Source organism: Meles meles, chromosome 21 (genome assembly GCF_922984935.1).
Source record: "Meles meles chromosome 21, mMelMel3.1 paternal haplotype, whole genome shotgun sequence".
Lineage (NCBI taxonomy): Eukaryota > Metazoa > Chordata > Mammalia > Carnivora > Mustelidae > Meles > Meles meles.
The window spans coordinates 20703323-20769324 of record NC_060086.1 but is presented as its reverse complement, the minus strand read 5'-3'; the positions used below and the strand labels follow the sequence as shown (position 1 = coordinate 20769324).

Below are 66002 nucleotides of genomic sequence, written 5' to 3'. Positions count from 1 at the left end.
AGGATGTGATCAGTCAGTCCAGAGGCCTGAACCCAGAGGTAGGTGGTTATCTTCTGATTCCTCAGCATTAACTGCTTTTGCAACCAGAAAAGCAAAGAACACCTTTTTTTTACAGAGAAACGGAAGATTTCTAGTTAACAGAGACCTGCCATGCTCCGTCCAGCCCCAGGGGAGAGGTGTCCTCTGTCTGGGGCTGGCTGCTCACACAGGGACAATGCAAATGGGTTGTTCTCCCTTCTTTGCTTTCTCCCTGCCCCCCCCACCCCCACCCCTAGCTTCCTGAAGGCCACAGAGCTCTCTAGAACCTTACGAACAGACGTGGCTGTCTGCACAGCTGGTCCACTCCCAGCTCAGTCTATGACCTGCAGTGAACCCGTGGCCCAGCACTTTGCCCTCGCACAGGGAGCTCTGGCAAATATTCAGTGTGATAATCAGAATAATTGCTGAGGCTGAATAATATTTTCACACTTTGTTTTGTGTGAAGTCAGATTGTATATGCCATGTAAGTTTCGAGTGTCATGTTATCATTCGACACTGGTATGCCCTGCAAAGCCATCACCACAGGAAGCCTGGTTACCATCCATTCCCAGTTTTCATATTCAAACCTGGACGGAGTTTTCCCATATTCCCTTTCACGCTCATCCCATTCCTGCTAACTCAGCGAGAGCCTCGTGGCTGTCATTGCTACGGTGGAGGGATGTCGGTGCAGTTTCGTTTTTAGTTCGGCAGTAGTAGGAGACTGAAAGGCACAGGAGAATCATGGGGAGGATCGTGAGAACAGGGTGGGTGGCGTGGGGCAGACTTCAAAGCACTCCCCAAGTCAAGGAAGGAAGGGAGCGATTTGAAAAGGAAACAAGGCGAAGTTAGAACAGAGTCCAGGCCATGTTTGCTCTGAATAGTGTGGAGAGAGCGATCTGAGGAAGAGAGGGGAAGTGCCCCCTTTTCCAGCGGTGAACAGGCCCCAGACATAGCCCCGCAGCTGGCTGTGACCCAGGGGCTGTGGGAAGTGGCCCAGAACACAGCAAGAGCGTGGCTGTGTGGGTGGATGGTATAGAGCAGGGAGAAAGGACAGGACGGGCGGCAGAGGGGACAAGTTGGCCGATGCCGGTGTACCGAGGGGATGTTGAGGCCAGGAGCATTCTGAGTCCCTTCCCGGCTCTGCTCCTAAGCAACCCTGGAGAAAGCAAAGAAAACACTGTGAACCCACCCCATCAAACACCTGCTGTGGGCAGAAAAGGAGCAGGAAATATCGGCTTACACAATAGATCACGTTTCTGGCACGCCGGAGCCCCGGTCTGTGTCATTGCTTTAATCACGTACATGCTGCTTCCCATGCATTTTGCAATGCTCACTTAATCACAGCAACCCACCCTATGTTGAATGGTGCCGGCATTCCTACTTTGCATGTGGGGAAACTGAGGCTAGAAAGGTCAAGTAACTGTCTCAAGGTCAATGAGAAAATAAGAGGGCTGGGACTTGAACCCACAGAGTCTGGGTGCAGAGCCCATTCTGTCTGCTACCGTGCTGTTTCCTCAAGTTCTTTTTTTTTAAATTTTATTTATTTATTTATTTGACAGAGAGAGATCACAAGCAGGCAGAGAGGTATGCAGAAAGAGAAGGGGAAGCAGGCTCCCCGCTGAGCAGAGAGCCCGATGTGGGGCCCGATCCCAGGACTCTGGGATCATGACCTGAGCCGAAGGCAAAGGCTTTAACCCACTGAGCCACCCAGGCGCCCCTGTTTCCTCAAGTTCTTGTTCCGGGTCAGGTACCTTGCTAAATGCTTGAAAAAACTCCATATCCTTGAGTTCTCCAAACTATTGCAGGAGCTGGGTGTCCTCTTCATCTCCTGTTCCCAGGTGTGGATGTTAAGATACAGAGTCAATAATAACTTGTCTCAGGTCACAGCCAAGTTCGCACACAGGATCTGGACCTAGGTCTGGGGGACCATCAGGCCGTTCGGGTTGCTGTCACTGTTAACCAACCATCCCGGAGCGTGATGCTGTGAAATGACCGTTTTCTTAAGCTCTAAGTCTGTAGGTGGGCAATTGAAGGGGGCTTGTCTCTGGTCCCCAATATGTCAAGCCTCCTCTGGGAAGACGCAGTAGCTGGAGGTGACCCCACAGTGGGAGCTGGAACCATCTGCAGGTTCCCCTTTCGCACACTTGGCTTTCAGCTGGAGCTTCCGTGGGGTGGAAGACCAGCACGATGTTGACCTTGCCACGCCGTCTCTCCACGTGTGTTGTTTTGGACTTTCTCGCAGCGGAATGACTAGACTCCAGTAAAAGTGCGTGGCGTCATGGTGTGTTAGGATACCACAGCTTCGGGACACCTGGGTGGCTCAGTTGGTTAAGCATCTGCTTTCAGCTCAGGTCAGGATCCAAGGGTCCTGGGATGAGTCCCGCATCAGGCTCCTTGCTCAGCAGAGAGCCTGCTTCTCCCTCTGCCTCTTCCCCTGCTTGTGCTCTCTCTCTCTCTGACAAAAATAAATAAAATCTTTTAAAAAAGGGGGGGGATAGCACGACTTCTGCCTGCTTCGATCAGGCCAGGGGCTCCTGAAGGTCCTCCATGTTCCAAAGGAACATAGTCCATGTCCCCCATTTGATGGGAAGGTGGCAAAGCCACGTGGTAAGGAGAGCACAGGGGTTGGGAGCACTTACCGTACCCATGCTTGGTATACGCAACCGGAGACAAACGTCCCTGCTAATTAGAATCACTCTCCAGGGGCACCTGGGTGGCTCAGTGGATTAAGCCTCTGCCTTCGGCTCAGGTCATGGTCTCAGGGTTCTGGGATCGAGCCCCGCATCGGGCTCTCTGCTCCGCGGGGAGCCTGCTTCCTCCTCTCTCTCTACCTGCCTCTCTGCCTGCTTGTGATCTCTCTCTGTCAAATAAATAAATAAATTCTTAAAAAAAAAAAAAGAATCAGTCTCCAAACTCCCAATGTCCAGCCAATGCCCAGGCTCTATCTCAGACCTATGAAATCAGGATCTCTGGGAGGGGAAGCCAGGCATCCCTGTCTCCTTTAACTCATCTGTAACCAAGTGATGACCATGAGGCCTCCTCCCGTGTATGCAAAGCACCTGGCAGACTGGCTGGCTAGTAAACATCCATGTTTCTCCAAGCGTGACCACCCCCCTACCCCCCTCCTTGACTCAGCCCACAAGGTCATTGGCAGTGTGCACAGGTGGCCGGAGAAAAGTTACAGATAGGTGTTTCTTTTTATAATCTTCTAGTTATGACAAGTGATTATGGTTTTCCATTTTTGGTGGTTACGTAGTCTCTCTCTCTCTCTCTCTTTAAGTAGGCTTCCATGCCCAGCATGGAGCCCGATGCGGGGCTTGAACTCAGGATCCTGAGGTCGACCCCTGAGCTGAGATGAAGAGTCAGAACACTTAACCAACTGAGCCACCCACGTGCCCCTAGACTCTCTTTAAAATATATTTGAGTGAAAAAGGAAAGGAGGTCATTTGAAAGGTCCCAAGTAAACAATGGTATAGGCTAAAAGCACAGAAGGCAGCAACCACAAAGGTGCTGGGTGCGGTGAGGCCGGGAAAACCCTCCCGCAAAAGATCAATCATGGTAGCCGCACTGTTCCTATTATTAGCATTACCTTTAAGGAGTCCCGTTAAAGACCAACCATGGGGTGATTCTGAAATTTTAAAAAGTACACATCTGAGAGCCGAGTGGGCGGAAGTGGACTAGAGGTCTGGGAAGCCAATGAAGAGCCCCATGGTGAGTGTCCTGATTCTCCGCAAGGAGCTGGAATTCTCTGAACTGTGGGAACCCGATGGGGTAGCATCCATAAGCTCCTGAGGGGAAATAAAGATCAGTCGCCCTCCGTTCTCAGAAGGAACCCTAGACTCCAGGGAGATAGACATTACATGCAATGAGGGAATCAAAAGGGGGTAAAAGAGTGGGAGGAACAGAAGAGACCAGAGGGTTCTTGTCCTGCTTGGGTCCCCAGTCCTCCTGTGAATTTCAGCCACTCTATGCCACCCCCTGCCCCTGCAATTCCTGCCCCACCAGGCCCTTCTGCAAAGGATAGAGAATGGGGCTGTAACTCCCACGAGCCTTTCAGATCTGAACATTCGGTAATTCCAAGAATTGCCTGGTTTAGGGAACAGCCTCTTAAAGGCCTTGGAGGCAGAGACTGTGCCATGGAAGGGCTAGGCCAGGGAAGGCCAATCAGAGGCCAGGAGTGAGAGCAGCACGTGAGGCCTTCTGGCAAAGTGTGGAAGGACAGGGAGTGGCCAAGTTCGGCTAGAGACAAAGCCTTTGTTTTCTTTAAAGTATCTGTTGACAGGCCAGTTTCAGCTAGAGACACAGCCTTTGTTTTCTCCTTTAAAGTATCTTTTGACAGGCCTTTTGAGGCTCAGAAGGAGTAATTAACCAGAAATTAACATCTAGGATTCTACAACCATACATGGTTATTCTCAGGTATAAAGTAAAAAGGGAGAGACCCAGGCTTCAGGCTTCAAAAATTAGACAGACCTAAGTTCAAAATCCCATGGCAGGCTGTGGCTGTGTGACATTGGGCCGGTTACTTAACTTCTCTGAACCTCCGTTTTCTGATCTATAAAATAGGATCAGTAAGAGTCTGCCTGCGGGTTATTGGAAGGATTAAATGAGACAATGCCTATGAAGCACCAGTTACAGAGTAGTAGCCCAATACTTGGGAGCCGTGACCGTGATCTTCTGAAGCTGACACACGAGATCTGTGCTGGCCTGAGAGCCCACCGCCCAGAGCTGCTCCTCCCATCTGCCTGCTGAGTTCAAGAGCAGACACTGGACCTAAGGCCTGGTTCCAACCATACCAGGGTCCCATTTGTCCCTCTTTGCTGTCCATGCCTTCAACAAGGCCTTGGTAACATAACGGGCATCTGATAACCATTAACTAAATGAATAAATAATCTGCCGTGGAAAGAGGGGCTCAAGGGGATGTCTGAAGGAGCTTTAGGCCAAATGCTTATAAGAGCCTGGGCACGGGGGTCGCTGTGTGTGTGATTCCAGGGAAAGTGTCTGGCTGGGAGGAGGTGAGGGGACAGGTGGAGGCAGAGGCCTGGTGCTGGAAGACTTGGAAGAGCTGAGCCTTGCAGGGTGGGTGGGATGGAAGGCGTGTCAAACAAAAAGGTCCAGAAGAACAGAAGCTTGTTCAGGGTCAGGTGAGAGAGTCAGATTTCAGCCCTCATGTTTTTTTTTTTTTAATATTTTATTTATTTATTTGACAGAGAGAGAGAGGTCACAAGTAGGCAGAGAGGCAGGCAGAGAGAGAGGGAGAAACAGGTTTGAGCTGGTCTTGGCAGTCTGTGCACCTTCTCCCTCTCCAACAGCAGCCTCACTCCTTTGCTTGTATTCTTAGGTCCCTAAGAACAAGTGGCTCCAAGTTTTGCAGCCTGGGGCTTACATGGAAGGGCAGGAGAAGGAAAAATGCTTTGCCTGAGGCCTAGGGGTTTTCTCCCTCCTCCTGTTGAGTCTGCCTATGGAAAATGTTTCTTGCTAGTTTTTTCCAGTAGTCCCCAGTTTGGGCCAACATGTAACTAAGCACCTAAATACCATGTTTCCCAGCCTAGTTAGGTGTGGCCATGTAATTAAATTCTGACCGGATGTAATGGATTCTACTTTAGGTCATGGCCTTAACGATCAATCGGTGTGGCTTCCGCTAGTCCCTTCCCCACTCCCTTTCCACGGGTTGAGATACACATGGCAGGTACTGAAGCAGCTAGTTTGGACCCAAAAGTGGAAGCCACGTTGTTGTTGTTTTTTTAAAAGACATATTTATTTATTTGAGAGAGGCAGGGGGAGAGGGAGAAAGAATCTCGAGCAGACGCCTTGCTGAGCGAGAGCCTGATGCAGGACTCGATCTCACAACCCTGAGATCACAACCTGAGCTGAAACCGAGTCCGACTGAGCCACCCAAGTGCCCGGAGAGCCATGTTTTGGGGGTGGCAGAACGATGAGCTAAATGTAGCTGGAATACTGGACGGTGAAGTTGTTGTTTTAGCCCAAGAGTACTGACCCTTGGAGCTATTACACGACCAAGAGAGAACTTTCTGTCCCATTTTGAGTCTCCATTACTGCAGCCCAAACCTGAATCTCAGTCAATAGATTCTCTTACTTGCTCCATGTTCTTCTCAAACTGATTATGCCCAGGAGGTAAGGTTCTTCCTCCCCCAGCTGACCTCCCAGAGCCCTGTCCTGACAGCCCCCTTGGCAGAGGGACTTGCCCCATAGATGAGGACGGTGAGAATCCTTGAATTTGAGCCCTCAGTAATCTGGGGCAAATCCCATAATGTTTTAAATCTTAGTTTTCTCCATTTTTCAGGTGGCACCAATGGGTACCACTCATTTCAAAAGGTGGTTTCTCTATCATTTTAATTGTATTTTATTTGTACGTAGGCTCCACGCTGGGTGTGGCCCCAATGCGGGACTTGAACTCACCACCCTGAGATGGAGACCTGAGCTGAGATCAAGAGCTGGAAGCTTAACTGACTGAGCCACCCAGGCATGCCCCCTCCCCCGCAAAAGGTGATTTTTCATGAAAATGACACGTAGGATCAATAAGACTGCTTATTCTAGAGATGGAAAGGAGCTGGGGAGGAGGCTTGTTTCCCAGGCAGCATCACAAAGAAACAGGAATTTTTCTTGCATTTCGTAAGAAATCATGGAGACACATTGGCCAGAGCATTTGGCACCAAAATAAAACAAAAGGAAACACACTGGCCTCTACCCGTCCAGGCGAACCGAACCGGGACACACTCTCCCAGGCGCACGACCAAATATAGACACTGACAAATCCGGTTCTCATTGGTTCGTGCAAATGCAGCCCCACGCAGGCTGACGCACGATACTGGGCCGAGGGGGGACAGATGCCACACACAAGCTGCAGCTGTACTTCCTTTATTGTCCTTCCCACCCTTAGGGAGGTCCAGTTTCTTCACTGTCTTTCTTTTATAGGGGCTTTTTTTTTTTTTTTTTTTTTTTTTGGTGACTGCCCTTGCCTGCCTCTTGCTCCCTATCTTGTCCTTTTGCTGGGACTGGGGGCACTTCCTTGGTGGCCCCTCGGAGCCTCAGTCAGGTAGGGTAAGTCCGGGGGTGGAGTGGTGGGGGGACAAGCAGGCCTAGCCCCGCCCCAGATGCCGATTCTCCGATGCTCCGATTCTCCGTGGTCCTGTCTCCATCTCTGTGTGCTCCGGCCTCACCTAGGGCAAGGGAAGAGAGAGGAACCCTTCTAATCCTGCGTTCTCAGCCCGCCTCTCCTGGTCACTTGCTCTGTGTCTCCAGAGAAGGACCCTCCCCTCCCTGGGGCTCCGTTTCCCTCCCCGTTAGCCAAATTTCCCTCCAATTGGAAAGATTCTGCGTTTCCCCCTTTGCTCTGGTCCCTAGGACACTCGGAGTTGAATGTGTGTCTTGTTTTATTCTGACTTGAGACCAGAGTTCCCTGGATCCCTTCTTCCCACCCAACCACACATATTCAGACATGTCCTTCCCAGGCAGAGGGCCCTCTGGGTCCCCTGACTCCTTACTTCCAGCTCTGTCTCAGGACCGTGCCCCTCGTCTTTTCCTCTCCGTATTCTGGAGCTTGGTCACCAGCTTCCTCTCATGGCCTCCAGGGCTGGGGCGGTTGGTGTTGGCGGCAGCTTCTCTCTTGGTGCGACCTTTCCGGCCTCCTGCTCCTGGGAACCGGGCAAGAGGCTGGGGTGAAGTGGACGGAGGCCTGGTGCGTCCAAGGAGAGGTAAAGGGGTGTCGGGAGTGCAGGGGGGAAGGAGGGAGATGACTGGGGAACGGCGGCCACATAGCTTTGGGGCAGTCAGGATCCCCGTTGCTCCGGACGTGGAGTGAGGGGCCCCCGATGGTCTCTTGTTGCTCCCATATTCTAGGGGTGCGTGAGGTCCCAGGGCTGAACAGGACAGCCCTCAGTGGAAGAAGGGTTGGAAAGGGGTGACTTGAGGGGTCAAGGGAACAGGGTAGAGAATGGGTTGGAGGGTGGGGAGAAGGCCAAGGAGGAATCCTAGCTGGGGGTATGGAGGGAGCAGGAAGGTGATGGGGCCAGACCTTACCCAGGTAGGAATGAGCTAGGCCATAGAGCTCGTACTCATCCAGGCTGGGGTCTCCGGCCTCTGGGCCTCCGGGCTGCTGGGCCGGGCTGGCTGCTCTCGGGAAATTGGCCTTCATACCGGACTCTCTCTCGTTGTCTCTCTCTCTGTCGTCTTCGAAAGCTCTGTTTGTGTCTGGTTTCTCCACACCTCCCTTGTCACCAGCCCGACTTATAAGGCCACGTGTCCTCTTCAGGCTCTGTCTGATGCAATCTGGCCCTTTCCCAGAACCTGACCCAGTAAACAGCAATCACGAGGGGGAGAGAGTCGGTCGTGTGAGTTCCAGCCCCTTTCCCTCATCTCCTCCCTCTGACTGGGGCTCGCCCAGCTGGGTATTTTTCCACAGAGGAGATCCCCGCCCCTGAGGGAGGAGGAGGAAAGAGGCAGAGTGTGAGCATAAACAATCCTTGGGATCATGGCCAGTGGGGATCCGAGGGCCTCACCTGGCCGACCCCTTCTGGTCAGTCCCCTCCCCCTACCACACAGCTGACCCCCACCCAGTTCTGGCTCAGACACCCAGGTGGCAAATGGTGGAGAGAAGAACACACCCCAGACTAGGTCAGTGGTTCTCACCCCTAATGCACCCAACACCCCTTTTCGATAAGAAACTTCTGGAAAGCCCCCTTAATAGCCTGAACCGTCGTGGGGGTGGGGGGGAGCATGTCCCTAGGGAGTTTCCCTCACCTGAGAGGGAGCCTAGGAGAGTGGTTAAGAGTATGGATTCTGGAGCCGGCGGCCCTGGGCTCAGTCCTTTCATCTGCTACATCCTGGGTGACACCAGACAAGTCACCTTCCCTCTTTGTGCCCCGGTTTTCTCTACCGTAAAAACGAGGACTCTCAGAGTTGGTGAGAGAATCGAGTGAGAGTCCACAGGGAAGGGCCCTTGCCAAGGTGCCTGGTACCACGTACACTGCAATGCGGGAGTTATCCACAGAATTTCCAAACAGCTCAATCCTGCCGTCCCTAGAAGGTAAAGCAGACGTAAAAGGAAATCAATTTTTAAAAATTTTTCTTTTAAGATTTATTTATTCATTTGAGAGAGCATGAGCAAGGTTGGGGGGAGAAGCAGACTCCCCACTGAGCAGGGAGCCCGATGTGGTAGTGGTGGAGGGGACTCGATCCCAGGACCCCAAGATCATGAGCTGAGCCGAAGGCAGGCACATAACCAACCGAGCCACCCAGGCGCCCCCGGAAGTCGATTTCTAATGAAATAATGTCTTTCACAACGTGGATATACTGGGGTAGAAGACACTATGAAGTCCACAGGTGTTTGGACCTATTTCATATGAATTAAGGAAAGGGATTAGGAGAAGAAACGCATGAAACTGGTATTTTCTACCTTTGCCTGGAGGGATCTGCCAAGGTGACCCAGAGAGGCCACTCCCTGCCCACTCGTGTTTTCACTGAGGTATATGGGTCAGCTCCCATGGTCCCGGGCAGGAAAGGAGGCAGATACAACCTTCCACCTTTTTTTTTTTTTTAACCTCAATGGTCTCCAGTACACTAGGACAGGCTGGGGCAAGGCCAAGTGGGTGGTCATTCTCTGCTCCCGTTCCCACTTCGCTGTGAGTCCATTCGAACACTGTTTCCTCTCAGTGTTACCTAATTTCACCGCCCCCCCCCCCCCGCTAACCCTGTAATAACACAGTCCCGTCCTTTGCTTCACAAGAAGAGATACTTCTGCTTGCGTTTCTCCCTGACCTGAGCCAGAATTAAATTTAGTTTTTGTTTTTCAGGTTTGGTTGATTTGTGAATTCTTGAAATATCCAGGAAATGAAAGTGAGGTCACTCAAATAAAACACAGTTTGGGATAATTACGTAAGGGCCCTGGGGAAGGCCTCCCCCAAATGTGCTGCTTTTGCATGTTGGTTATTTTAAATAAAAGTTACCTAAGTGATAGCCGGTATGAGGAGGGTTCTCAGACCCTCCTCTGAACTCGGGAAAGCAGGACATAAATCTCCCAGGTAAAAGGTCCACTTCCTGGACCAGGAGGCAAAGAGACATCCTTATCACTAGAAATAAGACATTCAGAGCCGAAAAGTTCTTTTTTTTTTTAACTGATTTACAAAGTTTTCTATGTCCTTTCAATTCCTCCCAGTTTTATAGTCTCTTTGTCCTAAAAAGATAAAAACTACCTGCCTCAGTCATTTCCTGAGGTCTCAATTTCATGACACACATAATAAAACTTTGCTTTTCTCTGTTGTTAATCTGTCTCATGTCAATTTAATTTTTTTTTAAAGATTTCACCCATTTACCCGACAGACAGATCACAAGTAGGTGGCAGGGGTTGGGGGAGCAGGCTCCCCGAGGAGCAGAGAGCCCGATATGGGGCTCAATTCCGGGACCCTGGGATCATGACCTGAGCCGAAGGCAGAGGCTTTAACCCACTGAGCCATCCAGGTGCCCCTCAATTTAATTCTTAGTCCAGCTGGAAGATACTGAAGGCTAGGAGGAGAAGTTTTCCTCCCCACTAATAATAACACACTCCACAGTAAGAGAAAGAGCAAAGTAATCTTCTTTTTTTTAATATTTTTATTTATTTGACAGACAGAGGTTACAAGTAGGCAGAGAGGCAGGCAGAGAGAGAAGGAGGGGAAGCAGGCTCCCCACTGAGCAGAGAGCCCGATGCGGGGCTCGATTCCAGGACCCTGGGATCATGACCTGAGCTGAAGGCAGAGGCTTTAACCCACTGAGCCACCCAGGCACCCCAAGAGCAAAGTAATCTTAAGCAAAGATAACACACCTAGACAAATTAAGGTGGAAACCACAAGGAGATATGGGGTTCTTTTTTTTTTAAGATTTTATTTATTTATTTGAGAGAGAGAATGAGCACCAGGGAGGGGCAGAGGGAGAAGGAGAAGCAGGCTCCCCACTGAGCAGGGAGCCTAACACGGGACTTGATCCCAGGACCCCAGGATCATGACCTGAGCCAAAGGCAAACGCTTCACTGACTGAGCCCCCCAGGTGCCCAAGATATGGGGTTCTTACAAGGAGGTGGGCTGGGACGCCTGGGTGGCTCAGTGGGTCATGATCTCAGGGTCCTGGGATCGAGCCCCACATCGGGCTCTCTGCTCAGTGGGGAGCCTTCTTCCCCCTCTCTCTCTATGCCTGCCTCTCTGCCTACTTGTGATCTCTGTCTGTCAAATAAATAAATAAAATCTTAAAAAAAAAAAGGTGGTGGGCTTCACCACTACCTGGGATGGGGTAGGTTCTAGGCTCAGGTCATTGGAGATGAATGTTTTCGCTTCTTGACTATGTAGCCAGACACTCAATGCCTGCAGGATGTGGGACAATTCTGCATGTGACTGTCCTGCTCGGCCTGCCTGCCTGTCACTGTGACTACCAAGAACACCCCCACAAATTCCCCATTACTAGCCGCGAGATCTTGGGCTCACTTCTGACTTTCCATCTGCTCATCGGGAAAGGGGAGATGGAGAGAGCACCGCTCGGTGGGGGGAAGGGCTTGGTCCGGAGCCAGCATGGTGTGGACTGCTTTTTCCAGCGATCTTCAAAGAAGGGAAACTGAAGCTCAGAGAGACTTGCTCAAGGTCACAAGGCTGGTGAGTGGTGAAGGATTCTCCCCACCACTGAGGTCTACCTGACCCCAGTTCCAGCCTGATTCTAAGTCAGCACAGCCGGCCAAACAGTGGCAAAGGTTTGGCAACTGTGTGTATGTCCAGCGCTTGTCAGGGATTCCTTCTTCCTGCCCCTACTTTGGACCAGGCTGGGTGCTAAGAATGCCCCATTTTTACCCCATTACCCTAATTTTTTAAAAAAGATTTTATTTATCTATTTGACAGAGAGAGAGTAAGCACAAGCAGGGGGAACAGCAGAGTCAGGGGGAGAAGCAGACTCTCTGCTGAGCAAGGAGCCCGATGTGGGGCTTGATCCCAGGACCCCGAGATCATGAGCTGAGCCAAAGGCAGATGCCTAATGAGTGAGCCCCCATGCGCCCCCAAATTACCCTCATTTTATTACACTTTTTCCATATTGTACAGTCAGTCAGCACTAATTTTTTGTTTACTTCTCCATGAGTTGGCCCCCCAAGAAGGCAGTCCTGGGGGCACCTGGGTGGCTCAGTGGATTAAGCCTCTGCCTTCAGCTCAGGTCATGATCTCAGGACCTGCCCCACAGTCAGGGCTCAATAAATGATCAGTTGAATTCACAAAGCTATTTTAAGATCGGTGGGTTTTCTTTTTTTTAAGATTTTATTTATTCATTTGACAGACAGAGATCACAAGTAGGCAGAGAAGCAGGCAGAGAGAGAGAGAAAGGGAAGCAGGCTCCCTGCCAAGCAGAGAGTCCGATGCGGGGCTCGATCCCAGGACCCTGGGATCATGACCTGAGCCGAAGGCAGAGGCTTTAACCCACTGAGCCACCCAGGCGCCCCAACATCAGTGGGTTTTAAAGCTTCCAGGTCCTCTGCTCTGGGGGAACTGAGAGGCCCAACTCTAGTCCCACTGAAGACCGTGAAGACACTAGGACCATCCTTCACGGAGCCAGCAGAGAACATCTCCCTGTCCTTGATCTTGCACTTGATGGAAGAAGAAAGTCTCCATCCTGGGCGGGGCGGGGCAGGCAGAGGCAGGGTGGCCAAGAGAGAAGAGACTCATGGCATGGACCTTCAGGGCCCAGAAGGTGACTCAGTGGGAAAAGGTGTGTATGCGTAATCAGCCACAAGGAAGTTCGTTTTCTTTCTGCATATGATTGTACCTTCACAATGTTCCAAGAAATCTCTTGCCTAACGGGCATGCCTATTACAAGCCAGTGTGATCAGCCCAAACTAAACCCAGGGGGCTGGGGAGCTCTCAGAAGGGTACACAACCCAATTGGGGAGTGGGGAGGGTGGGGAAGTTGCAGGGGTGGGGAGAGAATCAAGGCAGGCTTCCTAGAGGCAGTGAAGCCTAAACAAGAGTGACTGGGAAAGACAGCAAGATATACCCAACTGCCCAGGTTAAACCACCCAAGTCAGGAAAGCCTGGACAGCCTGGTGGATGTGCAGAAATCTTTGGCTCAAAGGATCTGGAGATTCCCAGGTTCGAATGCAGAGTATGTCATCATGCTGGCTTGGGGGCATCACTGTGTACCAAGGAGACCCAAGGAGCCTAAATGCAGTGAAATAAGACGGGTCTGTATTGACTTTAGAGCGGCAGTCCAGAGAAGCCCCGAGCCCAGCAGCTGACGTGCAGTTATTCCTGGCTATGTGATAGACTCACCTTGAATATAAACGGACGCAATCTTTTTTTACAAGATTTTTATTTATTCATTGGAGAGAGAGCCCACGAGAGAGGAGAGAGAGAGCACACAAGCGAAGGGAGAGGCAGAGAAAGAGAGAGGAGCAGGCTCCCCGCTGAGCAGGGAGCCAGATGTGGGGCTCCATCCCAGGACCCTGAGATCAGGACCTGAACAGAGGGCAGATGCTTAATCAAGGAGCCCCCAGGAGACCCTGGATACAGCCTTTCGATGGGCAGTTTGGCGATAGTAATGTTTTTTTTTTTAAACGAAAGGCTTTTTAAAAAAAAATTTATTTATTTATTTGTCAGAGAAAGAGACAGCACAAGCAGGCAGAGAGGCAGGCAGAGAGAGAAGTGGACTCCCCGCTGAGCAAGGAGCCCAATGTGGGACTCGATCCCAGAACCCTGGGGTCATGACCTGAGCTGAAGGCAGTGGCTTAACCAACTGAACCACCCAGGCATCCCTACACTAGTAAGGTTAAACACTCATCCCCACCCCCCACACCACCCTGCTTGTAATAGTGAAAAACTGGAAACAACCTAAGCGTCCACCAAGAAGTAATCAGGTGATCAGGATCCTTCCGTGAAATACTCCGTAGCCATTAACCAGAATAAGCTGTGTCTCCAGCTGTGAGGAGAAAGTCATCCGTAATACATTGGTGAATGAAAAAATCACATTGTAAAGCATTATATACAATCCTAATTAGCCTTTCTCCTTTTACTTTTTTTAAAGATGTCACCTATTTATTTGTGAGAGATGGACAGAGATAGCGACAGAGAGCATGAACAGGGAGGACAGGGAGAAAGAGCCACCCAGGCATCCCAATTATTCTTTTTCAAAAAGTTTTATTGATTTAAGTAATCTCTACCCCCGATGGGGGCTCAAACTCACGACGCCAAGATCAAGACGCATGCTCTTCTGACTGAGCCAGCCAGACACCCCCAGTTTGGTGTTATTTTTAAAATACTATCTGTCTCTCTAGTTCTATTGCCAAGTACTTGATGTTTCAGCACACAGATCATCTGGCATAGAAAAAAGGAAGTATACGTGGCTCCCGCTTACCCAAGTGTAGACATTAAGATTTTTCCAAAACCTATAACTTACATTGTCTCTTTAGAGGCGTAGTATAGACTTCTTCTTCTTCTTCCTTTTTTTAAGATTTGAGAGACAGAGAGCATGAGCAGGATGGGGGTGGGCAGAAGGAGAGGGAGAGGCAGACTCCCTGCGGAGCCGGGAGCCCAATGCAGGACTCCATCCCAGGACCCTGAGATTGGGGCCTGAGCCGAAGGCAGACACTTAACCAACTGAGCCACCCAGTCACCCAGGCACAGTATAGACTTTGAGTTAAGCTAAAATTTTTATATCAACTGGGTCACGTCACAGAGCTCAGGAGGGGGGGGACATCAGGACACCGGGGCACTCAGCATACAGCCACACTCATGAAGAAGAGAACCAAATGGATTTCAGAAAAGCTCAAGCAGCCATATTAGCTGTCTGTTCAGCTCAGGTTACCATATATTCTCCAATCAATTTCACTTTGTAAAGATAGCTTGAGTCGTCAAAAATGCAGACATACAAAAAAAGGACATACATAACACCAATGTTCACTTTCATAAAATGATGATATTTGCCTCCAGTGAGGAGTCCTGTCTCTTCAAGTCCCAATTCCATTTCTCGCTGGGGTCATGGTGTCTGATGTCCGATGCCGTCACTTCTGTGTTCACAGGCTCACTTTCTCTGCTGGGCAGTTTGGCATGTTCCTGGTAGAATAAATACACAGAGGTCCTTAATGTCCGGCTGTCTGTTCAAATAACCAGGTGGATGGGGTGCCTTGGTGGCTCAGTGGGTGAAGTGTCTGCCTTAGGCTCAGGTCATTATCTCAGGGTCCTGGGATAGACCCCCAGGGAGAAGAAACCCACACTCATTGGGGAGTCTGCTCCTCCCTCTCCCTCTGCCCCTCCCCCTGCCTGTGTTATCTCTCTGTCACTCCAATAAATAAATAAAAATCTTAAAAAAAAAACCAAAGTGGACAATATCACTTTATAATTTCTGGTGAGGGCTTCTTGGGTAAGTTCAGAATCCTTGACTGTATAAATTCCAATCCAGGTTTTAGGCGATCTAGCTGACTTTCTATCCAACCACTCCTGGATGGTGAGGTGCATCTGGGACCCCTTACAGAAAAAGTACTGGTCTTCGAAGGGGGCATCCTACTTGAGGAATGTCCAGAGAATCCTGGGGAATCTCTCAAAGTGATCTCTGAGCCTGTTCCATCAGATACAACATTCCATACTAACAGAGGAAAGTCTATTCAAATAATATATTCAAATAATAAAGACCATCATCTTGGAGCTGCTGTCACCCACGGAGCCTCAGGCTAATCTGATTTTTGTAAGCAAAATTATTGTAGTTATTGTAAAACAAGCAAACACAAAAACGAGAGGAGGGGAGATCAGGGGATGGAACACGTACACAGTGGTCATACCCTAGACTAGGATTATGGAAAATTTATACTTTCTCCATTACAGATTCTAGATTGCTGCAATGTGTGGCTTCCTACAGTGTATACCTATTTTAGAAGTGATGAGGGATTAAGGCAATTTTTAAGAGCTGATGTATTGTAACCCCTTCCTCCCTCGGGTTCCATGCACACAACGCCACCTTGTGGTTGCGCTGTGCCTTCTTTTGTATGTGTTGGGGACAGGAAGCCATGTGAACAGCTTGCCCCACCTGCCTCCCGTGGGAGGTCAGATCCAACCGAACAGCCCGTAACCAAATCAAATGACAGTTCAGTCAGTCTATGCACTGCAAGCCAATGAACACTAACGCCAAGCTTTTGCCGTGAAGGAAGATAGGCTAGTTATTGGTGTGGTGTCACTGGGGGAGTTAATGCTCCAAAGTCCCAAACTCCCTGATGGCTTACAAGTGAGGGTTTTTAGGGGCAAAATTTGGGGCTAGGCTTGGGGGGGGGGGCTTCTGAGAAGGTGGATGCTTTTGATTGGAGACCCATGAAGTCGTGTTAACCGATGTGACTTAGCTTCTCATCTTGCTCTGTCTGGTCCCAGGAAGGTCTACACGTGGGTAAGTTCATTTGGTTGAATTCTTTCATGTTCCTTTGAATGGTAAGCAAGCATTCCTATCTCTTGGGCCTGGAGCTCTATGTTCCGTGGTGAGTCCAGCCGTCCCTGGAGGTGACATGACCTCTAGGTAGGTCTGTGATCAGAACTAACAAGATGGATGTGGGCTTCAAGCCTTTTTTTGTTTTGTTCAAGTGGGTGATGGGTAGGCATGAACAGGGACGAGGTGAGAGAGGGGCACCTGGCTTTCCACAGAAGGAGCCTGAAGCCCCTTGGCAAAAAGCCAGCTCTGAATGGGGAGAAAACAAAGAAAGGGGAGAGATTCAAGTATTGCCCTCAGCAGGGGAACTCCATGAAGGGAGGGATTTGTTAAGGGAGTGTTAGGAAGCCATGCTTTGTAACTCCCTCTGCAGGTCCTCAAGAGACCTTCAGTCAAGATCCCTGTGACTTCAAGGCTTTTTAGAAAGGATTTCAGGGTGCCTGGGTGGCTCAGTGGGTTAAGCCGCTGCCTTCGGCTCAGGTCATGATCTCAGGGTCCTGGGATCGAGTCCCACATCGTGTTCTCTGCTCAGCAGGGAGCCTGCTTCCCTCTCTCTCTCTCTCTGCCTGCCTCTCTGTCTACTTGTGATCTCTCTCTGTCAAATAAATAAAATAAAAAATCTTAAAAAAAAAAAAAAAGAAAGGATTTCAGATGTGATGCTCCAATCCAGTGAGACTAAAGGGAAGACCAGAAGGGCCCAGTCTTTTTTTGCCTTTGTGGCTTTCTTACAGAAAGGGACTCTGCTGTCCAAGCAAAGGGAGTGTTCTGGTCAGCACCACAGTTTTAAATCTCCCCATATAACTTAGTGGGTTCTGGTTTACACATCAGTCTCTTGTGAGTCACATCAGTGTGAATCTACCCTGAGAGGTTGCTAGCAAAATGGGATTCCTGGGGGAAAAAAGAAGAATGCTCTGGACAAATGGATGAGGGCAGACAATTTAAGGGGCTATTAGTCTCACCTGGTAGTTATACTGCCCAGAAAAATCCTCACATTGGCCACAAGAGGACAGGCTTGAGACTGTTCTCAGTGACGCTGTTTGTGGTAGCCAGTAGTTGGGAGGCAATTTAGACATCCATCACGCAATTTAGACACACATCACACGACAATGTGTGTCCATTATGAAATATTGCACAGTTATTCTAAGCAACAGGCACACACAGCACCAAGGACAAGTCTTAAAAGCATCGTGCTGAGTGGGAAAAATGAGAAACTCAATGAGGTTTCTAGCACAATACCATTTAGGTACATTAAACATCCATGCACACTAGACAATACGCGTGTTTGACAAAGACACTCTCACACACACTGGGGAAGGGAGGAGAAGTAAAGCAATAAGGGCCATAAATAGAATAAACAAGCGAGAGGGTATCCAGAGCCCAATGATTACAGTCTGTCAGGAAGCAAGCAAAGAGCAGCCCAACCTCTACATCTGGGAATAAACAATTAAAAGGTCTTACAGTTGTTTAGGCAAGTGTGGCTCAGACCAGGGCACACGTGGTGGAGATGAAAAGTGGATGGAGCGTGTGATACGAATAAAACACATAAACCGTATTTAACACATACAGTACATAGTAAGTGGCCAACAAATGAGAACTGTTCCTATTTATTAATGAACCAATCAACATGGAATTTCTTTTTTTTTTTTTAAAGATTTTATTTATTTGACACAGAGAGAGATTACAAGTAAGCAGAGAGGCAGGCAGAGAGTCGGGGGTGGGGTGGGAAGCAGGCTCCCTGCTAAGCAGAGAGCCGGATGCGCGGCTGCATCCCAGGACCCTGACCCTGAGATCATGACCTGAGCCGAAGGCAGAGGCTTTAACCCACTGAGCCACCCAGGCCTCCCCAACATGGAATTTCTTGGTGAGCACTAGGAGATTTAATGATCCATTCCCCTTAGGAGGGTGACCTTGCCTGAAACAATGTATTCTTGACTAATAATACGCCCCCCCCCCCCCCCCCCCCCCCCCCCCCCCGTCTTCAAAAACCTTTCCTTTTCTTCAGCTCCGTGGAACTCCTATTTGTCAGATGGGATGCTGCCTGATTCATGAATCATTCCACGAAACCAATTTCACCTCTTAAGTTACTCAGTTGAATTTTTGTTGTTTAACAGTAGAAACATCAGAGATTACAGATAAATTCAGGGACGAGGGGCAATAGTTGACATTCAGGAGATACAGCTTCTGAGACCTCTACAAACGCGAAATTTGTGAAATCCTCGCCAGCATAAGCTTCTTAAAAATTCAGGATATAGAGCTGAGACTGGATAGGTGGTCAGGCCATTCACTGAGATAGAGACTTCAAAAAGAAACAAGCTTGATGGCAAAAAATGTTGTTAATTTGGGGCTGAAATAGTTTGTGTTGAAGTCTGAGATTCTTCTAAGTGTGTAGACAAATATGGAGGGGCTGTGATGTGCCCTCATAGGTACTAGGAATGTACTAAGTACTAGGAATACAAAGGAGAACAAAACAGATGATTCTAATCTCATTGAGCCGGCGAGTGTAAAAATAAACGAAATAAATGTTAATTTCAAACTTTGGTAGGGGTTATGTAAGAAACCATAAGATACTAGGATGTAAAGTAATGTAGTTTAATATTTATTCATGTCCTTAACACGTTCCTGGGAAATCTCCCCTAAAAGTGCAATTTCTGAGTCTACGGATCTGCTTGTTTTGTTTAAAATTTTTTTCAAATAGACTTTATATTTTGGAGCAGTTTGAGATTTAAAAAAATTTGTTTTAAAAATTATCTTACTAAGGTTTGGGGGAGTGAGAGAGGATGCTGAAAACACGAGCGCCCTAGCGTGTTAAAATGTTCAGCGGGCCAGTCGGGCGTAGTGTGATACAAAGTAAAAACTACATATCCCAAGGAGCAGCGCGGCACGTCACAGAGAAAGTGCGGCGCGTGCGTGGAGGGGGTTCGCGCTGCTACTGGCTCATAAAAGGAAAAAAGCGTGTGCAGGTCTCGACGTGCCGCGAATCTTCGAACGCAAGCGCGTTATGATCTTCAGAATTTGAAAAAGGGTTCGAGGGGCGCGCCCGCGCCTGCCGTCGTAATTGCGAGCGCGACGTGCTTATTCCGCCAGTGGCTTGTCAGGTGGGGATGGGTCGCGGTCTGGGGCCCCCGGGGAATGGGTGGAGCGGAGGGCCGGGGGTCCCCGCCCCCTCCCCCCTCCCCCGCTCCCGGTAAGTTCTCCATTCCGGAGCCTCCCTGAGGCGGCTCTCGAGGGGCAGTGCGCACGCGCCCTGGGCGGGGAGAGGCGGGGCTGGGGAAGGGAGGGCCCCCGCCAGCGGTGTTTGGGATCTGCGCGTGCGCGGGTCGGCTCGGTAAGGAGGGGAAGCGGGCGTGCGCGGTGCGGGGCGCGCAGGCGGCGGAGGCGGGGTTCTGAGCCCAGGCGCGAGAAGAGGGTGGCTGAGGATGAGCTCCTGTTAATGAGATAACTGTATTCGCCCTCCAGAGACTTCCAGTGGCCTCCTCGTCTTTCTGCGCCCGTTTGCAGCGTGAGGTCCAGATCTCTGAACCCGCCCCAGTCTAGGCCCCCGCCACTCCACTTGAGATGGCACTTACGTTGCAACTACCAGTGGTCCCTCTGTCGCCAAATCCAGTGCTCTGTTCGTTCTCACTCCCGTGGCAATGGTTGGTGCGGGTCATCACTGCCTTTCTTGGGGCACGTTTTTCATTTGATTTGTGGAACATTTTGTTCTTTAGCCTCAGCTCTCTGGTTTCTCCTTTGCTCTCCGGAGCTATCCGTTTCAAGACCTTAAGTATAAATACCGTCTAGAGCGCTCTCAGATTTCCGTCTTCAACCCAGTGCTCTACCTTGAACCCCAGATTGACATCTCTTAAAATGTCAAATCGGTATCTCAAAGATGTCCAGAACTGAAATATTGAGTCTTAGCCTTCACATACCTTTACCTTCCCCAATCTTCCCATTCTTCCACTTGCTCAGGCCAAACGCTGAGTTATTTTTGGTGGGTTTTGCGCCCCGCCCCCTTTCCTTTTAGTGCCTATTTGCCCTTGAGGCTTTGAAGTTTCACTACTGGCAATTATTCTCTGAAAGAGATACTCTGTCAAAGAGACATTCTCTTTGGCACTTGGTCCTGTTTGCCTGAGAATTTGTGTTTTCAGTTCTTCAGTATTCCCTGTCATTGTTTATTCAAATTTATCTATGTACCTATTGTGTTCTCTGTGTTCCTTTAAGAGTGTTTACTTCACCGACTAATAAGTATATGGAAGTATTTGTTTAAGGTCTGTGTTCCTTTCTGGACCGAATTTCGTAAGCAAGGCAGGGACACTTTTTTGACATTCACTGTTGTCTATTTCTTTTTTTTTTTTTTAACATTTTATTTATTTATTTGACAGAAAGAGAGAGAACACAAGCAGGGGGAGTGGAAGAGGGAGAAGCAGGCGCCTCGCCAAGCAGGCAGCCTAGTGCGGGGCTCGATCCCAGGACCCCAGGATCATGACCTGAGCGGAAGGCAGACACTTAAGGACTGAGCCACCCAGACGCCCCACTCTTGTCTATTTCTCATGCCTGTCACAGAGTAGGTATTTGACAAATACTACTGAGGGAATGAATTTATAGAAAAGTACCTCTTCTCCGTAAGTGGGGAGTAGACTGTCCCCCGTAGAGTCTAATAGCTAATTGGGGCGCCTGGGTGGCTCAGTTGGTTAAGCGTCCAACTCTTGATCTCAGCTCAGGTCTTAATCTTGGGGTCATGAGTTCAGGCCCCACATCTGGCCCACATTGGACTCCATGCTGTGTTGGGCTCCATGCCGGGCACGGAGCTTACTTTAAAAAAAAAAAAAAGGCAACTAATTTTTTTTTCTGAGGTTTGAGTGAAGGTATTGAGTAGCCCAGCTCCAGAATTGTTGAAAGACTATTTTAAGAGATATTCAGGATTCAGTTTGGTTCAGTGATCTATTCTGAAGACTTAGTAGGTGCCAGGCCCTGTGCTAGTTGCTGGGAATATTAAAGATGAATACAACTGCATGGCAGTTTTCTAAGAACTCATGGTCTCCGGGAGAGACAGGTAAGTGAAACAGTCTCTCGGCCTATGTGTGACAAGTGCAAGAACAGAAGTTTGAGCACTGTGCTTTGGAAGATTTGACTGCCATTGGCATCAGGGCAGATAAGTGGGGCCTGGGGCAGCCAGATCCCCCGCCATACTTTTCTGGCTCTGAGTAGCTTTGTTCTTTTATGCGAGTCTGCCATTCACATGTGACTGTAAGTATTCCGTTCTGCGCGTGCTGTGGCGTGAAGAAGGCTGACAAGGACCGCTGTAGAAGTGTTAGCTTTGCTGCTAGTTGATTTGGACCCTGAAAGATGAGCAAATTTGAAACCCAGTGGAGACAGGGGGAAGGATCAGGGAGCATTTCAGGCAGGCATGACAGAAGCACAAAAGTGTGTGCTTGTTTGGAATGTGGGCACTGGAATTGCTAACTGTGGTTATTGTGTGCTGTTGCTGTTTGAGAGGGCCGGGCTGTCTGGGATCTGAAGAAGGGCCTTGGCAGTGTTTTGTAGGGGCGCCCGGCTGGCTCAGTCAGAGGAGCATGCGGCTCATGATCTTGGGGTCATAAGTTCAAGCCCCATGTTGGGTGTAAAAATTGCTTAATTTCAAAAAAAAAAAAACAACACTTAAAAAAAAAAAAGGTGCTCTGTAAACTGTAAACTACAGTGTTTGTTTCATAATCAGCTGGCCCAACTGTGGGCACCCCATTCTCAGGGGGTAGGTCCATCAGCATCCATCAGCAACAGCTTTAGTGACCCAACCTTCTGGAGCTGGAAGTGGGGACATGCAGTAAGTCCCAGGCCTTTTGAACCCCAGTTCTAAAATTGTGTACAAAGAGCCTTACAAAGATTTTATTTTATTTTACTGGCCAACCAATATACAGCCTTCATTTTTTTAAAAAAGATTTTATTTATTTGACAGAGAGAGAGATCACAAGTAGGCAGAGAGGCAGGCATAGAGAGAGGAGGAAGCAGGCTCCCCACTGAGCAGAGAGCCCGACTCGGGGCTTGATCCCAGGACCCTGGGATCATGACCTGAGCTGAAGGCGAGGCTTAACCCACTGAGCCACCTAGGTGTCCCTACAGCCTTCATTTTTAACATAATTTCGTACATCTGGAGTATGAGAGTAATCCTTTTACAAATGGAATTGATTGCTTGGATGAACGTTGACAAAACCAAACTGGTATTTCATGGGAATCCACAGGAGCTTAAGCTTCAGGTCCAGCCAAGAAGTTTGTCACAGTCTCTTTCAGCTCAGCATCTGACTGTTCTGAGATCTTTCCATCCGTTCTTCTATGCCCAACAGGGCTTGGTGCTGGCTGATGACATGAGCCAGGAAAGCATGCTCAAATTTTGTGATCTTGCCTGTCTCCAATTTATCAAGATACCCTCTTCCACCAGCATAAATAACAGCCACTTGTTCTTTGGTAGCTGTGGAAGAATACTGTCCTTGCTTCAGCAACTCGGTTGCACGCCATGACTCAAGAGTTGTTAAGTGGCAACATCAAGGTCAGAACTGAACTGGGCAAAGGCAGCAACCTCACGATACTGAGCCAATTCCAGCTTCGTGGTGCCTGCCACCTGCTTCATGGCCCTGGTTTGGGCAGCAGATCCCACATGGGACACAGACAAGCCAATGATAATGGCAGGGAGGATTCCTCTGTAGAACAACTAACTCTGTTTCCAAGAACATCTGTCCGGCAGTGGTGGAAATGACGTCTGTTGGAATATGAGCAGACACATCGCCAGTTCGTGTTTCTATCACTGGGAAAGTAATCAAGGAGCCACCACCAAAGGAATCATTCGTTTTGGCTGCTTTCTCTAGCAGACGGTGGTGTAGGTAGAACACACGGGATCAGCCTCACGAACGGGGCCGGCGGAACAGCAGACACATCTGACGGTAAGTGACAGCCTGTTCAGTAGATGATCAAAGCATGTTTGCCGTTATATCTAAAATATTCTCCCATAGAACCACCAGGATAAGGAGCCAGGTGCTGAAATGCAGTGTCAGGAGAGTAACTGAAGCCACAACGGTGTACCTCATGGCCTTAGCATCTGGAGGTCTCGTCGCCAGCTGAGCACCAGTGGGTCCCCTCTGACCGACAGCAGTGTAGATACTGTGTAGCTTCTGCTTTTTATCAGTTCCATTGTTGGAACATTTCTGGTTAATAATTGCTTCCAAAGCAGTTGGTGTTTTGCCAGTCTGTCGGTCCCCAGTAACCTGCTCACGCTGACTACGACCAGTCGGCAACAAGCTCTCCGCAGCCTTCATGCCAGTCTACGTTGGTTTGCGCACAGAGATTCAAGGAGTGATCCCAGGGCCTTTCAGGCCAACTCCCTTATGGGTCTGGGAACCAACTGGACCCTTTCCATCAGTGGCATTATCAAGGGCATCTACAGCATGGCCCAGTAACTCCTCACCAACTGGAACGTCCCCGGTGGCGCCTGTTCTCTTCATGATACCGCCTTCCTCAATTAGTTTATCATTTCCAAACACGACACCACCACCATCGTCAGCTTCCAGGTTCAGAGACATACCGTGTAAACCTGAAGAAAACTACCATTCCCTGTGCCCGAACATTTCTCAGAGCACATACACGGGCCCTGCCTTCATCAGTGCTCAGGACACGGCCAGCCTCTTCACGGTCAACAGAGGTATCAGCTCCAAGAATACGCTCTTCAAGGACAGAGGACACTTCAGCAGTGCCAGTCTTCCGAAGACGGGTGTTAGAGGCATGGAGGTTCCTTGCCGCAGTGAAGGGTGATCCCAAAGCATTTTTGGGGAACAGCCCGGCCTGCCGAGGGAGGGCATAGGTCATGGCTGTGGCAACGTGCACAGACAGCATCTTCTCAGCTTCTCCTCCGGGTGGGCGGCGGTGGGGGTGGGGAGGGGGTCACTCTGCAGCCACAGCCTCCGGACTGACTGCCTTACAGAAACGTTCAGTGAATCTCCTATAGAATTTTGCTGTTTCGTCTGCACTGAAACAAAATACCCAATTTACATGGCTCCAGGATTTGTGGTCTCTGTATCCATGTAGTAGAAGCCAGTATGTTGAACGTTGAACCAACGGGGTTTGGATGTTGATCGTACTAAGGGCTGTTTGAGCCTTAAGACTTAGGTGGTAGAGTCAGATCTGGATTTGAGTCCCACCTGTACCACTTACGACTTGTGTGACCTGGGTAAAGTCCCTGATTTCTCCAAGACTCTGGTTTCCACAGTGCTAAATGAAGAGTACGGCACTCACTCTGCGGGACCATTAGGAGAGTTAGATGGGGTCATCTACGTAGAAGTGCTTAGCGCATAGTAGGTATTCAGTAAGGAATAACTGTCCTGATCGCCTTTATTTTTCTACCTCTTTTTATCAGGCACCACCATGAATCACCATTGACAGTTAAATGACAGTTTCTGGTAGATGAAATGGTTCTACTTCTGTCATCTCTTTTGCTATTGAATAAGCTGAGCTTTTTACAAGGCCTGAAATTAGGAGTTTTGCAGTTACCTGTATTTCCCAAGTTACCCCGCATAATTTAACCAATCCGAACTTGTTTCCCCAACTATAAAGAGGGTGTGCTTATGGGATTACTCTGAGGTTTCAGTGAGAATCCCTTGTGTAGGCTCTGGTCTGGAAGCATGGGTAGGTACTAGAGGAAAGAAAAGCGCATCTCCTTAACTTTCTTCAAACCCGTTGTTGAATGGAGATTGTTGTGATGGTGGCCAGATTGAGAGTATGGGATCTTAGCGTAGGGTCTTAGAAGCCTGCCTTCCCTTTGATTCAGAACAAAGTGCTTACCGTCTTAAGCTCTGTAGGATTAATGTTCGAGAGGTTTAAGTATAGCCTGTGTGGATTTGCTTGAATGAGGACTTGGCTTCTAGAGAAGGGCTAGAGAGCAGGTCTGGACTGGATAGGTAGCAGTTAATCCGTCCTTTGTCCCTAGGATTACCTATCAGACTTCCCAGCTGCAGTTAACAGCAAGTGAGCCCAAACCAGTCCAAGCAGAAGAGGAGGGTCTGTTACACTCTAACTGAAAAGTCCTGGGTCTAGCAGCTTCAGGTACGGTTATATCCAGAAACCAAACTGACGTCCCCAGGACTTTTTTATGTCTTTCAGTGCTGTTTCTCTCCACATTGGTTTCTCTCTTAGGCAAAAGCCTCCATCATTTCCAGGCTTCCCTGCTACTCTCTTAGCAACCAACTGAAAGAGGGTATCTCTCTGCGGGTAGATGGCTCCTAGCCAAAGATCTTAAGTTGGTTTGGACCAGACTTGGGTGGCATACGTCTTCCTGAGCCAGTCATGTTGGTCAGGAGAGTGGAATACTCCCACCTTTGGAGCCAAGGGGAGGGACAGTTTCCCAAAGAGAAATTGGAGTCCTATTACCAAAACAGAGGAAAGGTGATGGGAGAATGCTCAGAGGTCACTTCCTGTAGTGGTAAAGTAGCTCGTATTACGCCAAGCCTTCTGCAAATAATGATTATAAGCTGCGCACCCACATGCACAAAAACAAATGACAGGCCCCTAACTGGTTAAGTGCAGCAGGAGGGGGTACCCAGAAGGCAGGGTGGCCCTGGTGCATCTCTTGTTTGTTGTTTTTCATGCCTTGTCACTAATAAAGACTCACCTTGGAAACGAGATAGCCATGCAGAAGGAATTCCAGATTTTTTTTTTTAAAGATTTTATTTATTTATTTGACAGAGAGAGACAATGAAAGAGGGAACAGAAGCAGGGTTAGTGCAAGAGGGAGAAGCAGGCTTCCCACTGAGCACGGAGCCCAATGTGGGGCTCCATCCCAGGAGCCTGGGATCATGATCTGAGCCAAAGGCAGACGCTTAACGACTGAGCCACCCAGGTGCCCCCCAGATTCTTGATGTGAAAGTCATTTTACCTAAATGTCCCATTAGCTGATGAATGCAAAAACAAAATGAGGTCTGTCCGTACGCGGGATATCAGCCGTAAAAGGGGCGAAATACACACGGACAGTACAGACAAACCTTGAAGATACTGTGCTCAGTGAAGGAAGCCAAGTCTCTGCAGGCCACGTGCTGTGTGATTCTGTTTCTAGGAAGTGTCCAGAAAAGACAGATCTGTGAACAGTTGCCCATGGCTGAGGGGAGGAGGGTCTGGGGGTGGGGGGCGGTGACTGCCGCTGGGTACAGATTTGGGGAGGTCTTGAAGATATCCTAAAATCAGGTGGCGGTGATGGTTGCACAATCTTGTGACTCTACTACAAAGCCATGGACTTGAACATGAAGGAAGCCAAGTAAGGGTGTGGGAAGGCAGCACCTTCAACCTCACTGGTCTCCGGAGATGTCTAGATTGAAACCACAGTGAGAATCTGCTTCCTGCTAGCCAGAACGGCTGAAAATGGTTTTAAATGAAATGAAGATGGCCACACTGTGCACGGCAAGGATGGCGAGCAACTGGAACTTCGTGCGTTGTTGCGGGAGTGGGATCTGCTACACCTTCTCAGGGGAAGAGTCTGGTTGGGTACTTTCTTGGAAAATCACACATCCAGCTCGGGCCCAGGGGCTTAAGAAAAATGAACGTATGTCTAAAAAAACCACCTCTGTATGACTGCTCCTGGTGGGTTTTTTTTGTTTTTTTTTTTTTTAATATTTTATTTATTTATTTGACAGAGAGAGAGGTCACAAGTAGGCAGAGAGACAGGCAGAGAAAGAGGGAGAAACAGGCTCCCCACTGAGCAGAGAGCCCGATGCGGGGCTTGATCCCAGGATCCTGAGATCATGACCTGAGCCGAAGGCAGAGGCTTAAACCACTGAGCCACCCAGGCGCCCCGCTCCTGGTGGTTTTATTCATGGTGGCCCCAAGCTGGGAAGAGCCCAGGTGCCCTCAGAACAGAGCTGGCCAAACAAATAGGTTTGTTCAGATGCACACGCGAGAGAACACCGCTCAGTGATAGAAAAGGACAGACTGCTGATACACACGCCGCACATTCAGAGAGTCCACACGCTAAAGAATGGGGATGGCAAGATTACATTTCCTCATTTTTAAAAAGATTTTAATTAATTTATGTAGAGAGAAGGCATGTGCGAGCAGGGGGAGGGGCAGAGGGAGAGAGGGAATCCGGAGCCGACCCTGTGCGACCCTTTGCGCTCGCAGAGCCCAGCTCAGGGCTCAATCTCACGACCTTGAGATCACGACTTGAGCTGAAATCAGGAGTCAGTTCTTCCACCAACTGAGCCACTCAGGGGCCCCATGATTACATTTCTATGAAGTTCAAGAATGGGGGGAAATCATCTGTAGTGAGAAATGTCAGAATGGTGGTTCCCTCTATGGGTGGAAATAGACAGCATGGCTCCTTAATCAGTGCTGAGAAGAGAGGGCCAGGAGCCAAAAAATTTACAGTGTTGAGCCTTGCCTCAAAAATTGTGAGAAAGCCTGAAACCTTTCAGAGTTTGCCAAGCCTCTTGAGGTTGGGAATCCTGATGGGATCAGCTGGGGCCAGAAGCCACTTCCTCCCAGCTCGAAGCTCTGGCCTTTCCATCCTGTATGGTTCCATGCCCACTGCTTTGTTCCCATAGGCTTGGCATTGGCTGTGTTTTCTGGGGGAAATCCAAGCTCAGGACAGCTCTGGAGATAGTTTATTGTAAAACTGTAAAGTGAGGTGGTTCTCCCAGCAAGGCTCTGCCCAGTAGGCAGGAGAGCACTCCTCAACGGTGCGGATTCTGTGTGGCCCATCAGCGTTGCTGCCCTCGGGCTCGGGGGTGATGCATCTGTGTTTTCTTCTCCCTGGGCGTTCGGCTGCTCCACTTAGCACTTAGCACAGTCGCCATTTTTTTCTGGCAGTTCCCTGACCCCCCATTCCCAGACAAGAAGGGGGTATAGCTCACGGTCACGCAGCGTGCATGTGGTGGCCAGTGTGCACACCACCTGGGCCTGCCTTATGTTGTTGCTCCTCAGGTGGGTGCTCTGGTTCTTCCTGAGACCCGGAAAGGCTCAGGAGCTCCCCAAGAGCGAGTCTGTGGCCTTGTGAGAACTTAGCAGCTGTTCTGCCCCTGGTCCCCTCCTTGGAACGCTCCTCAAGTACACACATCAGTTCGTTTGTCTGATGGCTGTTTTGCCAGTGGTGTATTTCATATTTTTATATGACTTCATAATTCTCCGAGTGCTGGACATGCCGTTCGCCCCTTCCTGCGCTTGCCAGAGTGGTTTCTGACAAACAGCTGCCAAGCCCTCTCTACATTCCAGGGTTCGTTTTGGGTGCCAAGACACGAAGATGAATAAAACTCTGTTCTTGTACTTCAGGGGCTGGGAGTGTGAGAAGTGGGCTCCCACACAAGCAGAAATCAGTTTGACAAGAGCATATGCACGCTGATAGCCATCCTGTCGCATGTGCAGAGAGGGGCACGCAGAATGAAAATCATTTCAGGTTGCTGGGACTTGCTTTAATGATTCTTTAATATTGTTATACCATTTTTTTTTCCTGCCAGATTAGGAAAAAGAGGGAAGAGATGTGTGGCCAGAGTGCTCTGGGGAGCCAGGGGATTTCCTGACTCCTGAGTGGTTTAGGAGGGCCCCCAGGAAGAGGGGGCCATTGAGCAGGAAGAACCTGCTGGCATTTATCTGTTAGGTTGTGGGGGAGGGGACATCCGGGTAATGGAACAGCTTCACCGTCCACTTGCTGAGCTGGTGACCAGGTCGTTCCAGAGAAGTCAGTGGTTTTTTGTCAAATCACGAGGTGAGGTTTTCTTAGGCAGGGCGCCACCCAGCAGGCAGGGCGACCCTCCAGATTGCTGTCACCCATGTCCACACTTCACAGTATTTCACGCTGCTTAGAAATGAGGGGAGATGAAAGCCTTTTAAAAACCATTGATAACCATTCATACGTGAGGGGATGCCGATAATTGGTGCAGGGGGGCAGTGTCAGAGCTGAAGGTCTCCAGAAATGGGGCCCACCTCCCCACTGCTGCCTGCTTTGGCCTCTGATCTACTCCCTCCCTTCCAGACCATGTGGGTCCACTTTCGCAGCCAATGCGCTGCAAGTGTCCGCCTCCGTCTCTCACGTCTGTGTGTCTGTCTGTGCATTTTCCATTTGCAAAAGGTTTGAGGAGATAACATGCTTTTTTTTTTCCCTCCTGTGTATCCATGGGACGCCTCTAGAGAAATACCCAAGAAACATTGCTGGTGGTTTCTAGGGCTGGGAGATTTCATTGTATTTCTGGTATCACTTGAATTTTTTCATTATGTGCATATGTTTTGTATATATGTATATATTAAAAAAATTTTTAAAAGAAACAGGCTTTGTGGCCTACCATGATGAGGTGCAGAAATGGGATGATACTGTGATAATGTGAGGAGAGCCCCAGCTAAGAGAGTGACAGGTGTGGTGGAAGGGAGGTGTTGGCTTTGAGAGAAATGTTTGAGGCAAAATCCCTAGAATTTGAAGAGAGTAGATCAGAGAGGTGGGGTTGTAGTGGTCAAGGAGGAGGAATGGAGAACTCTGGGATTTGCAGCCTGGGAAGCTAGCTGGACAGCGATAGATGCCATCAACCCCCATCTAGAAGGCAGGGCAGAGCAGGAAGTAGGAGGTGTTGAGCCTCAGGGGGCAGCTGGAAATGTGAGCTGGGAACCTTGGAGAGAGGTCAGAGCTGATGATCTCCATTTGGAAGTTTCGGAATATGGGGCCTTACAGCCAATGAGATGCCCAGGGAGTGGTTAGAGCCAGAGAAGGGCTTCCTGGGGTGATGGTCCTTTGGGGTGGAGGAGGGAGCAGCAGAAAGACCGTGCAGGGTGGTTGGAAAAACGGGGGGACTGGAGGCCTGGAAATCCAGAGAGCAGAGCTTTGAGAAGCAGCATGTGGTCAGGTACTTAGTGCAGTGGGAAGGTCCAAGAGGGGGCAAGAGATCACGGAGGACTGAGGTAGAGCCACGCTGTGGTGGGCTGAGGTGTGAACAGCAATAGAAGTGCACATGGTGGGTACCACATGCCAGCTCCGAGCTAGGTAGAAGGGGGAGTGAGCCCCACCCTCAGAGATAGACCAGCTGGGGAGAAGACAAAAACACACGAAGAGATTTTGACAGGATTCAATAGGCACTGTGAGAGGCGCACAGGGTGTTACATAGAGAAAGGGACTTAACTCAGCCTAGGAGCCTAGGGGTAGGGCTGGGGGCATTGGGGTTCTGACCGTGGCTGGTGGAAGGAGATGACTTGGTAAGTAAGCCATGTCTTAGAGACTAAGTAGTTAAATCATGCAGAGATTTAGGGATGTCCTGCTTGCAGGAAGGGCATCGTAGATAGAGGGAACAGCATGGGGCTAAGAAATTACATGGTGTGTGGTCAAAAACAGAAGAGCTGGGAATGGCTGGAATATGAAGTATGAGGCAGGCAGTGGTGAGATGAGGAGGGTGGGGGCAAGTGGCCCGTGGGGTGGGGACAGAGGGGGGATGGGACGGAAGCCTCTTCATCGAGTCAGTGTAGTATGTGAAGGTCTTGACTTCTCTTCAGGCAGGGGTTGAAAGTGTTGTGAGGGGGACATGACCACACTTGCCTTTTAGATGGGAGGTTCCAGGACCTCGCAGAGGGTGGATTTGATGGAGAGGAGAATGCAGAAGGGGACTGCTTTGTCAGGTGTGGAGGCCAGTGGTGTGGTGGGAAATAGGACATGAAGGCCAAGAAGGAGGGGATGGGTTTATGGGGCAGTAAGTCAGCAGGAGTGGTGACATGAGACATAGGGAGACAGGCTTTGAAACTCGATGTTTCCAGCACAGGCTGCTGAATGGGTTAAGGACACATCAACAGGGAAGGAGTGTGGGCTGGGTGGGGGTGGGGGGTGGGGGGGAGTCTGGTTTTGGACATCCTGTTTTGTTTTTTGTTTTTGTTTTTTTTTAGTTCTATTGAGCTAAAAGTTCATGTACCGTATAATTCATCCATTCAAAGCACACGATTCATTGTTAGGTTTTTAAAAGTACATTCACAGACTTGTACAACCATCCATTATATAATTTAAGAGTATTTTCTGGACACATTGATTTAAAGTCTTTTTTAAACTGTAGACTATTTCTAGCATACAGAAGTAGAGAGGTTCATGTAAGGAGTGTCTCTTTCAAACAGGGATTTGAGGTCTTCTCCAGTAGAGCTGTATAGCTGACATGAAAATAAGATTCTGAATCTTGGGGGGAGTCCTAGGGGCTGGTGGTGGATCTGGGAGTTGGTACCTCCTCACAGGAGCCAGGGAAAAGCCTGTATTTAACAACAAAGTTTGGAATCATTGATGCGGGAAATTCAAAATGGACCTCATGGCAGGGGTGGGGTAGAGGGTCAGGGCAGGAGAGAGATCTTGTGTGAAGTATAAACAATGATAAAGCGCCTGCCAGGTCCTTAAGCACCTGTCCTTGGTGCTTATTGATGTCAGGGGATTGTTGATAAAAGCGGAGGCGTGTGCTTGTGCCCAAGGAGCTTCCAGTCTGGCTGGGGAAGAAAAGGCCAGTTTTTAAAGGAAGAGTCCAATAAGAGACAAGTTTGGTTTTGGGGGAACAGTTCAGCAGAGTAGAAACCTGGGACTTCAGCTAGCTGGACCCAGACCCAGGTCTGAGGGCAGTAGCAAACACCCTGAGAAGGTTCGAAATGTCCGACAGAGTCACCAGGAAGGATAACCAGTTTACGTGACTGCACTGTGGGCGTGCCTGTTGCCGGTGTTAGTGATGCTGTGAAGTACAGTCCCCCCACCCACCCCGGGGTCCAGCTGGGGGGCTTGCCTCGGTTGTACTCTGCAGGGGTGTGGGCAGGCAGAAGGCAAGTGGTTCTATCTAGGATTCCTGCTTCAGTTAGCTGGAGAGAGAACAGCCCTCTTCCATGCTAACCCATCCCTTCTGGGATCTTTCTACTGAGCTCCGGGGTGATCTTTCCTCCTTCCTGTTTTCTCACTCAGCAGATCAGTTCCTAGACTTTAGCAATGACCTTCATGCTGATTATTTCTCGTTTGTACACTTCTCATCTCTAAACTCAAGATCCATTATTTCATGCGGTTCTAGCTAATGCAACTAGATTCTCTTTAAGGGACATGTTCTTCTGTAGACTGAAATGTCTTGCTGTGGTGGTGCAAATAGTGCCACGTGTGTGAGAAAACAGGTCTGCATCCCAAGCAGAGAAAAACAGATAGGCTGGACAGTATAAAAATTTAAAAATGTGTTTCAGAGGACAAAATTCAATTATAAAAAGATGAATAACTCAGTAAAAACAGGCAAAGGACAGTTCTCCAAAGAAGACACACACAAAGAAAACATGTGAAAACATGTTCGGCATCATTAGCCATTGGGGAAATGCAAATCAAAGCCGAGAGTTAAGATCTCATAGCCCTGTCTAGGGCGGCTGGCGTCAGAAAGACAGTCACACACACTGGTGCAGACACAGAGCTGCCGGACCCTTGTGTGTTGCTGATGGAAACGTAAGATGGTGCAACTGCTTCAGAAACAGTCTGCCGGCTCCTTGTAGGGTTTAAAGAGTGACCACACGACCCAGCAATTCCACTCCTAGTTACGGACCCAGAAAACGAAAACATGTCCATGGAAAAACTTGTCCGCAAGTGTCCATGATAGCATCCTTCTTCTTCTTCTTTTTAAAATATTTTAAAGTAATCTTTAGATCCAATGTGGGGCTCGAATCTACAACCCTGAGATCAGGAGTCAGCCAGGCACTCCCTCATAACAGCATCATTCTCAGTAGCCAAAAAGTGAACACAACCCAAAGAGCCATTGGTTGACGGATTAATATACAAAATATGGCATATGCAAACAAAAGAATATTATTCCAGAATGGGCCAATCTATAGAATCAGAAAGCGAATTAGTGTTTGCCTAAGACTAAGGGATACAGGTCGGGGGAGGGCATCTGTCTAAAATTAAGAAGACTTTAGACTTGGGTTCTGGGTATTTCATCTACTGTGTTGTGTGTGGCTTTTACTTAGCATAAGGTCAAGGTTCATCTGTGTCCTAGCACAGATCAGTACTTCATTCCTTTCATTGCTGAGTAATACATTCCTTTGTGTGAATAAAACCAGTCCTTATCCATCCATGTTTCTCCACACCCTCCTGGATACTTGTTATTATGTTTGTTATTATGTCTCTTGGTTTTAGCCATCCTGGTGAGAGTGAAATGATACCTCCTTGGTTTTGATTTGTATTTCCTTGATGGCTAATGATACTAAGTATCTCTTCATGGGCTTCTTGTCCATTTGTATATATCTTTGGAGAACTGTTTGTTCACGTAATTTTTGTATATGGCCTGAGGCTGGGGCCCAAATTCATTCTTTTACATATGGATATCTAGTTGTCCCGGCACCATTTGTCAAAAAGACGATTCTCTTCCCACTAAGTTTATGTTAGTGCCCTGGTTGGAAATTTATTGGCTATGAGTGTGAGTGTTTATTTCTGGTCTCTCGATTTTGTTTCATGGATCTTTAGGTCTATCCTTCTGCCATTACCTTACTGTCTTGATTACTATAGCTTTGTGTAGTGCGTTTTATGGTTGGGAAAACTTCTTTATTTTCCAGATTGTTTTGTCTCTTCTGGATCCCTTGAATTATCATATGAATTTTAGGATGCGAAGCCAGCTGGGATTGCATTGAAAATGATGAGGGATGGGGTGCCTGGGTGTCTCAGTCAGTTGGCCATCTGCCTTCTGCTCTGTTGTGGTGTCTGGTTGTGGTGTCCGGGTCATGGGATCGCGCCCAGAGCCCCGCATCAGATTCCCTGCTCAGTGGGGAATCTGCTTCTCCCTTGGCCGCTGTCCCTCCCCCTGCTCCTGCATATGCTCTCTCTTTCTCTTTCTCTCCCTCAAACAAATAAAAGAAAGAAAGAAAATGATGGGGGATAGAAGCAGGAAAATGTTTACCCTTAGCCGGGAAGGCTGACCTAAAGCCTGCATAGTTTTGATAAGGATCAAATGCCAGCTGGTTGCTACATTCTTTAACGGCCTCATGACTGCCCGTGTATCTCACCAATAATTAATATTGAACTGAATGATAAATACCAGAGGAAACTTGCAAAAGTAGTTTCAGAAATTCGAAGAAACTTTTGTAGTCTGACACTTCCTGCATGCCTCCTTCCCTCTGACTGCTGAGTCTATAACCACCAGCCTCACAGGCCAAGTGCCGTTCTTGCTGCCCAGGGGTCCTGTCCCAGTGCTACTTATATAAACTTACTAAGTTGCACTGTCAACGGTTCTTTCTTGACTGTTGCATTCAACACCCCTGCGTAAGTTTTGGTGGCCTATACAGGGACAACGCCAAAAGGAATTTGGGAGATTCAGTACGGCTGGGTAAGTCTTCTTCATCTCCAGTCTTTGTTACCTGTTCTTTTTCGGAGATGTCCTGAATAGTATGACTCTTTGGAATGTGCCTTGTTCGAGTGCTCAGGAGAGAACCTCCTTCCTGTGGCTACACTCCAGGGAGGGACAAACGCCTGCCACCCGGCTGGACACTAGTACCTTGGCTGTAACAGCGCTGGGCTCAGGCTCTCCCTGTTTTACTCATTCTTTCAATACTTGTATTCTTCTCGGGCACAGGATGGCCATACATGTCATCGGGACGGCCGCCGATCTTGACTCTCATGTAAGGTTCCCTCCTGAATAACCCGGTGTGACCCCTCCATGAACATAAAACCCAGCATACATCTGACCCTGTGCTTCCTGGAAGGGACTGGTGGGAACTGTTACCCAGTTGGGGCATTTGCCCAACAGGGTGCTGCTCAATCTGAGCGCAGGACCCGGAATGCCAAACAGCCCATGGGAAAGGACAAATGAGAGACCTGAAGAAACAAAAGTGTGGAACTCCTGGCTAATCCGGGCGACTTTCTCACAGGAGCTTTATCCATGATCCCGTCCCATGGGAGTCATCTCGTGGGCGCCGCCCCAAAGGGCCTGTTCTGTTTGTGCCCCGCCTTCTTTCCTGTCAACAGGTTGCGGCCAAGATCCTGGCCACGCCTCCCTCTCTTTCCCATGTTACTTGCTGCCTCTTTGTTGGCGTCTTATTTTGTGCATTGGATCCAAATTGTGTCTTGAGAGGCCTGGATGAACGTTGTCCAACGCCTTGTATGCGGGGACTTCTCCCTCATTCCTTCCGGGTTGATGGCTCTCAGCAGCCAGTTTTCTGTGGTTAGTCTGCCTCCAGACATGGACTTTCAGGAGCCTTCCCAAGCAGCTGATGACACTCCTTTTGTTTTGAGGAGGTTCCTTGTATCCTTTGACTGCTCACGGACTGCCTGTCTTCACTTTCTGTGGGTGGAAAGAAAATGTGCATCTGTTCTTCTGTCCGAGCTGATGAGCCTTCTGTTTGGGCTTTTATCCACCTTGTGCCTTTTGGCAGCACCTCCGTTCTTCTGCCTCCCCTTCCCTCTCCTGTTTCTGTACCACCCTGGGAGGGGCTTACATAACCAGCCCCACTTAGACCTCCGTGCCTCTGGTGCCATCGGCTCCTGCCTCTTGGGTCCTCACTGTGGAGGGAGCAAAGAGCACCCCAAGCTGTTGTGCCACTCCTCATGGGGCTCCAATCATAGTGTCTCCCTGATCAGCATGAAGGGAGCCAGGGTTCCCTTGGACTTAAGCCTCCCCCTTCAGCTCTCCCCACCCATGCCCCAGGCAAAACTGACAGTGGGGAACACATTGACTGACTTTCAGTGGGCACAGGGTCAATGCATCCTGTATTAAAGCTGATTTAGGTTTGTTGGTTTAATTAAAACGGTCATGTTTTTGGAGTTATCAGCATGAAATATAAAACTTGCACTTTACCAAGGTTTACTAAAGGTCGGATAAGCTCGTGTTTTCTTTGCTGCAATTTGTCCACAAAAGATGGGTTAAAATGATGGTAAATTTCACCTATCTCCTGAAGCTTTCATGGGTAATTGCTAAGAATGAGGAAGGTGAGTAAATATAACCTAGAGGTTTTCTAAGTAGGGGCATCTGGGTGGCTCAGTCAGTTAAGCGTCTGACTGTTGATCTCAACCCAGATCTTGATCTCACGGTCATGAGTTCTAGCCTCACATTGGGCTCCATGCTGGATGTAGAGCCTACTCTTAAAAAAAAAAAAAAAAAGGTTTATAGTTAAACTTTTAAATGGCTTTCAAAATCTTTGGAAACCTGAACCTTTAAAGTTTGCTGAGTTAACAATCAATTGGGTTGAATTTGTTGGTAATCCAAGTCTTCTCTCTAAGGAAACAAAATACTAAAGCATTGTTTACTGAACACAGGTTTGTGCTTCTGGCTTCTTGCGGAGAAACTGACGAGTTGTTTTCCTTATCATTTCCATCAGACTTAATTACATTTAACAGAATTTTAACTTAGAAACGTTAGTGTCCAGTGAAAACTAAGTAGTAACCAATTGTGAACTGTCTGGTAAACCAAAAAATTTTTTAAAGATTTTATTTATTTGTCAGAAAGAGAGCAGGGGGAGCGGCAGGCAGAGGGAGAAGCAGGCTCCCCACTGAGCAAGGAGCCTGATGTGGGACTCAATCCCAGGATCCTAGGATCATGACTTGTGCCGAAGGCAGACGCTTAACTGCCTGGGCCACATACACGTCCCTACCTCAGAATTCTTTAGATTGGCAATTTATGAGTACAGTTCATTATTTCTAGAAACATATGTTTTCCCCTAGCACAGTCTTTCAGTAAAGCAATAAAGCATGTTTACCAACAGACTCAGTTCTGTATTTAGGAAAGTAGGAAATGTGTAAGGAAGGTATAAGAAATGAGAATATATTTTGTTGAGGGAAAAAAAAAGTAATTTTGTCCCCAAATGGGATTGGTTATTTAGAGAGGAAAGGCTTATGATTAAATATGAATGAAAAGAAAGTTGTGGAAGGTATGTGAAGGCAAATCATGAAAAGGGCTTTGTGTGGTGTCAGAACTAAGGTTGAAGTAATTTTTTTTAAGATTTTATTTATTTGAGGGAGAAGGAGAAACACTCCCCACGGGGCTCAATCCCAGGACCCTGAAATCATGGCCTGAGCCAAAGTCAGACACTTAACTGGCTGAGCCATCCAGGCACTCCAAAATAAATGGATTTTAAAAGCACACTAGTATTGGGGCACCTGGGTGGCTCAGTTATTAAGAATCTGCCTTCCTCTCAGGTCGTGATGCCAAGATTCTGGGATTGAGCCCCAAATTGGGCTCCCTGCTCAGTGGGAAGCTTGCTTCTGCCTCTCCCATTCCCCTTGCTTGTGTTCCTTCTCTCGCTGTGTCTCTGTCAAACAAATAAATAAAATCTTGGGAAAAAAATGCGCTGGTGTAAGATTGATATTCTGCTTTTCTTTCCATTAAAAAGACTGTTTTCTTAGATTGTTGTTCTGCTCATGATAAGAAATTGTAAATAAAGGTTTATTCCTCTTTATGTGCCTGGAAAACCAAAGTTTCTGTGGTTTTGTCTTTATCAGGTCTTTGATGACTCAAGAAAGTTAAAAATTCTCATGAAAAAAAAAAAAAGAAAACTTCTCAATGTTAAAAGAGCTAAGTTTTGCTAACAACTGTAGAACCATCTATAGACTCTTATTGCCAGCTGAGTTTAGTAAGTCCTGAGTTTCATAGTGATCTGTGATCCTACTGAGGCATGTACATCAAAGCTTCAAATTCTAAGTCCTTTTGACTCATTAGGCTGGTTTATATGGTATGTTATTTGGGAAGCGCTGTCAAAAAAATGATAAACCTTGGGTTCTTTTGTTTGGGTAAATGCCGGTATAACTGTTGTAGAAATTACGTGAAATTCCTGGTTTTACTGTGTTCTGGTGTGAGGTCGTCACTTGACCCTCTGAGCTTTAACACACAGCAGCCACTAACAGCGTCCCTTCTGTTCAACAACTGCCCCCCCTCCCGCCAGGCACCCCAGACACAATGGCTCTGGTGTCTGCTGATTCCCGCATTGCAGAACTTCTCACGGAGCTCCATCAACTGATCAAACAAACCCAGGTAAGGAGCCACCGGCCGGGGAGGGCGTTTACAAACTTTGGACATGCAGGGACCCAGGTGACCGATGGACCGGGAGCGGAGGAGAACGTGGGGTGTGACCGCTGCATTTTCCTTCAGCGGCAGGATGTCCTGATCCGCTCTGTTCCGTAACAGCTGTAATGAGATAGGAGTTACATACCGTACAGCTCACCCACGATTCCAGGGGTTTCTAGTATATTCAGAGTTGGGCCACCATCCCCATGATGGGTTTCCGAACATTTTCGCCACCTGACAAAAATGTCCTGTACCCACCACGGCCCTCCCCTTCTCCATCCACCTCCTTGTCCCCGCTGAACAAAGACACCCTTAGCAGGTGGGGTATGTCAGGAGTGGAGAGGTCCCATCCCAGGAGCTAGTCAGGGGCCTTGTTTGGAACAAGGTCTGAAAAGACAGGCCTGCTGAGTTTATCTTTCACTGCACAGCTGCCTGGCCCTGGCCTTGGCCTTGGCAGCAGAGTGAGCACAATTCTGCCTGATGATGGAGGAGCCAGCGTGGGCCAGGGAGAGACTGCAAGAAACAAGCCGTCGGTCCCATCGGGCCCGCATACACATTTTCATAATTTATACTAATCGAATTACCCATTTCCCTGCTTCATCCAGTACTGTTCGTGCCCTATAATACATCTGTGTGAAACTGTTCAGCATAGAAATTAGCTAATGGCGCGCTGAACCCAGTTCTTCCCGGGCCAGTCAGAGGAGGCTGCGGCTCTGGCTCCCAGCACGTTTGCTTGTCAATACCAGTATCCGCAGGTGACTTCTTGACAGGAGGCCTCTGAAGCTTACCCATGTTGCCGGTGTGTTACCGTGCTCAGCTATGGTCACGGCAGAGCTCAGTTTCATTACAGAGCAAGTCGAGAAGAGTTACAGAGCTATTTGTTATGCTCTCCCAATAGAATTGGCCTTGCCCTTTTACCAGATATTGTTATGAAACAATATTTTTTCTTCACAGTATTTGCTTTATTCCTGTTGGCCATGATTCAGTTATTTCTGGGTTCTGAGTCAGCGGGGGATAAAGCCAGTCGCCGGTCCCAGCTCACAGGCTTGTACTGAGACAGCTTTTCATGTGTGTTCTCCAGGGCCCTGTTCCTACCTAGGGGGGCCCCCAGTGGTGCTCCAAGTAACAGTCCCGTTTCTCTCAGCTGTAGCTCAGGATGTCCTGTATTGACCTGTTCTTGGGTCAGGGCAGCCCCAGTGCTTTGATCTAAATTACAAGTGGAGCCCAACACGGGGCTTGAACTCACGATCCTGAGATGAAGACCTGAGTTGGATGCTTAACTGACTGAACCACCCAGGCGCCCCAGCCAGGTTTATAGTTACCCAGTGACCCGTCTCGTGGGAGCTGTCCACTGCACAGTCCTGTGGCCCAGGATGGAGCAGTCCTGGAAATGCCTTCCCAAATGATGGCTTTTGTAGTGGGATGTAACCTGAAAAGTAAGGGCCAGAAGATACTGGCATACGTATTTCCAGGGCCTGAGGCCAGGGGTGCCGGGTGACACAGCAGGACAAGGGGCTGTCCGCCTGACCTGTTGCGCTGACCCCTGTAGGAGGAGCGTTCGCGGAGTGAGCACAACTTAGTGAACATCCAGAAGACCCATGAGCGGATGCAGACAGAGAACAAGAGTAAGTCACTGGACTCAGAAGAGAAGGGGAGGACAGAGGAGAGTGGGCTGAGATCGGGAATGTGGCTGTCACTAGTTTCAGACGGGCCTTTTCCACGGAGCTACATAATCCAAAACGAACTGCTCCTTAGCCACAGGGACAATCTCCCTTCGGTTGAGTGACCGAAGCTGTCTCCGGAAACAGATAGACTACCTAGCACTCAGGAACCTTAAAGTCCCCCAGTCCAGGGGCTGGGAAGTCAGTGTTAAGGCTCCATCCAGGGGCACCTCGTTGAGTGCACAAGCGCCCCAGTTAGCTGGTGTTCTCTAGAAGGAGAACTTCCTCCTGGCATCCCCCTGCGCGCGCCCCAGAAGCCCTCCTGCTCAGCCTCCTGGGCTGGTGCTCTCCCATTCTGAGCAGCTTTGAGAGCTGTTGTCTGCTTTCCTGTGTGCTGAGAAATACTTTCTGCATGTGTCACACTATGACAGAAGTCCTGTCCAGATGCAATGATGGTACTTGTGCCGTACGAAACTGTGAACTCATTAAACACGGGGCAGCGGCCGCGGGCACCGCAGCTCACGTCCTGGTCCGTGGCCTCTGCACACCTCTGGAAGTCCGACCCTCACGCACGGAAGCAGCCCCACGGGACCGCCAGCTGGCCCCCTGCCCACCTCTTCCTCTGTTCACTTGCAGTCTCTCCCTATTACCGGACAAAGCTACGTGGGCTGTACACGACCGCCAAGGCTGACGCGGAGGCTGAGTGCAAGTGAGTACCGTCCCCTACACTTTGTCGCCCACCGTGTGCTGGGCTGCAGGGGCCTGCAGACCCTAGCGCCCGCTGCTGTTCCTGCCACGGAGAAGTAGATTCCTGCTCCCCAATCTGTCCCTTGGGGTCCCCGCCTTCCCTAGAACTCCTTCTGGGCCTCCCCTTCCCACTAGCCCTGCCGTTCCCTAGATGGCAGCACAGTGGGCTGGAGCCCGGCACGGCATTCTAGGTGTCCTGTGACCTGGAGCAGTGGTTCCCCCTGAGACCCAGTTGCTCCATCGTGACAACGGGGATCATAACCGTCTACAGAACGGTCAACGTAACGTGAGATAACGTATGTAAAGTCCCTAAGACCAGTGATTTTCAAACCCTCTTGACCATAACCCGTGGTAGGAAATACATTCTCTGTCATGGCTTCATCATAATATTAGGACCTGGTCATCGCCGCTGTAATAACACTAGTAAGGACTCCTGTGTGGCCGGGCTGAGTCGGGTACTGTGCCAGGTACGCTCTGTGTGTGTCTCACGCAATGCTCGGAGCCGCCACAAGGTGGGCGTTACCCCCATTTTCCAGGTGAGGACGCGGAGACATGGGGTTCCATGATGTGCTGAAAGTGACACAACTAGTAAGTCGGGGCCCAGTTGTAAACCCGGGGTCCATATTCCTACTACCATGCTAGAATGGTGTCACGATCACCCTTCCGCAGCACACACGTGTACGTTATATGGACATATGTCACAGAATTGGAACAAGAAGGACATTTGTGCTATTACCATATATATAGGCTGGGGGTTTTTGGGTTTTTGTTTTTAAGTAATCTATATACCCAACATGGGGCTCGAACTCCTGACCTGAGATCAAGAGTCACATGTTCTTACCGCTGAGCCAGCCAGGCACCCCTGTTTTGTTTTTTTCTTTTTTCTTTTTTTAAGATTTTATTTATTTATTTGACAGAGAGAGAGAGAGTAGGAACACAAGTAAGAGGAGTGAGAGAGGGAGAAGCAGACTCCCCATGGAGCAGGAAGCCTGACGCGGGGCTCAATCGCAGGAACCTGGGATCATGACCTGAGCCGAAGGCAGATGCTTAACGACTGAGCCACCCAAGCACCCCTGTTCTGTTTTTTTAAATGCTAGTTATTACCCCAGAAATTAATCTCACAAGTCCCTAATGAGCCGTGACCCGCTGTTTAAATACTGCCTTGTGCATGTGATGGTCAGTACCCTAAGCGTTGTTGGTGACTCTGGGATGTTCCTCTCCTCCTATCTGGCCCTTCACAGGCCCTGTCTTGTGTTCTGAGACCCTGCCTCGGACTCATGGTCCCAGATTTTCTTTGCCTGCCATCATCTTTGCTTTGCAGATCTCTGCTCGTGCTTCCCCTGGGCCCAGTGCTGGGCAGTCCTCACACAGAGACCTAGGATAGCGAGGACCCAGCCAATAAGGACACAGTCTGGAAAGGAGAGACACCCTAAGAAAACAGTGACCGGGGCAGCCTGGTTGGTGGGCCACCAGTTGCTGGGCTCACTGTGCCTGGGGGCCCAGGGCAGCCGCAGGGAGGGTAGAGACTTGAAGTAGAAGTCAGTAGGCGGACGCGGCAGAGGCAGTGGAGGGGTGCGCGCCGGATGTTAACACTGGAGGACTGAGAGTCTGTCCTTTGTGGCTGGGGAAGGGCAAGGCAGGACGGGGAGAGCTTCCAGTAACGACTTTATCCTGGAGGCCATAGGGAGGCAGCAAAGATGTAAAGCAGGAGAGAAGCCCCTGGCTGGTCGTGGGGGGCAGACCAGGTGAGATTCAAGGCCAGTTAGGAGACCAGGCAAGAGATGGTGATGGAATTGAGCCAAGGCAGTGGCAATAGGGATGGAGAAGCAAGGGTGGGTTCGAGGGCAGGTTCTGGACTAAAGTTGGGGGACCAGTTGGGAGAGGGGAGGCTGAGGATTCCGGGCTTTGCAGCTTAGACGGAGGGACTGGACGGGCTCCATATGCTGGGCTGGGGCCAGCCTGGGCGGGAGGATACATCATGCCTTCTGATTGCTGGTGTTGTCCCCCAGCTTCCGGGCCCACCCTTCCTGCCCCCTCTTCCCCTGATGTGCCGATTTGTCATCTGGCTGTCATCGGGCTCTTTCCCGCCCATCTGTGCTGCAGTATGGCTTACGTAAGCTTGAGTGACACACTTTGGGAGTAAAAGGCAAAACAGCCCTTCCCAGCTTAAGTGCTGGCAGAGTGACTGTTTCTGAAACCAGTTTGGTGCGGGCTCTTCTCCGGCGTTGACCTACCACAGAGTTAAATGTTTATAAGCTCCTTTCAGAACTGCAGGGTCCAGCCTTTTTTAGTTCTGCTGCTATTTCACTTTTTGACTCTGACAAGTTTATACGTTCACCACTTGCTCCGGAGTCTCTCTGGGCGCTGGGCGCCCGGCGCCATCCTGGGCACGCCAGCCCTGCCCATGGGGGCTCCCGGTCAGGGTGGGGAACGCCCGTCTCTGTTCCTGCAGCACCCTCTTCCACCCATACTAAGTAGATGAACTAAGACCCTCGCAAACTAAAGAGGCTCCAAGAGCCAGCCTCAGGAACCAGCCCGAGGCCCGGGACGCGTCTCTGTTCTCTCTTCCACGAGCACCAGGCAGCACCAGGGCTGCCCCCCAGCTGGTTTTCATCCTCCTGCTTTGCAGAAAATGGAAAAGAATCCTTGTTCTTTAATTTAACAGTTGGTCTCTTTTTTTAAAAAATGTCTCGAAAAAATAAATAAATAAAAAGGCCTCGAGTTGGCACACTGGCAGGAGGGGTCAAAGGGAAACAAGGTCAAAGTTCCGCTTCCATGAACAGGTAGCTGTTCCCGAGTTCCCGCCTCCATGAGCAGGTAGCCGTTCCTGAGTAGGAATGAATCCTTGTCTAACCTCAGTGTAGAAGGCGTTTCTCAGCGGAGGGGACGGTGTGCTCATTGGTGCTCTGGCCTCAGACAGTGGGTAACTGCATCCCCTAGGCCCCTGCTGGGGAAGATAGCTTCGTGACCGGGCCAGCTGGTGTGGGCAGAAGGGCAGTGTAGCTTTCCCAGGGCCCGAGCGACTCGGGCTAGAATGTCAGGTGCCCAGAGGAGAGAGCCAAAGCCACAGTACCAGGCCCCGGACAGTGGGTGGCTAGCTGGGGGCGCTTGCGGCCGGTTAGTGTCCCAGCTTGCTGAGTGGAGGTGTCGCTCTAGTCTTGACCTGTCCCATTGGAGGGTGGACTCTTCCAGTTCCCATTTTTTCTTAGGAGATACTGAGATTATATAAATACCCCATGTCCGGTCAGACTCTCAGCTTTGGCATCTCTTTATGATTCTTGCCTAAAACAATTGGGATTTTTTTTTAAGCTCCCCAGGGGAGGGGCACTGGGTGGTTCTGTCAACTCGATCTCAGGGTCGTGAGTTTAAGCCCCACATTGGGCTCCATGTTGGGTGTGGAGCCTACTTAAAAGATAAATAAATAGGGGCGCCTGGGTGGCCCAGTCGTTAAGCTGCTGCCTTTAGCTCGGGTCATGATCCCCAGGTCCTGGGATCAAGCCCCACATCGGGCTCCCTGCTCAGCAGGAAGCCTGCTTCTCCCTCTACCTCTCCCCCTGCTTGTGTTCCCTCTCTCAATGCCTCTCTCTGTCAAATAAATAAAATCTTAAAATTAATTAATTAAATTAATTTGTTAAATGCCAGCTCCCCCAGAGGTTCTGATGCGCGGTGAGGTTTAAGAGCCACTCCGTCACTGGCTCACAGGGTATGGCTTAGTACCTGCAGCATAAAACTGTGCAGCAGCGATGGTCAGACTCAAAGTTCCCTTTGGTCTCCTGGCTTTTACTCTGCTGCTGTCCTCGTGCCTGACTGCCCCACGTCCCCGGGCTCATGAGCCTGCGGCAGCTCTGACTAAGCACCCCCTGCCTCCCGTGCCCTCCACGCCGAGCTGTGCTGTAGGCATCCTGCTCCGGGCTGCCCAGCTCCCTCTGACAGGGCTGGCCCCGCCCCCAGGCCCCCACTGGGTGAGCTCCACAGGAGCCCGGGACACCCTCTGGCCCACCTGTGAGGCGGGGCCTCCCTCCTGCCCAGTGAAGGCCTTCAGAACCTCAGGGGAATTACTAAAGGTGGACCAGAGGAAGAGCCGTGGGAGAGGAGAATACATGACCCCAGATGGAGTCTGGGCTGCTTATTCCTACTGAAATATTTCCCGGGGGAGAATCCTCAACATCTAGGATAAAGAAAAAACCTTCCTCCAGCGGGGACCGTGTTCACTTTCGCGGAATTGCCTGGCCCAGCCACCCCGGAAGCCCGGAAAGGAGCTGCAGAGGTTTCCTGGCTGCAGCCTTTCAGAGACCTGTCCCTTCTACCTCCAGCCCCACTCCGAGCCCAGAGAGCCCCCCCGCCCCCGCCGGGTCATCTGGAGTCTGGAGCATGTTCTTTTCCTTGTCCCAGCTTGGGTGGAGCCCGGGCTTCAGCTTCTACGCTCCAACTTCGCAGGCTGCTGGGGGCGGCCAGCACGGCTCCTTCCTGCTGTCAGGTGCGGCGCTCTGCTGTGCTCTCTGCTCTGGGGTCCTCCAGGGGTCTGGTGGGGCTGCCTCTCACTACCTTGTCAGTTCATTTATGCTCTTAAAATGTAAACACGGGGGGGTGCCTGGGTGGCTCAGTGGGTTAAAGCCTCTGCCTTCGGCTCAGGTCATGATCTCAGGGTCCTGGGATTGAGCCCCGCATCGGGCTCTCTGCTCAGCAGGGAGCCTGCTTCCTCCTCTCTCTCTCTCTGCCTGCCTCTTCTGCCCACTTGTGATCTCTGTCAAATAAATAAATAAAATCTTTAAAAAAAAAAGTAAACACGGGAGCACCCGGTGGGTTCAGTCGGTAGAGCATGCAACTCTTGATCTTGGGGTTGTGGGTTCAAGTCCCCCATTGAGTGTAGAGATTACTTAAAAATAAAGTCATAAATATAATATCCTAAATAAATAAATACCATAAGTAAAAATAAATAGAAAACAGGTAGGGGTTATAGTTTCCGGCAGTTGGGCTGGTCTGAGTTACGCCGCCTGTCGCGGGCGGGGAGGAAGTCTGCGCTCCATCCTCTTCTCTCCTTTCTCCCCCACCAGCATCCTCCGGAAAGCTCTAGATAAGATAGCGGAAATCAAGTCTCTGTTGGAAGAAAGGCGGATTGGTGAGTTGGAGGGCAGCGTGGGGCTTCTTGATCAGGCAGAGGGAGGCTTTCTGAGAGCGGGGGTCGTGGCTCTCCGCAGGAGTGGGGAGCTGCTGCCTCAGCCCCGTGTCGTTCCACGGACTTCTGACGGGGGCGCGCATCTGGGCAGCCTGGGGCTGGGAGGCAGTGGAGATCGCAGCTCGCACTCAGAGGCAGGGGCTCCCAGTGTCCCTGTGCAGACCTGGAAGGTCTCACTGCGCCCCCTCATGCTTCTTTGCCCCTTGTGCCTGGGGCAGTTGCCTCCTTTCTGCTACCCTCCCCCCCCCCCGTTGCCGCGGGAGCGCTTTAGGAGAGCCGTCCTTCAACACGGAGCTTACACAGGGTGTTGGCTTCCAAATCCCTTCAAACCGCGGTGGCTCTCCCATCTCTTACCCTTTCAGTGACCCCTCCATGGGCACACGGCTTGCCCGTAGACAGGTCCCACCGCCAGCCGGGTTTGTGCAAGGTTGACTGGGGGTGTTGAGCCATGCTTGAGGTCAGGAGTCTGTCTGCGTTTGACAGTTCTTTTTAGTTTTTTGTCGAATGACAACACATACTCATAGTAGAAAAGTACACATAAGTATGCAGACGGCTCTATGAAATGTTCGCCAACCGAACAAATGGCCATGCCCAGCACCCCAGAACCCTTCTGCCCTGTAGTTCCCATCACCCTCAGGGGATCTGCTGACCTGACCTCTCACGGGTCTGTGAAAGCAGCCCCTGGCTCTTTCACCCCCGGCATCTGGTGGGAGGGCAGGGAGCACACTCGGGAGGCGGGCTCCAGGCCAAGCGCCGCTGACCGCTCCGTGCAGCCGTGCGACTGAGGATCTGGGGTAGGATCCCTGTCCCTCGTGCCTCAGGGGCGCGCTTCCTTCCCACAGCGGCCAAGATCGCGGGCCTGTACAACGACTCAGAGCCCCCTCGGAAGACCATGCGCCGGGGGGTGCTGATGACCCTGCTGCAGCAGTCGGCCATGACCCTGCCCCTGTGGATCGGGAAGCCTGGTGACAAGTGAGGGCAGGCCTGAGCCGGGGGGCGGGAGGGGGAGCTGACCAGAGGGAAGGGCTGGGACTAATGCCTTACTCCAACCTAGGCCCCCACCCCTCTGTGGGGCCATTCCAGCCTCTGGGGACTACGTGGCCAAGCCCGGAGACAAGGTAGCTGCCCGGGTAAAGGCTGTGGATGGGGATGAGCAGTGGATCCTGGCCGAGGTGGTCAGTTACAGCCATGCCACCAACAAGTAAGTGGACACCGGGCCCTTAGTCCGCTATCCCGTTACACCTGCGCTGGCTCGCCCTCTGCCCTGTCTGCAGGCTGGGCCCAGAGCCTCCCCCAGAGTGTCTGTGGGATGGGGGCGGGGCTGTGTATGACTCGAGCTCCCTGGGCTGCTTCCCCTCCCCACGCCCCACGCTCCCCTCCTCATCGCTCCCCAGTTTGGACCATGTGTCTCCCTGCATCCACCATTCTTTCTTTATTCTCCAGATACGAGGTGGATGACATTGATGAAGAAGGCAAAGAGTGAGTGTGCTGGTCAGGGAGGGATGTGGAGGCGGCTGGGAAGCAGCCTCCTGCCTGGCCATGGGTTGAACTGAGCCCCGCTTCCAGGAGACACACTCTGAGCAGACGGCGTATCATCCCCCTGCCCCAGTGGAAAGCCAACCCGGAGACGGACCCGGAGGCCTTGTTTCAGAAGGAGCAGCTTGTGCTGGCCCTGTACCCGCAGACCACCTGCTTCTACCGTGCCCTGATCCACACGCCCCCACAGCGGGTAAGGTAGCCCCCAAGGGAGGGACAGACCATGACACCGGGACTGGCCAGAACAGATGGCTCATGGGGTCACCTGCCACCTTCTTCCTCTCCTGTCCTCATCTTCCAGCCTCTCTGAGCTGGGAGAGTCGTACGTGTTGCCCTGTCTCTCCTGCTTACACTCTGCCTGCAGGCGCTCTCTAGCCCTGTCCCCTAGGGCAGTGCCAGCCAGCCCCCACCCCCAACCTTCAGAGCCCTAGCCAGCCCCGCATGGAATGGGACCGATGTTCCCTCTGGTCTCACTTCTGCACTGAGGTGGGCAGCACCACACCCAGGGCCTGCCCTCCAACCTTGACTGTCGCACCCCTGCCCTTTCTTCCTGTGTGGTTGTGCTCGCCCATGCTGGTGAACCATTGCCTGATGGCAGGTTCAAGGCTGTTCTCCCCTCTTCCTCCATGTGCCCTGCCTGCTGCCTTCTGGGTTTTCCTTGATCCCTTTAATACAGGGTCCCCTAAAAGCACCAGATTCTCCATATAGAATCCCCCCACATATACAGCAAGTCTCCACCCTCCGTGCTCTTTGTTCCTTGGCTCTTTGTTGCTGAGAAATGGGCTATGTTGTAGCAGGACTAGGTTCGGAGTGAAGATGGGGACAGGAGAGGCAGGGATCCTGTGTATCAGTGGTTCCTGTCAGTCTGGGTTGGGGGCCTTGCCTGGGGGTCTCTGACCAGCCCCTCCTGTCCGCCCCCTGCCACAGCCCCAGGATGACTATTCAGTCCTGTTTGAAGACACCTCCTATGCAGACGGTTACTCCCCTCCCCTCAATGTGGCCCAGAGGTACGTGGTGGCTTGTAAGGAGCCCAAGAAGAAGTGAAGCGGGTTGGCAGACTCCCGGTCTCCCGCCACCCTCACAGGGGAATGCAGCAGAAGATTTCCTGGCAAATAAATATTGTTCCCCTTTGCCCACGTCTCCTTGGTTTTGTTTTTCCAGGCCCTTCTCCCCTTCCCCATAACAGGGCAGGTTGGGGAATTGGAGGCTGTAGGGGAGATGGATTTGTTTGGTCCCAGTAGGCATTTCTTTTTTGCTCTTGGCTTGCATTAAAGGCTCTCGGTGTAATACACATAGAATTTTATTTTTGAGGCTGGGGGCGGGTCACAGCCACGGGGCCTTGGGCGTGCCTCCCAGGGACACCACTCATAGCTCTGTGCGGAAGCTGAGGCCACAGCCCTCCATCTTCCTGGCATAGTCAGCATCAAAGCGCTCATTCTGGGCCACAGTGAAGGTGGTCTTCCAGTCCCCCGTGATGCCTGCGGACAGAGGGGAGGACGGCTACAGGCCCCAGCCACAGAGCAGGCCCAGGTGGCTCAGGCCAGCCCCAGCCTCCACTTCCACGCTTGCCTGCCCCCATGCCCGTCCTGCACAGGCACTCACCTTTCCTCATGAAGGCCGAAATGCTGTGGTCCATGATGTCAGCGGGTATGGTGCTGTAGTTAGCCATGGAGTTGTTCTTCATCTCCTTGAAAGACGTTTGCTGGACAATGAGATCCACGGTCTCCTCTGGCAGGGAACGCCCCAAGAACTTCAGGATCTTCTGAATCTCCCTCTTGGGGTTCTAGAGAGCAGAGGGGCTCTTCAGTGGTGGTTGGGATGGTTCACTGAGCAAATAAAAGGGAGGGTCCCCCCCCAACTCCTCCAGGACCTGGCCACCTCCGCCTAGAGACCTCTCAGCCCCGGCTCCTAGACTTGGGTCCTCTTTCCCTGGGGCACATTAGCTGCCCCCGCCCTATGACCCTGAACTAAGCTCCTATTTGGGTCTTGATGGGTGAGGGGAGGGACGGTCCTCTTTGATCACTGGCCACAGGGAATGCCAGCGGATGGCTGGCTCTGTGTCACTTGGGTCTGAGATCAGAGCTGTACAGCCTTGCTGCCTGGGTGACACGGCAGCTCCAAGTCCCTGGCAGGAAGGTGGGCTGGAGCACCCGCGGGACTGGGGTGGGGTGGGGTGGCGCTGGGGGCAGGCGGCCAAAAGGGCCTTGGCAGGCCCTGGGGAGGTCCCTGCCTCTACACGTGTGACCTGGAGGGAAGCAGCAGCAGGTGGCCTCACCTCTTTCATGTCCTCGTAGAAGAGGTAGAGAACAGGGTGAGTGTGACTCAGCTCCCACCACTCCTGCACGTGCTGGTACCAGGACCCGTAGGACACTGGGGGTAGGGGCAGGGACATGGACACACAGGCTGGTATTAGCTTTGGCTGGCGGCCGCTCAGCTCCACCCCGCTCCTTCCTCCAGACTCAGGCCCACCTTCCCCAGCCATGAACTTCTCCAGGAAGCAGTCCCAGGTGCCAGGGTCTGGGTGCACCTTGGCCATGCGGTAGAAGTGGTAAAAGGAGACAGCCACATCCTTTGCGTTACGGGCCACGTAGACCACCTGGAGGGACAAATGACCCCCCCACACACACCCGAGCATCATCACCACACAGCGAGCCGGGCAGTTCTGCCCTTCACAGCAGCCCAGTGAGGGAAGTTCGCTCTTGGTCTGGCCAAGGGGACATTGACCTGGAGGCTGACTTTGCTTGTGGTCCCTGACACCATAGTTGATGCTAATCTTGTCCCTTCAGTGCTGCCACACCCAGACTGGGACCGAGCTATGCTGGGCTCTCACCAGCTGCCTCCTCCACGGGCCTGGGGAGGCCTGCAGAGAAGACTACCTTTCTCCGCTCTGCACAGGAGTCTCCCTTGCACAGACCCCCGCCATAGGATGAAGACCACCACCTGGCCCCTTCAGGTGAGACCTTCCCAGCAGAAAAGGCTAAAGCTGGGAAGGCCCCAGTGACCATCTTCCCTGGCTTCCTCTGTCACTCACCTTGACCTTCTGATCCAGCAAGGTCTGAGGGAGCAGAGCCAAAGGCAGGTGTGTCTTAATGAGTCGTGGAGCTGGTGTGTCTTTCAGAACCTCCAAACCTATACCACGAGGAGGGAAAGGTCTGCTGAGCTGGAGTCCAGTCCTGCCCCCTCCCTCTGCTCCCCCGGTCCCCAGAGACCCCACTGCAAACCTGCGGGAGCGCCTGGAGCCTTGAACTCAAGGAAGGGTACCCGGATTAAGATGGAGGCCCTGCGACACTTCTGTAGATCACCTCCCTGGTAGATCATGTCGAGGATCTCACTCACCCAGGTGGTGCCTGGAGAGCAGGGGAAGGGGAGGTGAGCCGGGTGAAGGGCAGGTCCTCGCTGGTCCAACATGGGGGACTGTGGCCCTCACCACCTACCAGATTTGGGGTAGGTGCTGATAAGCAGGTCATCAGGCCAGGCCTGGAAGTCCTGCAGGGAGTCCAGGGCCTCTGCAAAGTACTTGATGAGAGGGATTCCCTTCACATATGCCAGCGGCGGGCGTGAGGTGTCCTGGATGAGCTCCATTCCACGGCGTCGGGGGCAGAGGGCGCTGACTTGCCTTAACAACATCACGACACGCCATGTGTTGAAATCCTGCTTCACGAGAAAGCCCTGGGGCTGACTTGGCCCTGCTCAAAAAGCTGGTGAGTGGCAGGAGCTGGGGCTCAAACCCACACCGAACACTCACACAGTTGGGCTGGCCGCTGGCTTGCTCCTTTTACTGTCCTGCAGGGCTCATAAAGATCCCCGTGCCTGAGGGCACATCCCACACACATCACTCTCTGGGGCCCCGTTCCAGTCTTCTGGAAGCTCCAAGGGATTCCAGTGCGCCCTTGAGAGCTACTACTCTAGTGCCTGTCTGTCCTAATTCCTCGCCTGCCAGCTCTCCTCCCACTACTTCTGCAGCGGCCCCTGGCCTGCGGCACTGGCCCGCTCCCCCTGCCGGTCCCTGGAGCAGCCTGGGCCCCTCACGCATCGTCAAAAACATTCCACAAGCCAAACCACGCCATCTTGGCTCGGGGATAAACACAGCCAGTGAGCAACTTGAGCCTGTTTTGGGGGGCCAGAGTCTGGCATGCAGCTGAGCTAAGTGATGGGTCAGCAGAAAGGGGAAGGGGGTTTCGGCCGGGGGTCGTGTTGGCTGACTGAGATGGCCCATCCAGAGGGAAAGGGCCAGGAGCTAGCCCTGCCCAGCTGTCCCACTGGGAGAACTCACCAGACCTCTCTGGATGTCGTTCCTGTGACCACTTTGTGCTGTGGCGTACCGGGTGCCGTGGGGTGGGTGCAGAACTGTTCTCCGAGCTGAAGGTTTATAAATTCCAAGTGGGAGGGATCTGGAGCCAGCCTGCAGGAAGGAAAGGGTGGAGCTTAGAGTGGGAGGGCCCCCTGTGCTGCCCCCGCCTTTGCACCCCAGCAGGAGCCAAGCTTAAATGGGCCTGAAAACCCAAGATGTGGGGTTAGTGTGTAGAAAATAAAGGGAAGACTGAAACTAGACAAAAGTTTTCACTTTTATTCTGCGGGGTGTTTTGGAGCTGGAATCTTGGCTCTGACCTGCCCTCTGTACTCCACCCCGATGGGGCGGGCCAACCAACAGCTTGTCCTGATGGCCCCAGCCAGTTTAGAGGGGGCAGACCTGAGAGGAAAGGTGACACCCTTGTGAGCAGGGCCACTCACCTTCCTGTTGGCTCCAGGCCAGTCTTGCAGATGCCAGAGGTTCAGGCTAGGAGTGGCCCCCAGGCACCCCCCTCAGCAGCACAGGCTTTCCAGAACTGCTGGTCTGACCTCTGACCACAAGGCCAGTACAGAGCAATGGGGGGTTGGGGCAGGGGTGCGGGGTGGGGGCAGGGTGATAGGGGTTGGGGTGGAGCGGAGGCAGGACGGGCTTTCTGAGGCAGCAGGGAGAGAAAGGAGCAAGAACAAGAGTCTCATAACCCTGGGACTGAAGCCAGCTGCACACACAGCTCCCAAGGATTTCACAGAGACTCACTCATGGTTTGTGACAGAGCCATGGGCCCCACAAGGTGCTTTTCTTTCACTGGTTTTGGAGGGGCTCTGCAGACAGAGACAAGAAGGAACTGGGGCTTGGAGAGCCACAGGGCCCCATGGGGTAGTGTATCCCCCCACCTGCCCCACTCATGACCTTTGTCCATACTATCTGGATTAAAGTCCAAAGTCAACCTGGACACTGGATTTGGATGGGCTCTGAATCAAGGGTGTGAGTCTCCCAAGCATTCAAAGAATTGTGTGAGGGGCACCTGGGTGGCTTAGTCATTGGGCATCTGCCTTCGACTCAAGTCATGATCCGAGGGTCCTGGGACTGAGCCCCGCATCGGGCTCCTTGCTCAGTGGGAGGCCTGCTTCTCCCTCTCCCACTCCCCCTGCTTGTGTTCCTTCTCTCACTGTCTCTGTCAAATAAATAAATAAAATCTTAAAAAAAAAAAAAGAATTGTGTGACCTCAGAAGCATGGGAAGGAAAGGCCAAGGCACGTGGGCCTCCACGAAGGGGAGAGGCTGGTCCACACAAGCGAGCGGGCCCTCCCCACTCTGGTCTTCTCCTCAGGCCCCAAGGATTGGCAGGGCCGCTGTCTCCTAGCTCCAGCACCCCCTTCCCCGGCAAACACCAGAAAGTTCCCTTAACTCAGACTCTTTATTGTACTCAAGTAAAAAGTGCCCAGACAGAGACAAGGAGTGGGTAGAGGGTTAGGGGGCGCCGAGGATCAGGTCTCCAGCATGTCTGTCCAGTGTTCCTGTGGAGACAGGAGGACTGGTCAAAGGCAGCCTCAGGTATGGTGTGGGGTAGGGAGGCTGGGGCCAAAGCCACCTCTCACCTCTTCTAGTTCCAAGTCCTCCTCTTCCTCCTCGGTGCCCACCTGGCACAGCCAGATCAGGTCTCCCCACACCAGTGAATTCTTACAGCTACCAAGGAGTGCAGTTGGCAGGACACAGAGTCAGACTCACAAGCCTCCACCAGGCTAGGCCCTTGGGGGCCGAGGTAAGGACTCAGCTGCCCTGGGGCCTGGACTTGGACAACTGGCGCCATCTTCCCAGAGCTCAACCAGGCTGGGGCGGGGGTGCTGGGACTCACCCAGGGCACTGGCCCTCCAGAGGCAGAAGCTCCTCTGGCTCCTCTCGCAAGAACTCCTCTGCTAGGCAGATCACGTGGGCTCTGAGGCGGCAGCCAGAGTGGGGGCAACACAGGGGGCCCTCCTCTTCCTGTTGGGGCGGGGGAGGGAGGCAGGCAAGTTAAGAGAGAAAACCAGAAGGAATGATGTAGCTAACGCTCAGAATTTCTATGGAAATAAATATAGAAAGACACCGTTCCAGAAGCTTCATGTTAAACAACGCTACAAGTCACACACTACTATTATTTGCATTTTATAGATGAAACTGAGGCACGGAGAAGTTACAATACTTACCCACAGGGACTAAGCTAGCCAGTTTCCCTGAGCATTAGCAGTGATTACAGAAACGGCATAGGCCACTGTAGCCAGACTTCTAGTTCTTACAGCCTAAGTGATCTCAGGGAGGTCCCTTCAGCTCTGAATGGCAAGTACTCAATTTACATTTCCTGAGAGCTCCGAAGTCAGACCCATCATCTCGGTTCATTTGTTAAATATTTATTGGCCACCTGCTATTTGCCAGACCCTTTTCTCTTCTTTTTTCCTTTCAAAAATTTTATTTATTTATTTGACAGAGAGAGACAATGAGGGAACACAAGCAGGCAGAGTGGGAGAGGGAGGAAGCAGACTTCAGGCTGAGCAGGGAGCCCACCGGATGTGTGGCTCGATCCCAGGACCCCGGGATCATGACCTGAGGTGAAGGCAGACCCTTAACGACTGAGCCACCCAGGCACCCCTGCCAGACCCTTTTCTACAGCAGTGAACAAGAACTGCCTTGTATTGGGGCAGGGGAGAAACCGACAATAAGATAAATAAAACACCTACTATGTTAGACAGTAAGTGTTTAGGCCCTAAGGGGGGGCGGTGGGGGAAAGGCAGGAGAGTGTACAAGAAAGAACTGCAGTTTTAGATGAGAGCACCAAGGAAGACCTCGTGGGGAAGGAGAAGGTGGCACTTCATAAAGACTGAAGTGGAGGTCTAGGGAAGAACCTTCCAGTCAAAGGGTAAAAGGCAAAAGGCCTTGAGCAGAAGGTTACAGGTTTCGAGGAACGACAGGAAGTACTATCGTCCCCGTTTTAGTGATGAGGGCAAAAGGTGTCTGAGGGGCTGTCCGGTCCTTCAATAAACAGCTGGATCCCGAGTTGCTCGAACCCTGGTCTCCCAGCGTGAAGACCAGGTGGGGCGGCTCACCTGGAAGGAGCGCCCGCACAGGGCGCAGCAGGCCGCGGTATCCTGGTGGGGCTCTGACTCCAGGTCAGCTAAGGGGCCGGAGCTGCTCCTTGGGACAGAGGCCCGGGGTGGCGGAGGGCCGAAGGCCAGCGGCATGTGCGGCGGCGGCGGCGGGCACAGCTCACGTCGGAAGTCGGCGCGAAGCCAGCGCACGGTGAGCGGCAGGCGCGCCCAGGGCGGTGCGCGCAGCATGTGCGCCAGCACACGCAGGTGGAAAGCGAAGGCCGCCTCGCTGCGCAAGCGCGGACCCACGTGCGTCAGGCGGCGCGAGGCGTGCGGGTGCTGCCAGGCCCACTCGAACTGCGGGCGGGGAGTTGGGGCTTCAGGGCCTCCCGGGTTAGAACCCAAGCCCCGGCCTATCTTCCCACCGCCCCCGTCTCACTTCTTACCCGAAGGGCGGCCACGGCGGAAGGGAAGCCGTGCACGAGAAGCACCATCTCCCTGAAGACGGGAACAAGGACGCGGCCCGTGAGAGCCCGCCCCAACCGGTGGCAGACCGAATCCCCTCACCATGGTTCACCCCCAGTCCCACCCACCTGGGAGTGGAATTCTCACGCCTGCCTTCAAACCTAGTCCGCGAGGCTCCGCCCCCTTCGTGGAGGTACGTCCCTTCGCACCTGCCAACCTCAGGCCCCGCCTCCAGCAGAGGTACTTAACTGGTCTCCTCAGTTCCTCTCCCTTGCAGGGTCTTTTCCAACCCCCGCCTTGCTCTTCAGCCCACTGTCACCGACCAAGCCTAGAACAGTGGGCTTCCTACCCAATCCCTTCCTTAGCCCCACGGCTGAGTTTCACAGGGCCCCGCCTTCCCGCCACGCTCCTCCCCTATGATAGGCCCGCCCTCATCGACAGGACCCCGCCCCCCGGCCCTGTTATCAGCCACCACAGGGCTCTGCCCACTATCCTGGCCCCGCCCCTCTCGGCAGGCCTCTCCTCCCTGAAGCCCTTCTCCAGACAGAAATCCGCTCCCTCTTACCAGGGCCCACGACCGCTGGTCCGCCAGGCCCCGCCTTTTTTGCGGCCCCCGTTGTGCTGCTGGACCCGACGAGCAGGGTTGACGGTGAAGCCCACGTAGACGCGGCCCCGGTGCCGAGGGTTCAGGCAGTAGAGCAGGTAGACGCCGAAGAAGCGGCCGGGCCTCGCCGTGTCCCCCGAAGGACCCATCGGGACTTGTGGGTTGACTGCTGTGGCCTGTGACCTCAGGGAGGGCTGAGTTGCCAGGGCCGCAAGATGCTTGTCTCGGAAAAAGCGTCTGGGGGCGATCCCGAGGTACCCTAGAGACCGCAGCAATGCAGGTTCGCTCACCCTCCTGGCTGGAGTAGGGTGTCCAAACCGGCCCACAGAACCCAGGCTGCGGTGCAGGCGGCGGACACCTATTAGCGCCCGAATCCGGCCTTGTACAGACTCTGGCCCGCTGATGGTAAGCGCGGAAGCCCAGGACTGTTGAAAAGTGGGGCTTGCGTGAGGGCGGAAGTGCTAGGTTTACGGACTCCTTAGTAAGGGCGGAAGTATTGCACTCAGCGGAAGTGGCGTCGATAAGGGCGGAAGCAGTGTGCCTGGGGTTGGAGCTGGGGTTCCATCCCGGCTGGGCTGTTGCCCCTTCTGGGCTGCCGCGATGGAACTCAGCGCCGAATACCTCCGGGAGAAGCTGCAGCGGGACCTGGAGGCGGAGCATGTGGTGAGTTGAGCGGCCTGAATTCGCCCAGCGAGGTGAAAAGCGCCCCTGAGGGGTGGGTTTCACACTCTCCCACCGTTCTGCCTCATAGGAAGTCGAGGACACGACTCCCAACCGTTGCGCGTCCAGTTTCCGAGTCCTGGTGGTGTCGGCCAAGTTCGAGGGGAAACCACTGCTTCAGAGACACCGGTGAGACCTCGGGAATACCTCGCTCAGCACGATCTCGGCGCCGGGACCCCAACCCTGGCCTCTCCCCTAAATCTAGCTCCCTCGCCCCCGCCAGTGCGGTCCTGCACCGTGAACCACAGCCCCAAGGATCCCGCCTTTGTGACCCCTGTATGGAGACTTAGGCCTCTGCCTCTTTGGTTCCCAAGTCCCGGGGACACAATTTGGGGGACACCTGCAGTCTCCTGGATCACCCTGCCTTCGGAGGCCGTGACTCAGGCCCTGGCCTTCCATTTCCTAACCCCGTCTCTCCCCCAGGCTGGTGAACACGTGCCTAGCTGAAGAGCTTCTGCACATTCATGCCTTTGAGCAGAAAACCCTGACCCCAGAGCAGTGGGCCCGTGAGCAGCAGAAATAAGAGACCAAGGCCTGCACAGCCATTAAATTATGAATCAGGGCCAGCTTCTGTGTCAGTGTGTTGTGTGTGGGAGGGTGGAGGGATGCTGAGCTGGAGTCTAGAGGCTGGTTTCTCCCTGCTCTACCACTCTCCATTGTCTTTACCTTGGACAAATCCTTCACACACAGGCCTCTGTGTCCCCACTTATAAAATGAAAGTTCTGTCCTTAAAGTCTCTGCCAGGGCAGGCAGAACCAGCCTTCTCTGTAATCCTTGGTAGAGCCCTAGGGACGGTGCCGCTGTTCCTTGGCCATTACCAGGGGGTCCCGCCCTCTGTCAGTTTTCAAGATGCACAGATGGAAAAGTACTCGGGGTTTCAGGGCACTGGCCAATTTATCAAACTTCCCCCACTCCCCAGTGTCACCCTAATGTCAGAGGCATAATGGAGGATCCTGTGCTTCCCCGCAGGTTACCCAGCCCCTCATGGTCTGAGGATGTGGTACCCCAGTGGGGACACCACAACTTCTGGAATGCTGCTGTTTCCTGCTCTGCTGCAGAAAATACAATGACCCTTTAGCCCAGGGCTTTGGGTGGCCACAGTTGGCCCTGGGGAGACCATGAGAGTTTCAGGAATGGAGCTGTGGGCAGGAGATAGGGATAGTGTTAAAGCAGGAAAATGAGGCCACCTAGGCCATAAAATCAGGGCACATGATACCCTTGTAGCAGTTTTAAACACAGGTGCCAGGATTGGTAAGGCCTGGCAGAGATGGGTTCCGTGGGACCCAGGAGGGGCCAGAGCTCTTTGGGGGTGAAGGATTACAGTCTTGAACCATCCCACCACTCTGTTCCCCTTTTCAGGGCTAGTTTCTTGGCCCCAAATAACCATTCCACTACCTCCCTCCCTCTTGTTCCTAACAGAGGGAGAAGGGGCGAGTAAAGCTTGAAGTCATGGTGATGACGGGTTAACCCTTCTCCGTTCCTAGGAGGCTTTCCTGATCTTTCCTTGGTCCCTTGGACCAGGGGGAGAGCTACTGACTGAGTGTACTCACGTACGACTTCCCTAGGAGGCCGCGTCACCACCGCTGTGCTGGAGAGGCTCAGGGAAGGAATGTCACTTTAAGAGGCGCACGTTCCAGATTTTCTGCTTCTCTATCACACCCCTGATTGGATCCACCCACTGCGTTCACAGAGCTGCGATGCTGTCCCTCCCGATTTTATAGAGCACCTGAGGCCTGGAGAGAAGTGACTGGCCCAGGTTCACATGGCTGGCATAGAGATTGAGACTCAGATGGGCCAACGGGGACATCCATGCAGCTGCCTCTCTACACAGGTGGTTCTCCCCCATGTCCTGAGGGGGAGTCGGGGAGTGAATGAGGCACTTAGTCCTTGCTGTGGTCCCTCTGTGGTATGAGGGGAGCTCTGCCGCTGTGGCCAGGACCCCCATCCCACTAACCCTGTCTTAGCCCCACTGAGCTGGGCATCAAACACCCCCATCTAACCCCCCACTTGACAGGGCCATACTGCAGGGAAGACTGGGAACTGGAAGAGGGGGATGGCTCATGACTGAAGGTCTGCCTCCTGGGGATCCCCCTCCTGCTCTGTGCCTCCCAAGTCCTCACCTGTAAACCAGGGTTTGGTTCTAAGCTTTGGCCTCCCAAAAGATCCCCTGATTTGCTCCCTTGGGCTTGCCTTTGAAACGCATCCTGTAAGTGCCGTCTTAAGTGTCACGTGAGTTCAGTTTCCCCACCACCAACAGTGACCTGTATAGTCGGCATGCAGCCTGTCGTGGTTGACCAGGAAAGGCAAATTCTGAGCTGTTATGTGAATTCTTGAGGCCCCAGGCAAGGGCCTTGTGTAGCCCAGACCCTGCCAGCTCTCAACCCACCCAGGCAAGGGGCGGCTGCCACCCACTGTGGCCTCTTCCCTTGCAGCCTCCGGTGCTCGGAGGCATCCCCCCCCCCCCCGCTCCGGCCATGGGCCAGTCTCATCAAGGCAACTGAGGGACAGCTCGAGAGCAGGTCAGTTCAGCAGACCCAGCATCCAGGTGACCAGCGGAGTCAGAGATACCAGAAAATAAAGCCATTTTATTATTAGTTTTTTATCTGCCATTGTGGCCTGAGGAAAAGGGCGTGAACGGAGGGAGGGTGGGGATGCCATGGCCCTGGCTGAGGCTGTCGGGTCCTCTACTTGGCCTGGACCGTCTCCTCCAGCCTATCCAAGCGCTGCTGTAGCTCCTGCACTGTGGCCTGGAGCTTCCTCATCTCCTCCTCCAGCCGGGCTACGGTGTCCTGGGGTATGTCGTGCTGCATCAGTCCCAGCTCTGTCCCAGGCTCCCCCCACCCGGCCATTCCCCTTCCGCCCTCCCAAGAGCTCCGGGGCCAGCCTGCTCTCAGCTGCTGCCTGGACAGCTGCAGGCCAAGAAACCTGAAATCTGTTCTCTGAGGCCTGAGAACTACCCGCTCTTGGTCCCCAGAGGGTCAGCCTCCTTCTACTGGGACAATGACCCCATCAGTAGCAGCCCCTGCCCGACATGTCATCCCATCCCGACTCCCAGATTCACATCTGCTTCTCACCGAGCTGGGGGCCCCACTGGCCTCTGGAGCTGTCTTCCTGCGCCCAGTGTCCAGGCCCCGGTTGACCCTCAGCTCCCGGCTCTTTGGAGGCACGTAGCCATCCTTGAGGGAAATGAGGAGGGGTCCGGCATCCCGGCCGCCCAGCCACTCCTCGGCGGTGAGGGCAGCATCAGGCCCTGCGGTGGGTGGGTAAAGGTCCTCCTGGAACAGGTCCGACTGTGGGCAAGGCCAAGGCTGGTTAAGAGAGTGCTTGGGCCACACCACCACCCTGCAACTGTGTGAGGTCAGTGCCCAGCCCAGCCCGGGAAGAGACATGGGAGCGTCACCTTTCTAGGCACTGTCATCGCAATGGGCTCACACCTCCGCTCGTGCAGCTTGTAGAATCTGTGGAAATAAAGAGGTGAGCAGCGCCCACCGCAGGGCTGGGCTGGAACCGAAGGTCCGCATGGGGTCTGAACAGCCCAGGGTGTGTGCTCAGGTCAGGGTCGGGGTCAGTCACCTGGCAATCTCACACTTGTTCACCTCCAGGCCACGTTTGGGCATGTAGCCCATGCCCCGCTGGGACTCCTTGGAACTGAACATGGAGAGATAGTGCAGGAACGGGGCCTCGGAAGTGATCTCGAAGTACCGGATAGAGCTGTCCCCCTGCAGGAGGTGGGTGCAAAGGCAGGGATCAACACCGCGGAATCCTCTGGCCTGGCCTTTCCAAGTCCCGCCCCATCCCCCCACCTCCTGCCCATGAGCCCCTGCCTGACGGGGACACCTTGCCACAGAGGTAGACTATATTGGTGTCAGGGTCGAAGAAGGGCAGCAGGACGCCGCTGCTGGTGTCCAGTTCCTGCAGGGACAGTGGCTCCTCCAGGTGCTTCTGCAGAGATGGGGGGAGGGTGGAGAAGGGGAGACAGGGAACAATGAGCTGGGCCACGTCGGGCCTGGAAGGAGCCGTGGGCAGGGACTCGGGGTGGGCCCTCGCAGAACTAGTGGAGACCCCATCCCACAGAGAGTAAACTGAGGCCCGTGCCTCTGCATGATCAGGCAAGTGGCAGGGCAGGAACTAAGCCTCCCTCGGAGCCCGATCGCGGCTCTCCCACCCAGCGCTCACCGTGTCCCACAGCGCCACCTGCCGCTCACTCATGCGGCTGAAGCCCGTGGTCAGGATCTTTCCATCGGATACGAAGACTGCGCGCACAGGCCGGGTCCCCTCATGGGGACGGTCCTTCTCCTGCAGGAAAAGGTAGGTGGTCAGTCAGGTGCCCACACGCATCCTAAGCACCAGACTCCAGCTGAGGGCAAAAGAGGGCAGCATCCGGGGACCTGCAAGGGTCCCAACTCAGGGCAACTCACAGCGACAACAGTGCCTTTGCGCGGCTCGATGATGCGCACGCGCTTGTCCCGGCAGGAGGTGCAAATGAGGGCGCCATCTCGGCTCCAGTCCACGCTGTAGATCGTGTCCGGGTGCACGTCGGAGCCAAGCGTCAGCACGGCTGCCCCAGTGCCCACGTCCCACACCAGGATCACGTTGTCACAACCTGGGTGATCACATCCCCAGTGTTGGAAAGCCATGAGCCTCCCTCCCTTGCTGTCAGGCGACCGGCCTGCCCCTCTCCTCCCCACCAGGCACCTGCACTGAGCAGCACATTCTGGGCCGTGGGGTGCCAGGCCACGATGCCCACGCGCTTCGTGTGGCCCTCCAGGGTAACGACGGGCTCCCGCAGGGGCAGCGTCAGGCCCCCGTCAGGGATCTCCCACACCTGCAGAGAAGAGGCCAGTGAGACGGGGGCTCCAAATGTCAGATCCAGGACTCGAGTCCCACCCCCCCAGCCCTTGTGTGTCCCCCGCCCACCGCTCACCATGACTGTGCAATCCTCAGAGCCGCTGGCAATGACATTATCATTGTGTGGGCACCAGGCGATGTCCAGCACTGGGGCTGTGTGGCCGCAGACCATGGGTACATTCTTGTCCACACGTCCAGTCTAGGGAGTACAGCAGGGCCTCTGAGGGAGGGACTTCTGCTCTCCAAACCTGATCCAGCCTCCCCACACCCCTTCAGAGAGGCCCAGAGATGAAGGCAGTGGGGTCCCTGGGAGGTGGGAACAGGGCCTAGGGCAGGAGGGTTTGTCCTCCGCCTCAGTCCCAGAGGTGTCTCAGAAGGGCTGGCCACAACTAATACAGGACGGGGGTGTGGGGCTGGGTACCAGCGGCCACACTGGGCCCTGGTCCTGCCTTACTGTCCGGCCCTGGCCAAGGTCCTGACATCTCTGCTCCTTTATCACCAGTGCCCTGAGGGCTGGCCCTCCCACCCCAGCTTCCCCGAGGGAGGCTTTCCGGGGGTTGACAGGCCAAGGCCCTGGGCCAGGGAGGTTGTATTAAGGTTAGGGTTTCCCAGGGAAATGTAGGGATGGGGAGGGGTGCTTCCAACAGGATAGGGACCGGGGAAGTCTGTCCTAACTGGCCCCAGGCAGGAGCAGAGGTTTGGAAATGGCCGCTTCCGGGGACAGCCGCGGCTGCACGGTTTCCGGTGTGAAGAGCGGGCCCAGCTCTAGCCCCACAACCACTTCCTCTTCTCTTGGCTTCTATCGGCCCTTTTAAGGTAACAACTTAGGGCCCATCTCCCCTTCCTGTCTCACCCCCCAAGAGCACAGGAGTATGCTGTGGGTGGGGGTCAGCAGAGGGGAAGGCAGGTCTGGGGGAGGGGCGAGGGCCTCTCACATCCTCCCTGGCCCCAGCCGAGGGGCCAGAGCTGGCCTGGGCTGGGGTGGGGTGGGGGGGCTCAGACAGGCCCAGGCCCAGAGCCCCTCCCACCCTGGGAGCACTACCGGGTCTGCCCTGACCCCATGGAGCCCTCTCTGTGCTCCGGATGGGAGAAGGCCCTGGGTCTGCAGGCCTTGCCGTGTGACCTTTCTTGTGTCACCTGAGCTTCAGTTTCCACGCGACCACTGCACGTAGGAGCTGGAGGAGGCTGAAGGCTCATGTGGCCCAGCTCAGTTTTACAGCTGACAATGCAGCAGTCCAAGAAGGCTTGGTGACAGTCACCCAATCAGGACCCCCACTGGAGGACCAGAGGCCCCCTCAAAGGGAAGACCACTGCCCCAAGGGCTCCAGGGGCTCACCTTGCCCAGGGGCAGCACAAGGAAGGCCCCTCCCCCACTGGCCTCGCAGATCAGGGCCACAAACTTGGGGTTGACAGCACAGAAGCCACTGTCCCAGGTGGTCTGTGAGACGCGCACGTCCTCATAGCACTGGTCGGCCTTGGCGGGCTGTCCAAACACGTGGCGGAACTTGCTGGAGCGGACCACCTGCCGGCTCATCCTGGGGGGATGCATGGGTTTGAGGGTTTTTCAGGTTGACTCTGACCTTAGAGTGCCCCCTGTGTCCCCCAGGACACCCGTCAGCTGGTGTTTAAGGTCTCAGTTAACTTCCCCAGCATCAGCGCCCTGGGCTCCCTGCCCCCTTCCCCACAAACTGCCATCCTGTCTCCCTCTTGCTTGCGGTCCTCACTCCTTCCTGCTCCTGGCTAGCCTGCAAGGCCTGCCTTCTCTGCCCACGTCGGGGCCTCGTGTCTATACCCTCAGCCGCTCTGGCAGAGCCCGGTGTGGGGGAGCACCAGTGGCTGATCTGTGGTCTTCTGCCAGACTTCACCCCTCCTCTCCAATGGCTCCCACTGCCACCCTCTGGGGGCTTGGGTGGGGACAGCCTGGAGGGTGGGTTCTTTCAGTCACAGCAGCCACACTCCACGCCCCCCACACCCACACGGGGAGCTTCCCGAGGGCCTGGGCAGGGCTGGCCTCCCTCCCCTCCTGGCTCAGGGCTGGGCATCCAGAGGGAAGCAGCATGTGGGCCTGTCCAGGAGGCAGGTCTCTGGGCCCCAGAAACAGGCAGATGGCTTGGGTCCCACTTTCTCCTCCTCACACCTCTGCCTCTCGAGTCTGCCAAAGCAGGTGCCGTTAAGTGCCATCTCCCCCTGCTCGGGAACCATGCATGGGAGGGGATAGGCAGCACTGACTTCTCAGAGGCCCAGCGAAGATGGTTTCCCCAGCCTGGCTGCGGGGAGAGCGAGTGAGGTGGGGGTGGTGATTGCCTCTGGCCCCCCAGGCTCCGGGCCCCCCTCCTGACGCTCAAGAGCATCCCCTTCTTGTGACATGTAGGGGCCATGCCACCTGCTCAGAGGTCACCCTCCCAGACCCCACCTTCCCAGCTTCAGCCTTTCTCACGGGGCGCCCCGCTGCCCCCGCCTGCCCTGTGAGGCTCCAGGAGGCTCCGGGTCCACCTGCCCAGAAAGCAGGCGAGAAGCATGTATGAGGAGAAGCAGTCCAGGGGCAAGAGGATCGGTCCCAAGTGAGAAACCTGGGCCTGCAGAGAGGGGAGACCCAAAGCCGAGGTTGGGGCACAGGAAGCCATCGCCCCACCCTGCCTCCTCCCCCCACCGCAGGTACCAGGCTCAGAAACCACGGAAAGGGGAACTTGGTCTTTTCTTGTTTTGCTCTCAACCCCTTCCTGTCTCCAAGCTCAGGGCAGCTGCGCGGCTCACCCCACCCTGCCCCCTCCCCCACCCCCACCTCCGACGCCGTTCTGGCGCAAGCCAGCCCCCCCCACCCCCCGGGCTCCCCACCTCCATCTTGGCTGCGGTGGTCCCTCATCCCGGCCTGTGCACGGAGCCCTGGGACACGCAGATGGACCCTTCCACGCACACCCCCCGCCTCCCACAGGCGAGTCCCCTGCGCGCGCGGCGCGGACGGCTCTGTCCCCTCTCCCAGCGGCGCGCTGACAGCCCGTCCGCCCCCACGGCCGGCTTCCGCCGAGCTCACGCCTGCCCCACAGGTGGCCCAGGGCAGCGATGCCCGGTCCCTTGCCCGGGGGCCCAGGCTTACCTGCTGCTGAGAGATGGGTGACCCCCCAAATGGAGGAGGGAGCGGAGGAGGAGGAGGAGGAAGGAGCTGGCGGAGCCAGAGACGGCCCGCTGAGGATGCTCTTGTCAAGACAATGAATGAGAAGCGGCGTCTGCCCGCCTCCTTAGGGGTGGCAGCGCCCCTTTGGGCGGAGCTCTTAAAGGGACTAGCCCTTCTCCGGGCGGAGGCTCCGCCCCCCCACCCCGCCCAGCCCGCGGCCGCCCCTCCCTCCGCCCAGCTCCGCCGCGCCTGCCAACTCCGAACCCAAGCAGATGCTGCCGGCCAGTCGCTGACAATCTAATCGGCACTTTTGTAATGTCAAAATGCAAAAATACCCTGTTCCTTCTTCCCTCCTTCAGTCCGCCCCGAGCCCACTCACCCTCCTGTCCCTGGCATTCACAGAAGCACCCACCGGGCCCCACGCCCACCCCCAGCTTAAGGCTGCTCTGGCTCCCGCACCCCACCCCCAGACCAGGGCTGAAGAGCAGAGCCCCCGGGTCTCGCAGGGCTCCTCCATTTACAAGCGGTGGCCTTGGGAGAGTCAGTTTTCCTCTCCCATCTCGTGTCTTCATCCAGGAGCACCTCCCACCCCACCTGCCTCACGGGGAATGAATGGATGACTCCGGCATTATGGAGACTTCTTCCTGCAGGGGCGGTAGAGATAGGTCAGGGTCAGGTTCCTGACCCTGAAGAGCTCTCAGCCTCCTGAAGGGAGAGGAGCGGAAGGATGGCCTCAAGGATGCTGAGCAGGGGAGGAAGCCAGACTCCATACTCCACAGGGAGGAGGACTCCATTGTAATCCTTGGATTCGGAGATGGCATCAGGGGGCGGCAATGCAGAAGCAAGAGAGGGGAACCCCAGAATCAGATTCCTTTCCAAGTTGGGCTCCTGGTGGTCACATCACTGACTGACCCTGGGCAGGCTACTTAACCTTCCTCAGCCTCAGTTTCTCTCTCTGTAAGAGTCATACTTAGCTCAAGAGGTTATGGGGAAAGCAAAGCTTGATGTACCTTGTCTGGAGTGTATCAAGTGCTTATTGAATATTACTACTGTTACCATTTACCGAGTATTTGGGCTGGACCCGAGAAGGGGAAGGGGGCCAACGGACACCACCAAAGGAGGCCTTGTGGGCTGAGAGGCAGCTGAGCAAAGGCCCAGTAACCTGATTCTTTGAGGGACTGATTCACCTCCCACTGCCACCACTGATTGGCTGCATGCTCTTGGCCATGAAGTCTAACCTCTCTGAACCTCAGGTTCGTCATCTGTAAATGGGGGATAAATACGACCTGTCCTGCCCTCTTCACCAAGTGATAAGGCTCAAATGAGACCACGCGTGTAAAAGTGCCCCGCACGATTCCATCGCAGCCACCTGCGTGCGGCAGTGTTCCTCACAG

The 66002-nt window shown here is 52.8% G+C and overlaps 6 protein-coding genes and 1 pseudogene across 13 annotated transcripts; 2 read left to right on the top strand and 5 right to left on the bottom strand.

Moving 5' to 3' along the window:
* Nucleotides 1-6878: 6878 nt before the first annotated feature.
* NUPR1 (nuclear protein 1, transcriptional regulator) lies at nucleotides 6879-8382 on the bottom strand. The gene is made up of 3 exons (XM_045992509.1): nucleotides 8056-8382; nucleotides 7521-7670; nucleotides 6879-7196 (listed from the first exon to the last, which is right to left on the bottom strand). Exons 1-2 carry the CDS (start codon nucleotides 8168-8170, stop codon nucleotides 7534-7536), a joined length of 252 nt encoding a protein of 83 aa, XP_045848465.1. The 5' UTR covers nucleotides 8171-8382; the 3' UTR covers nucleotides 6879-7196; nucleotides 7521-7533.
* Nucleotides 8383-19374: 10992 nt separating this feature from the next.
* On the top strand, nucleotides 19375-48642 carry SGF29 (SAGA complex associated factor 29). Of its 5 annotated transcripts, none has more exons than XM_045993387.1 (10): nucleotides 19375-19535; nucleotides 38269-38357; nucleotides 39940-40015; nucleotides 40688-40760; nucleotides 45853-45917; nucleotides 46817-46946; nucleotides 47029-47175; nucleotides 47418-47453; nucleotides 47541-47703; nucleotides 48438-48642. In XM_045993387.1, exons 2-10 carry the CDS (start codon nucleotides 38283-38285, stop codon nucleotides 48552-48554), a joined length of 882 nt encoding a protein of 293 aa, XP_045849343.1. In that variant the 5' UTR covers nucleotides 19375-19535; nucleotides 38269-38282; the 3' UTR covers nucleotides 48555-48642. The 5 variants fall into 5 exon arrangements, with proteins under 5 accessions (XP_045849343.1, XP_045849345.1, XP_045849346.1 ...); XM_045993389.1 differs by lacking the exon at nucleotides 19375-19535 and adding an exon at nucleotides 19812-20075; XM_045993390.1 differs by lacking the exon at nucleotides 19375-19535 and adding an exon at nucleotides 20963-20983.
* Nucleotides 22522-26189, bottom strand: LOC123933798 (annotated as a pseudogene).
* A 152-nt stretch (nucleotides 48643-48794) lies between the features above and the next one.
* Nucleotides 48795-52362, bottom strand: LOC123933984 (sulfotransferase 1A1). 3 transcript variants are annotated; one of them, XM_045993809.1, is made up of 9 exons: nucleotides 52242-52362; nucleotides 51784-51912; nucleotides 50945-51161; nucleotides 50732-50857; nucleotides 50542-50639; nucleotides 49980-50106; nucleotides 49786-49880; nucleotides 49113-49293; nucleotides 48795-48988 (listed from the first exon to the last, which is right to left on the bottom strand). In XM_045993809.1, exons 3-9 carry the CDS (start codon nucleotides 51135-51137, stop codon nucleotides 48876-48878), a joined length of 933 nt encoding a protein of 310 aa, XP_045849765.1. In that variant the 5' UTR covers nucleotides 51138-51161; nucleotides 51784-51912; nucleotides 52242-52362; the 3' UTR covers nucleotides 48795-48875. The 3 variants fall into 3 exon arrangements, with proteins under 3 accessions (XP_045849765.1, XP_045849764.1, XP_045849766.1); XM_045993808.1 differs by lacking the exon at nucleotides 52242-52362 and having other exon boundaries at nucleotides 51784-52045; XM_045993810.1 differs by lacking the exon at nucleotides 52242-52362 and having other exon boundaries at nucleotides 50945-51126; nucleotides 51784-52044.
* Nucleotides 52363-52938: 576 nt separating this feature from the next.
* Nucleotides 52939-56333, bottom strand: SLX1A (SLX1 homolog A, structure-specific endonuclease subunit). Of its 2 annotated transcripts, XM_045993812.1 has the most exons (7): nucleotides 56233-56332; nucleotides 55890-56197; nucleotides 55306-55357; nucleotides 54878-55216; nucleotides 53653-53780; nucleotides 53396-53483; nucleotides 52939-53314 (listed from the first exon to the last, which is right to left on the bottom strand). In XM_045993812.1, exons 2-7 carry the CDS (start codon nucleotides 56075-56077, stop codon nucleotides 53285-53287), a joined length of 825 nt encoding a protein of 274 aa, XP_045849768.1. In that variant the 5' UTR covers nucleotides 56078-56197; nucleotides 56233-56332; the 3' UTR covers nucleotides 52939-53284. The 2 variants fall into 2 exon arrangements, with proteins under 2 accessions (XP_045849768.1, XP_045849767.1); XM_045993811.1 differs by having other exon boundaries at nucleotides 55890-56333.
* A 12-nt stretch (nucleotides 56334-56345) lies between these two features.
* On the top strand, nucleotides 56346-57215 carry BOLA2B (bolA family member 2B). The gene is made up of 3 exons (XM_045993813.1): nucleotides 56346-56591; nucleotides 56680-56777; nucleotides 57072-57215. The coding sequence occupies exons 1-3, from the start codon at nucleotides 56529-56531 to the stop codon at nucleotides 57169-57171; spliced, it is 261 nt and encodes an 86-aa protein (XP_045849769.1). The 5' UTR covers nucleotides 56346-56528; the 3' UTR covers nucleotides 57172-57215.
* A 1998-nt stretch (nucleotides 57216-59213) lies between these two features.
* On the bottom strand, nucleotides 59214-64737 carry CORO1A (coronin 1A). The gene is made up of 11 exons (XM_045994149.1): nucleotides 64591-64737; nucleotides 62833-63031; nucleotides 61573-61695; nucleotides 61344-61473; nucleotides 61067-61251; nucleotides 60825-60944; nucleotides 60486-60590; nucleotides 60222-60367; nucleotides 60049-60106; nucleotides 59723-59938; nucleotides 59214-59437 (listed from the first exon to the last, which is right to left on the bottom strand). Exons 2-11 carry the CDS (start codon nucleotides 63028-63030, stop codon nucleotides 59333-59335), a joined length of 1386 nt encoding a protein of 461 aa, XP_045850105.1. The 5' UTR covers nucleotide 63031; nucleotides 64591-64737; the 3' UTR covers nucleotides 59214-59332.
* Between the last annotated feature and the right edge of the window lie 1265 nt (nucleotides 64738-66002).

What these genes read in the sequence shown, in the direction of transcription:
- NUPR1 (XM_045992509.1), bottom strand. Translation starts at nt 8,170, where the DNA reads ATGAAGGCCAATTTCCCGAGAGCAGCCAGCCCGGCCCAGCAGCCCGGA. An exon ending in CCTAGCTCATTCCTACCTGG is followed by an intron (nt 7,671 to 8,055) that starts GTAAGGTCTGGC and finishes CCCGGTTCCCAG; the next exon opens with GAGCAGGAGGCCGGAAAGGT.
- SGF29 (XM_045993386.1), top strand. Translation starts at nt 41,351, where the DNA reads ATGGGGTTCCATGATGTGCTGAAAGTGACACAACTA. An exon ending in TACAGCCATGCCACCAACAA is followed by an intron (nt 47,176 to 47,417) that starts GTAAGTGGACAC and finishes TTTATTCTCCAG; the next exon opens with ATACGAGGTGGATGACATTG. An exon ending in TCCACACGCCCCCACAGCGG is followed by an intron (nt 47,704 to 48,437) that starts GTAAGGTAGCCC and finishes CCCCTGCCACAG; the next exon opens with CCCCAGGATGACTATTCAGT.
- LOC123933984 (XM_045993809.1), bottom strand. Translation starts at nt 51,137, where the DNA reads ATGTTGTTAAGGCAAGTCAGCGCCCTCTGCCCCCGACGCCGTGGAATG. An exon ending in GGCTCCAGGCGCTCCCGCAG is followed by an intron (nt 50,640 to 50,731) that starts GTTTGCAGTGGG and finishes CTCGTGGTATAG; the next exon opens with GTTTGGAGGTTCTGAAAGAC. An exon ending in TTCGGCCTTCATGAGGAAAG is followed by an intron (nt 48,989 to 49,112) that starts GTGAGTGCCTGT and finishes CTCTGTCCGCAG; the next exon opens with GCATCACGGGGGACTGGAAG.
- SLX1A (XM_045993811.1), bottom strand. Translation starts at nt 56,077, where the DNA reads ATGGGTCCTTCGGGGGACACGGCGAGGCCCGGCCGCTTCTTCGGCGTC. An exon ending in ACCAGCGGTCGTGGGCCCTG is followed by an intron (nt 55,358 to 55,889) that starts GTAAGAGGGAGC and finishes TCCCGTCTTCAG; the next exon opens with GGAGATGGTGCTTCTCGTGC. An exon ending in CCGCCGTGGCCGCCCTTCGG is followed by an intron (nt 55,217 to 55,305) that starts GTAAGAAGTGAG and finishes CCCCGCCCGCAG; the next exon opens with TTCGAGTGGGCCTGGCAGCA.
- BOLA2B (XM_045993813.1), top strand. Translation starts at nt 56,529, where the DNA reads ATGGAACTCAGCGCCGAATACCTCCGGGAGAAGCTGCAGCGGGACCTG. An exon ending in ACCTGGAGGCGGAGCATGTG is followed by an intron (nt 56,592 to 56,679) that starts GTGAGTTGAGCG and finishes TCTGCCTCATAG; the next exon opens with GAAGTCGAGGACACGACTCC. An exon ending in CCACTGCTTCAGAGACACCG is followed by an intron (nt 56,778 to 57,071) that starts GTGAGACCTCGG and finishes TCTCTCCCCCAG; the next exon opens with GCTGGTGAACACGTGCCTAG.
- CORO1A (XM_045994149.1), bottom strand. Translation starts at nt 63,030, where the DNA reads ATGAGCCGGCAGGTGGTCCGCTCCAGCAAGTTCCGCCACGTGTTTGGA. An exon ending in GCAAAGGCACTGTTGTCGCT is followed by an intron (nt 60,945 to 61,066) that starts GTGAGTTGCCCT and finishes CTTTTCCTGCAG; the next exon opens with GAGAAGGACCGTCCCCATGA. An exon ending in AGGTGGCGCTGTGGGACACG is followed by an intron (nt 60,591 to 60,824) that starts GTGAGCGCTGGG and finishes CCATCTCTGCAG; the next exon opens with AAGCACCTGGAGGAGCCACT.